The sequence below is a fragment of the Manis javanica genome, chromosome Y (assembly GCF_040802235.1).
Source record: "Manis javanica isolate MJ-LG chromosome Y, MJ_LKY, whole genome shotgun sequence".
Taxonomy (NCBI): domain Eukaryota; kingdom Metazoa; phylum Chordata; class Mammalia; order Pholidota; family Manidae; genus Manis; species Manis javanica.
This window is the reverse complement of record NC_133175.1, coordinates 5627233-5699321: the sequence shown is the minus strand read 5'-3', so window position 1 is coordinate 5699321 and position 72089 is coordinate 5627233. Positions and strand designations below refer to the sequence as shown.

The following is a 72089-nucleotide window of genomic DNA, read 5'->3' as shown; positions in this document are numbered from 1 at the left end:
GGATCAAAGACTTGAATGTGTCATGAAACCATAAAACTCTTAGAAAAAAACGTAGGCAAAAGTCTCTTAGACATAAACATGAGTGACTTCTTGAACATATTTCCCTGGGCAAGGGAAACAGAAGCAAAAATGTACAAATGGGACTATATCAAGCTGAAAAGCTTCTGTACAGCAAAGGATGCCATCAATAGAACAAAAAGGCATCCAACAGTATGGGAGAATATATTCATATATGACAGATCCGATAAAGGGTTGACATTCAAAATATGTAAAGAGCTCACACACCTCAACAAACAAAAAGCAAATAATCCAATTAAAAAATGGGCAGAGGAGCTGAATAGACAGGTCTCTATAGAAGAAATTCAGATGGCCAACAGACACATGAAAAGATGCTCCACATCGCTTGTCATCAGAGAAATGCAAATTAAAACCACAATGAGATACCATCTTACACCAGTAAAGATGGCTACCATTCAAAGACAAACAACAACAAATGTTGGCGACTTTGTGGAGAATGGGGAACCCTCCTACACTGCTGGTGGGAATGTAAATTAGTTCAACCATTGTGGAAAGCAGTATGGAGGTTCCTCAAAATGCTCAAAATAGAAATGCCATTTGACCCAGGAATTCCACTTCTAGGAATTTACCCTAAGAGTGCAGCACTCCAGCTTGAAAAAGACAGATGCACCCCTATGTTCATCGCTGCACTATTTGCAATAACCAAGATATGGCAGCAACCTAAATGTCCATCAGTAGGTGAATGGATAAAGAAGATGTGGTACCTATACACAATGGAATATTAGTCAGCTATAAGAAAAAAAACAGATCCTACCATTTGCAACAACATGGATGGAGCTAGAGGCTATTATGCTCAGTGAAATAAGCAGGTGGAGAAAGACCAGCACCAAAGGAATTCACTCATATGTGGAGTATAAGAAGAAAAGAAAACTGAAGGAACAAAACAACAGCAGAAGCACAGAACTCAAGAATGGACTAACAGCTACCTAAGCAAAAGGGACTGGGAGGACGGGTGGGAATGGAGGGAGAAGGGCAGGAAAAAAGAAAGGGGGCATTACGATTAACATGTATAGTGTGGGGAGGGGCAAGGGGAGGGCTGTTCAACACAGAGAAGTCAAATAATGATTTTACAGCATCTTACTATATTGTTGGACAGTGACTGTGAACAGGTATGTGGGGGGGACTTGGTGAAGGGGGAACCTGGTAAACATAATGTCCTTCATGTAATTGTAGATTAATGATACCAAAATAAAAATAATAAAATAAATAAAATAAAATAAACTTCAACAAATATCCTGGCGCTGTTTCAGTTGTAGCTGCATTCATCCCACCGGTTCCTGGACTTGCCATTGGAATGAAGAAGGAGATATCTAAGCTGGCCTGTGCATACAGTAAAACAACAAATTTGACTGGATCTATACTATCGGATCTCAACCAAGAATTAGGAGAAGTGCAAGTTGTAGTGCTCCAAAATCGTGCGACTATAGATAAGAGTTTGTTGTTTTAACGTGTCTGATTTTTCTCAAACTATTCAAATTCAGTCAGACAATATCCATCATATCATTGATAAGTTTCACAAATGCCTAGGGTACCTAACTGGTTTTCTTGGTTTCACTGGATATGGCTGGTAATTATATGTCTGCTTTTGTTATGTAGCTGTATTCCTATTATATTAATGTGTGTACGCAATTTAATTAGTAGTTTGTTAAAACCTATACATGCTTATGTTACTCTACAAGTAGATATGTCAAAGAAATAATCAATCCTCCCATGTTTTCTTCCATCTGCTACCTCTATAGCTTTTCTTCTTCCTTCCTAATCACAACCCTTTAGTAGAATTCATCCCTCATATAAAAAATTACCTAGTATCATAATTCTTCCAAGTGGTAAATGTACTGTAAGACAAATGCTGGGCATAGAAGCCACAGACCAAAAATCTTCAAAGAAGTAAAAAGCTAACCTTTTCAAACAATATTGCTTCTCTCTCACTTACCAACTTTACATTTCCCTGTATGGCCCCAGAAGATGAATGATTAGCTAGAGATGAGTAAGATTCCTCAAGAAATGAACAACCTAAGATAGGCACAGTCGCAGGTGGACCATCAGGAGAGGAATTGGGGATCAACAGAGGTGAGGCTTAGAACCTCCCCCCAGCCTGGTTTTGAGAGGAATCTTCTGCATCCGTGGATGTTTTGCTGCCCTTGTCTATCTGGATTAACACATAGTCTACAGGCACACACCTGATCACCTACATTTTCCCTCTAACAGCACTAAATTATGTTTTCTACCTTTAACTTGCATCTACCACTTCAGCATTTTATTGAAATAATAATAATAATAAGGGAGAAATGTGGGATTCACATATAAATCAAGTATAAAAATCAAACGAATAATATCTGACTTGATTGTTTATAGTTCATGATGCATGATCAAAACTGAAAGTTTCTGTGATATGTTCACTATGTAAGAACTTATTCACTATGTAAGAACTTGTTCACCATGTAAGAACTTGTTCGTTGTGCTTCAGAAGATTGAAGACTGTTGAGAATTAGTATTGGGTTGATTAATGATTGTGCATTGAGTCCCCTATACAGAACTTTATTGTTGTTAACGACCATTTTATCAATAAATATGACAGATGCCCTCTCAAAAAATAAAAAAACTTTCAAGGTCATCAAAAACAAGGAAAGCCTGAGAAATTGCCATAACCAAGAGAAACCTAAGAGAACATGACAACTAAATGTCATGTAGGACCCTGGATGGAACTCTCGACCATAAAAGGGATATTAAGGATAAACTGAGGAAATCTGAAAGAACTATGGACTTTTCTGTTAATTATAATGTAATGATTTGTGTTCATTAATTGTCACAAATATATTAATATAAGATGTTAATAATAGAGGAAACTATGTGGGGCACAATGTTACTCTGTATTATCTTTGCAATGATTCTATAAATTGGAAACTGTTCTAATAAAATTAAAAGTTTATTCTAAAAAAAGAATTTCAGGATGGGATAGATGTTTGGGGGTCGAGGATGGATAAAGTAAGTGAAGTGGAAAATATTAGTAAGAATGGTATCTAGATCTGGGTGATGGTTACATGAGTGTATACACATGTCAAAATTCAACAAGCTTTATACTAAAATTTGTGCATTTTATTGTATGTACCACAATAAAAGATAGAATTTCAAGATGGCAAAACAGGGCATCAAACTAAGCACAGTGCCCTGTGTAACTGCCCAGAGAAGCTGGTCCTGCTGCCAGTTTCAGGGTCTGGCAATTATTGAAAGAGTCTGGCAGCAGTTTCCAATTCCTGTCTCTTGGAACACTCAATCAAGCCACCTATGAGATTAGCAGTGGATGACCCTGAGACCACTATGCTGCAAGAAACCCAAGCCACGTTGATTGGAACTGGAGGATGAGAGGCTGTGGGAAGAAGGAGAGGCCAAGGAACACTAAGGTTCTGAGCAGGCCAGGATAGGTGAATCGCCCCACATGTGCTACTCTGGCATATGTGATATTTTGGGCTGGAAACAATCAAGGCATAAAAATCTCAGGAAGAAACTTTGACCTTTCCCCTAACTGCAGAAAATGGGTTTGGATGCAGGACCTGTTCCAGGAAGTATATTATCACAGTAGATCACTGTAGTATAATATGAACTAGGGAGTGGTGGACAGGGAGGGATTTTGCCAAGTCTATCTGTTAAAATTTCCTTCTTTGTCCCATTGTTTCTGTGTGGCTCAGCAAACATTTGTTTATGAAACATTTACTCCTTTTCATCTTCCTTTTAAGTCCCAGACCCCCAGCCCCTTTTTCTTAGTTCAAGATGATGCATAACCTCATTTTTGCCTACTGTCTTTAGAATCTCTCATGTTTTTGTGGATTCCCCATAAATACACAGTTACACTGAATTTTCTTCTGTTAATATGTCTCATATCAGACAATTCTTAGACTGTCCTTGGAAGGTAGAGGAATATTTTTCTTCCCCCAACAGTTGGCATAATCAGCAGGATAAATTTCCAGCTGCAACCAAGAGATCCTGACACTTGACAAAAAGCTGGCAGAAGGTAGACTTCTAACACTGTTAGTCTCCTAATGGAAGCAAGAGTTGTAAGAGTCCTTATTCTCTGTGAATCTAGGTTAACAGGAGAAAATATTTATGAAACTAGTTACTTGGGCTTAATGAATCTGCTAAATTTTGCAGAGTACTCTTGGTTTTACTGATACATTTCCTCCTAGAAAATGTCGTCGTTTTTCTTCGTCTTCTGTGTCATTTGTCATGATAAGGAAAAATTCTGAAATTTTCTAAACTAAGTGACATACGGGCAGGCGAATGAAGGGAAGAGACAAAAGAGGTTTATCAGTCAATATGCCTGGACCAAAGCTCACCGGAAACTCCATGATTCTGGATGAAGTCATTTCAACAAGCATCTAGAAGGTTTCCAGGACCAGCACATCCTCCTTGTGCATGACCAGTGTATGACCATCCACAACCACCCACAAGCCTGCTCTATTTACTAGTCACCTACTCCAGGACTTTCCTTGCTTTGAGTTAGCTTGCCTTCCTTATCTGAAGTCAATGTAGAGAACTTTCTTACCTTGAGACTTGTTAGAGTACCACCTGTTTCTTGAGTCTAGTGGCAAGATATTTCTGAGAACTGGCTTTGCAGCTGGTTTTAGAGAAATGGACATTTCATGGGCAGGATTTTCACCTAGCTTTAACATCACCCACTTTATATATAAAAGAGCCTTTTTGCATACCTTTGGGTGGAAGGATATTTATTGGCTGACAGAGCTGCCAAGAGTAAACCATGAGTCACAGAAGTCCCAGCCCAAGGGAGGGGTGGATAGGGAACACAAGTGCCTAGATATAATTGGTATGGTGTCTGCCAGTCACCATAGACACCTGCCCTCAGAGTTCCTCCTCATACTATGGGTAAGGAAGTAGAGATCAGAGAGAGTGGTGGGAGGAGAGAAGTGGAGAACTTAGGGAGTGGTGAGAGGAAGCAGGAGAGAGAAGCCATGGAGCGCCATTGCTAGGAAGGAAGAAGAGAGGCCTGTGCTGGGGAACGCAAGAGAGTGCAGTGCTGGAGCCAGGAGAGACTGAGCTGTCTTTGCCACTTATACATAGCTCGGTCACTGCCTCAGAATAAACTTGGTATGAACCCCTTTAACCCCCAACTTTCTGTTGTCTTTATTCATTCTTAATGAATTCATAATGAACTTGCCCAAAGCAGGGAACCCCCACATCTCAGAGCAACACTGGTGAAACAGAAACTTTTTGTTCCAGGACTCAGTCCTTTTCTGGCTGCATCTGCAAAGGCTAAATAAACCTTTTATATCAGAGAGCTACACAGTTTTTGATTTGTCAGTCATAAGGAGGAAAAATATCAGGACAGGACACAGGTATGGGTCCTATAAGACTGTTATTTGAACTGGGTTTACAGACTGGTGAGTCCACGATTCTTACCAGACTGAAGTCTATTCAGATGAACTTTGCTGTGGGTTAATGTGCACATGAGATAAAGGCTGTGACCAAGGGACATCTTGGAAGCCATAGCTACAGGGCTGGTGGGAATGAGCCAAGCACTTAATGGCTGTTAGAGTATTCCCTATATAACTCATATTCCTATTTTAGGATAAGCTTATTGATAAAGAGACAATCAATGATGTGGAAATTATATATAGGCTATATAGGATAACCAATCAAACAGGTTAGATTGACACTAGGTTACCTTCCAACCTCAAAAAAACCTTCTCTGCAACAAGGTACACTGTACACCATATGTTCCCCAACCCCAAGGCACATCCATTGTAGGTATTACTTTGGCTCCAAGAGACCCAAGGCTTAACTAAAGCTGTTAATGTGCATATAAGAAAACCAAGTGGGTGGGAGAGCCTCAAGATGGCAGAGTAGGAAGGCAAGATGGAAACCTTTCTCTTGTCTCTGCAGGAGAAAGGGCATGAGGATGATATCTCTTCAGCCCCCATAAGCCCATTTGATTGAGCACTCTCAGGAGCTATAGCTCATCCATCCTCCTCACTGGAAATTGAGCCCAGAGTTGCCTTCCCATGTGCCACTGACACACCAGCCCAATCAGCTAAGCATTGTCTGATTTTGCCACATGGCAGCCATAGGGAGACTCTCCCAGTTCTCAGACTAACTGTGGAGATGCCTCCTCCAGGAGCCATCTCCTAAAACTCCTTCCTCCCCATGGGTGGTCAAACTCAGTGGGTGCTGCATGCCTCACTGCTGCTAGGGAGTACCTGCAGGACTCTCTACTGCTGCAGCTGTTTGCCACTGAGGTGTGACTGCCTCCACCACTTGTGTGATCCCTCACCACCAAACCTGCTACCTCCAATCACCCTTGTGCCACATCTCCCCCACCATGCACATCACCACCACCATAAGCTGGTAAGACTCCACTATGTAACTCGCTGCCTAAGCACACACAGCATGTGATTCTCACTGTCAAAGCTGCCACGATGGCATGCCACACTGCTGCTGCTGTGTGCCTTTGTGCCTTCCTACTGCATGGTTTGCTGCCACGTTGAGCACCTAAGGGCTTCACAACCAGGTGACTTGCCACCCCTATGAACCTGTGCACACTACCATTATGCAACTCTCTCTGTAAACACCCCACCCACCTTGTTAATCAAACATCCCTGCAATCACTACATAGCAGGAAGAGAGAAGCACTGCCAATAATGTTCCCAGCAGAAACCACTGCTCTGGTCATATAGGCCCTGCTGATGCAAAACAGTTGCCTCAGCACATTGAGATAAACCACTGCTGGCAGACAAACAGAAAGGTGACCCCCTACACATAGTCCACCAACAACAACTGGGGCTCCACCACAAAGGAGAATCAGGCACTGGAGAGAGGGTTCTGAGTTTCAAGGAATTATAGGACACCTTCTTAATAAAACCATTACTCTCTAGATAAGGAAGCAAATCAGATTCTTCTAATACAATGGAAGAAACATGGAAACACATACAAAAATAAGGAGGCAGAGGGATATGTTCCAAACAAAACTACAGGGTGACATCAGAAAGAGGGCCAAATGAAATAGAGATCACTAATCTTCTTGATAAAGGTTTCAAAGTAAGTCATATATCTGCTCACTGATCTGCAGTAATGTATTAAATATCTCAGGGAGAACATCAACAAACAGATAGAAGAACTGAAGAATACAGTCACTAAAATGAAACTCAAAATGTAGGGAATGAGTATTAGATTCCTGCAAGTAAAGGAGACAATCAATGACGTGGAAATTAGAGAACAGGAACATAACAAAGCTAAGGAACAGAGAAAAAAGGATCTCTAGGAATAAAATAATAATAAAGCTGTGTAGCTGATCCAAACCAAACAAAATTCACATAATAGTGGTACCAGAAGGAGAAGATAGAGACAAAGGGATACAAAGTCACTTTGAGGAAATAATATTAGAAAAATTCCTCAATTTGGGGAAGGAAATACACACTCAGGTCATGGAAGTTCACAGAACTCCTAACAAAAGGAACCCCAGTAAGACAACACCAAGACATCATAATAAAATGGCAGAGATTAAAGAAAGGAGAGATAATTGAAAACAGCCAGAGGAGAAAAAGATTATTTATAAGGGCAACCTGATCTGAATCTAAGTATCAGCAGACTTCTCAGCAGAAACTACATGCCAGAAGAGAGTGGCATGAAATATTTAATATATTGGAAGAGAAGGATTTTCAACCAAGAATCCTCTACCTGACAAGATTATCATTTAAGTTTGAAGCAGGGATTAAACAATTTCCAGATAAATGAAGGCTCAAAGAATCTATAACAACAAAACCAGCATTACAGGAAATGTTAAAGTGCTGTAGATGGACATGTTTCTAAAACTAAATAATTTTGATTATGACATCTAATACATAAAGTGTGAAGAAGAAAAAAAGAACTTTTAGACTGTGTTTGAAACAGAGCAATTAGCAAGTACATGTAGACTGTTACATAGTCAAGAAGCTATCTTTGAAACTTTGGTAACCACAAACGTAAAATCTATAGAGAAACACAAAAAATTCAAAGAAAGAAATACAATCACAATATTAAAGAAACCCATCAAAAAAGAGAAAAGCATAAGAGAGGAAGAAAGGAGCAGAGAGGAGCTTTAAAAACAATCAGAAAACAATTCATAAAATGACAATAAGTTCATAATTGTCAATAATTACCTGAAATGGACTGAATTTACCTATCAAAAAACAGAGTGGTAGAATTGATAAAGAAACAAGACCCATCTACATGCTGCCTAGAAGAGGCTCATTTCAGACCCAAAGACATACTTGACTAAAAGTGAAGGGATAGAAGAAGATATTCCATGCAAACTATAGGGAGAAAAAAGGAGGAGTAAAAGTACTTATGTTCAACAAAATAGACTTCAAAACAAGTAAAGTTAGAAAAGACAAGAAGAAACATTACATGTTGATAAAGGGGTCAGCCTAACCAGAGGATATACCCATTATAAATACCTATTCACCCAATGAAGGAGCACCTAATCATGTAAAACAAACACTAGAAAAATTAAAGGGGGAAATCAATTATGACACATTTATTGTAGAAGATCTTAACATACTATTCACAACTATAGACAGATCAACCAGAAAGAAAATAAGTAATGAAACAGAGGCATTGAACAATACATTAGATCACATGGACTTAAAAGATATCTACAGAACATTCCACCCAAGAGCAGGAGGATACATATTCTTGTCAAGTGTACATGGAGTGCTCTCCAGAATAGATCAAATACTAGGTCACAAAAAGAGCCTCAATAAATTAAAGAGGATTGAAACTATATAAGTCTGAAACAACTTGTCAGACTACAATGTATGAAACCATAAATAAATTACACAAAGAAAATTTAAAGCCTACAAACATGTAGAGGCAAACAACATTCTTCTAAATAATTAATGGCTCAATGACCAAGTTGAAGCAGGAAGAAAGCAATACATGGAGACAAATGAAAACAAAAATAAAACAGTCCAATATTTGTGGGACACCACAAAGGCCATTCTAAGAGGGAAGTTCACAGCAATACAGACCTACCTCAAGAAACAGGAACAATCCCAAATAATAGTCTAAAATCAAAAAGACTCTAGAAACAAAAGAACAGATGAAAATAAAGTTAGTAGAAGGAGGGACATAATAAATATCACAGTAGAACTAAATACTACAAAGAAGAATAGAACAATAGAAAATATTAATGAAACTAAGAGATGGTTCCTTTAGAAAATAAATTTAAAAAGGTAATGCCTCTGCCAGACTAATCAAGAAGGAAAGAGTATACAAATCAATGAAATCAGAAATGAAGAAGTAGTAGTCACAACAGATACTCCAGAAATACAAAGAATTATTAGAGAATACTATGAGAAATTATATGTCAATAAATTGGACAAGAAGAAATGGGCAACTTCCTAGAAAAATGCAATCTCCCAAGACTGACCCAGGAAGAAACAGAAAATCTGAAAAGAGCAATTATCAGCAATGAAATCAAATTGGTAAATAAAAATATCTCCCAAAACAAAATTCCATGTGCATATAACTTCACAGCTGAATTCTACCAAACATTTAAAGAAGAGCCAATAATGATCCTTCTTAAAGTATCACAAAACATAGAACAGGAAGGACTATTTCCAAACTTATTTTATGAGGCCAGTATCACTCTAATACTCCAAACAAAGACACTACAGAAAGAGAAAATTATAGAACAACATCCCTGATAAACATAGATATAAATCCTCAAAAAAAGTGAGCACACCAAATTCAAAAATACATCTAAAGGATCATCCATCACAACCAAATGGGTTTCTTCTAGGTATGCAAGTATGGTGTATTTGTAAATCAATCATTATCATACACCACATTAACAAAAAGAGAGATAAAAAACACATGATCCTTTCAAAAGATGCTGAAAAATCATTTGACAAAATTCTACATCCTTTAATGATAAAAATTCTCAAAAAATGGGCATACAATGTATGTACCTCAACATAATAAAGGATAACATCATCCTTAATGGTGAAAAGTTGAAACCTTTTCCTCTAATGTCATGAAAAAGATAATGGGCAAGAGCTAAGATGGGGGCATGAGTATGGCAGTGGAAATCTCCTCCCAAAACCATATATATTTTTGAAAATACAACAAATACAACTACGCTTAAGAGGGAGACCAGAAGATACAAGGCAACAGCCAGGCCACATCTACACCTGTGAGAACTCAGAATCTTGTGAAGGGGGTAAGATACAAGCAGCAGTGTGGCAGGAACTGAGGCCCCTCACCCCAGCTCCTGGAAGGAGGAGAGGAGTCAGAGTGGGGAGGGGGAGGGAGCCCAGGAATGCTTAACAGCCAGCCCCAGTCATCCACACTGGGAGTGCAGACACACATTGCATGGTGCACTGGATATTAGGGAGATAGAACAGTAAAATCTGTGAGTGGATCGCCACAGCCAGCTCCCCTGGGACAGAAGAAAAGCGAGTGCTTTTTAAAAGTCTTAAAGGGACACAGGCCTCATAGCTGGTTGGAAGCAACCCAGCATACAATGCCCAGCAGCTAGGAATCCCAGGGAAATCCCAGCACTCCAGCTCCAAGCGAGGCAGTGCAGCTCTGAAGCCCCTCACAGTGATAAACAGCCTCTTGTCCATTCACCCCCCAGCTTGAGGCCTGCCATAGCAGAGAAACAGCCTGAGAGCAGCCGCACCCACAGAAACCTTCAAGAGCCTCCTCCACAGCCACCTTGGCCAGACTTGGAGGCAAAGCCAGTGAGCACAGACAGAGGAAGCTAGGACAGGGTGCCAATGGTCACCATACTCACAGGAGAGCACACCCTTCCCCACTGGGATCTGGGATGCTACATTGGCTGTGCCACTGGCAGCAACTCAGGAAATAAAACCAGAAGGTGCTCCAAGGAGAGCAAAGCTAATGGCAAGCAGGAAGGGACTTTGTTCTCCCAGCTAACACACATGCCATCTGTCCAAGACTACTTCTATAGCCATGAAAAGGCAGCAGAATTTGATCCAGTCCAGAATCATCCAGACAAACTCTGAGAGGGAGCATAGAAAGACATATTTAACTAATATTCTTGAAAAAGAATTCAAAAGAAAGGTCATAACCATGCTGATGGACCTTCAGAGAAATGTGCAAGAGCTAAAGGATCAAGTGAGGAGAGAGTATACAGAAAAAAAAAAAACAACTCTGGAAGGACTTAAGAGCAGACGGGATGAGGTGCAAGAGGCCACTAATGGAATAGAAATCAGAGAACAGGAACACAGAAAAACTGAAGTACAGGGAGATAAAAGGATCCCTAGGAATGAAAGAATACTAAGAGAACTGTGTGACCAATCCAAACTGAACAATATACACAGTATAGGCGTACCACAGAAGAAGAGACATAAAAAGGGATAGAAAGTTTCTTTGAAGAAATAATTGCTGAAAACTTCCCCAAACTGGAGGTGGAAATAGTGTCTCAGACAATGGAAGTCCACAGATATCACAGCACAAGGGGCCCAATTAGGGAAACATTGTAATTAAAACGGAAAAGATCAAGGACAAGGACAGAGTATAAAAGGTAGCCAGGGAGAGAAAAAAAGGTCACCCACAAAGGAAAACCCATCACGCTATCATCAGACTTCTCAATAGAAACCTTACAGGCCAGAAGAGAATGGCATGACATATTTAATGCAATGAAACAGAAGGGCCTTGAACCAAGAATACTGTATGCAGCATGATTATCATTTAAATAAGGAGAAGGGATTAAAAGATTCCCAGACAAGTGAAAGTTGAGGAAATTTGCCTCCAACAAACCACCAATACATAATATTTTAAAGGGAATGATCTAGATAGAAGCACACCTGAGGCAAAATAGATGTCATTAGAGAAAATAAAATAACAGCAAAGAAAGCAGACCAACTAAATATGAACTAAAGGCAAAAAATGCAATCAACTGCTCACAAAAGCAGTCGAAGGAAACAGAAAAGACTACAGAATAAAACACCTAACATGTAAAGAATGGAGAAGGAAAAATAAAAAAGAAATAAAGAATCATCAGACTGTGTTTTTAATAGCTTAATAAGTGAGTTAAGTTACACAGATAGTAAAGAAGCTACCCTTGAACCTTTGGTAACCACTAATTGAAAGCCTGCAATGGCAATAAGTACAGATCTTTCGAGAATCACACTAAATGTACGTGGACTGAATGCAAGAACAATTGAAAGACAGAGTAATAGAATGGATAAAAAAGCAAGACCCTTATTCACTACGTAAGAATTTGTTCACCATGTAAGAATCTGTTCGTTATGCTTCAGAAGATTGGAGACTTTTGAGAATTAGGATTAGGGTTGATGAATGATTGTGCACTGAGTCCCCTATACAGAATTTTATTGTTGTTAACAACCATTTGATCAATAAATATGAGAGATGCCCTCTCAAAAAAAAAAAAAAAGACCCATGTATATGCTGCTTACAAGAGACTCACCTCAAACCCAAAGACATTCACAGGCTAAAAGTGAAGGGAAGGAAAAAGATATTTCATGCAAACAATAGTGAGAAAAAAGTACGTGTTGCCCTATTTATATCAGACAAAATAGGCTTCAAAACAAAGAAAGTAACAAGGATACAGAAGGACATTATACTCACTCCAAAGGACAGATCCACCAGACAGAAAATAAGTAAGGACCCAGAGGCAGTGAAAAACACACTGAAAAACACACACTAGAATGATATAGGTGTCAGTCCAACAAGAGGATATAACCATTATAAATATATATATACACCAAATACAGGAGCACCAATATTGTGAAACAAATACTAACAGAATAAGAGGAGGAAAGAGAATGCAATGCATTGATTCTAATGCATTGGAGATTTCAATGCACCACTCACTCCAAAGGACAGATCCACCTGACATAAAATAAGTGAAGATACAGAGACACTGAATAACACAGTAGAACAGGTGGACCTAATTGACATCTACAGAACTCTACACCCAAAAGCATCAGGATACACAATCTTCTCGAGTGCACATGGAACATTTTGCAAAATAGACAACACACTATGTCACAAAAAGAGCTGCAGTGAATTCAAGATGATTGAAAATCTACGAAACAACTTCTCATACCACAAAGGTATAATACTAGAAATAAATTGTACAAAGAAAACAAAAAGTAGGGCAAACACATGTAGGCTTAACAACATCCTCCTAAATAATCAATGGATGAATGACCAAATTAAAACAGAGATCAAGCAATATATGGAGACAAATGACAATAACAGAACAATGCCTCAACTTCTGTGGGGTGGGGCAAAAGCAGTTCTAAGCAGAAAGTATATAAATCCAAGCCTGTTTAAAGAAGGAAGAAAACCCAAATCAATAGACTAAAGTCACAGTTATTGAAGTTGGAAGAAGTAGAAATGAAGCCAAAAGCCAGCAGAAGGGATATAATAAAGATCAGAGAAGAAGTAAATAAAATTAAGAAGAATAAAACAATAGAAAAAATCAATGAAACCAAGAGCTGGTTCTTTGAAAAAATAAACAAAACAGATAGACCCCAGCCAGACTTATTAAGAGAAATAGAGAATCTACACACATCAACAGAATCAGAAATAAGAAAGGAAAAATCATAATGGATTCCACAGAAATACAAAGAATCATTAGAGAATACTGTGAAAATCAATATGGTGACAAACCAGAAAACCTAAAAGGAATAAACAACTTCCTAGAAAAACACAACTTTCCAAGACAGACCAAGGAAGAAACAGAAAACCTAAACAGAACATTTACCAGCAACAAAATAGAAGCGGTAATCAAAAACTACCCAAGAACAAAACCCCTGAAAGAGATATAATTACTGTGGAATTTTATCAGACATAATACCCATTCTCAAAGTTTTCCAAAAAAATAGAAGATGAGGGAATACTTCCAAACTCATTCTATGTAGCCAGCATCACCCTAATACCAAAAGCAGGCAAAGACCCCGCCAAAAACAAAAATACATACCAATATCCCTGATGAACATAGATGCAAAATACTCAACAAAATATTATGAACCAAATTCAAAAATACATCAAGAGGATCATACACCATGACCAAGTGGGAGTCATCTCAGGGATACAAGAATGTTACAACATGCGAAACTCCACAAATATCATCCACCATATCAACAAAAAGAATAACAAAAACCACATGATCGTCTCCATAGACACACAAAAAGAATTCAACGAAATTTAACATCCTTTCATGATAAAAACTCTCAACAAAATAGGTATAGATGGCAAGTTCCTCAACATAATAAAGGCCATACTTGACAAACTCATAGTCAACATTATAATTAACAGCGAGAAGCTGAAAGCTTTTCCTCTAAGATTGGGAACAAGACAGGGATGCCCACTGTCCACACTGTTACTCAACAAATACTGGAGGATCTAGCCACAGCAATCAGACAAAACAAAGAAATACAAGGCATCCATATTGGTAAGAAAGAGGTCAAACTGTGCCTGTTGGCAGATGACATGATATTGTATATAAAAAACCATAAAGACTCCACTTCAAAACAACTAGAATTAATATCGGAATTCAGAAAAGTTGCAGGATACAAAATTAACACACAGAAATCTGTGGCTTTCCTATACACTAAAAATGAACTAAGAGACAGAGAAATCAGGAGAACAATTCCATTCACAATGGCATCAAAAAGAATAAAAGACCTAGGAATAAACCTATCCAAGGAATTGAAAGAGGTATAACCTGAAAACTATAAGACACTCAAGAGAAATTAAAGAGGACACTAACAAATGGAAACTCATCCCATGCTCTTGGCTAGGAAGAATTAACATCGTCAAAATGGCCATTCTGGTCCAAGCAGTATACAGATTTGATGCAATCCTTATCAAATTATTAACAGCATTCTTCAACAAACTGGAACAAACAGTTCAAAAATTCATATGGAACAACAAAAGACTCCAAATAGCCAAAGTAATCCTGAGAAGGAGGGATAAAGCAGGGGGCATATCGCTGCCCAATTTCAAGCTCTACTACAAATCCACAGTAATCAAGACAATTTGGTACTGACACAAGAACAGAGCCACAGACCAGAGGAATAGAATAGAGAGTCTAGACATTCAACCAAACATATAAGGTCTATTAATATATAATAAAGGAGCCATGGACATACCATGGGGAAATGACAGTATCTTCAACAGCTGGTGTTGGCAAAGTGAACAGCTACATGTACGAGAATGAAACTGGATAACTGTCTAACCATATACATAAAAGCAAATGCAAAATGGATCAAAGACCTGAATGTATGTCATGAAACCATAAAACTTTTAGAAAAAAAACAGGAAAAATTCTCTTGGACATAAACATGAGCACCTTCTTCATGAACATATCTCCCCGGGCAAGGGAAACAAAAGCAGAAATGAACAACTGGGACTATATCAAGCTGAAAGGTTTCTGTACAGCAAAGAACACTACCAATAGAACAAAGAGGCATCCTACAGTATGGGAGAATATATTCATAAATGACAGGTCCAGTAAAGGGTTGACATCCAAAATATTTAAAGAGATCATGCACCTCAACAAGAAATCAAACAATTCAATTTAAAAATGGGCAGAGGAGTTGAATAGACAGTTCTCTATAGAAGAAATTCAGATGGCCAATAGATACATGAAAAGATGCCCCACATCGCTAATCATCAGAGAAATGCAAATTAAAACCATAATAAGACATCACCTCAAACCAGTAAGGATCACTACCATCCAAAAGACAAACAAAACCAATGTTTAAGAGGTTGTGGATAAAGGGGAACCCTCCTACACTGGTGGTGGAAATGTAAATTAGCTCAACTATTGTGGAAAGCAGTATGGAAGTTTCTCAAAAAGCTGAAAATAGAAATAGCATTTTACCCAGGAATTCCACTCTGAGGAATTTACCCTAAGAATGCAGCATCCTGGTTTGAAAGAGGCAGATGCACCCATATGTTTATTGCAGCACTATTTACGATAGCCCAGAAATGGAAGCAACCTAAGTGTCCATCAGTAGATGAATTAATAAAGAAGATGTGGTATATATACACAATGGAATATTATTCAGCCATAAGAAGAAAACAAATCCAACTATTTGCATCTATATGGATGCAGCTAGAGAGTATTGTGCTCAGTGAAATAAGCCAGGTGGAAAAAGACAAGTACCAAATGATTTCACTCATATGTGGAGTATAAGAATCAAGAAAAAACTGAAGGAACAAAACAACAGCAGAAACACAGTACCCAAGAATGGTCTAACAGTTTCCAAAGGGTACGATACTGAGGAGGATGGGTGGAAGGGAAGTATATGGTTGAGGGGGAAAAGAGGGCATTACGATTAGCATGTATAATGTGGGGTGTGACATGGGGAGGGCTGTATAACACAGAGAAGACAAGTAGTGATTCCACAGCATCTTACTAAGCTGATGGACACTGACTGTAATGGGGTTTATGGGGTGGATTTGGTGATGCAGGGAGTCTAATGAACCTAAAGTTCCTCATGTAATTGTAGGTTAATGATACCAAAAAGAAAAGACAAGGATGCCCACTCTAATCACCCTGATTCAGCATAGAACAGGATGTCTCAACCACAGCAATCAAACAACGCACATAAATAAAAGTCATCCAAATTAGTAAGAAGAAGATAAACTATCTTTATTTGTAGATGACATGGTATTATACATAGAAAACCCTAAGGACTCCACCTAAAAGTGATTGAAACTAATAACTGGATTCAGCAATGTTGCAGGATACAAAATTAACATACAGAAATTTGTTGTTTTCCCAAATACAAACAATTAAGTAAAAGAAAGAGAAATCAGGAAAACAATTCCATTTACAATTGCATCAAAAATTATAAACTACCTAGGAATAAATATAACCAAGGAAATGAAAGACTTATACACTATTGTAAGACAACTGAGAGAAATTAAAGAAGATTCAAATAAGTGGAAATCTTATGGATTTTGGTGCTAATGGATAGGAATAATTAATATTGTCAAAATGCACATTCCAGCCAAAGCAATTTACAGATTCAGTGCAATCTGTGTCAAAATTCCAAAAGGGTTTTTTGTGAACTAGTACAAATAGTTCTAAAATTCATATGAAAAAGATCCTGAATAGCAAAGCAGCCACCACCATATCTGAAACAAATAGTAACAGAACTAAAGGAGGAAATAGAATGCAATCCATTCATTCTGGGAGACTTCAACACACCACTCACTCCAAAGGACAGATCCACCAGACAGAAAATAAGTAAGGACACAGAAGCACTGAACAACACACTAAAACACAGGGACTTAACAGACATCTACAGAACTCTACATCCAAAAGCAATAGGATACACATTCTTCTCAACTGCACATGGAACATTCTCCAGAATAGACCACATACTAGGCCACAAAAAGAGCCTCAGTAAATTCCAAAAGAATGAAATCCTACCAACCAACTTTTCAGACCACAAAGGCATAAAAATAGAAATAAACTGTAAAAAGAAAGCAAAAAGGCTTACAAACACATGGAGGCTTAACAACACGCTCCTAAATAATCAATGAATCAATGATCAAATCAAAATGGAGATCTAGCAATATATGGAAACAAACGACAACAACAACACAAAGCCCCAACTACTGTGGGATACAGCAAAAGTAAGAGGAAAGTATATAGCAATCCGGGCATATTTAAAGGAAGAACAATCCCAAGTGAATGGTCTAATGTCACAATTATCGAAATTGGAAAAAGAAGAACAAATGAGGTCTACGTTCAGCAGAAGGAGGGACATAATAAAGATCAGAGAAGAAATAAATAAAATTGACAAGAATAAAACAGTAGCAATAATCAATGAAACCAAGAGCTGGTTCTTCAACAAAATAAACAAAATAGATAAGCCTCTAGCCAGATTTATTAAGAGGAATAGAGAGTCAATAAAAATCAACAGAATCAGAAACGAGAAAGGAAAAATCACGACGGACCCCACAGAAATACAAAGAATTATTAGAGAGTACTATGAAAACCTATATGCTAACAAGCTGGGAAACCTAGGACAAATGGACAAATTCCTAGAAAAATACAACCTTCCAAGACTGACCAAGCAAGAAACAGAAAATCTAAACAGACCAATTACCAGCAACGAAAATGAAGCGGTAATCGAAAAACTACCAAAGAACAAAACGCCCAGGCCAGATAGATTCACCTCGGAATTTTAACAGCCATAGAGGGAAGACATAATATCCATTCTCATTAAAGTTTTCCAAAAAATAGATGAAGGGAATATTCCCAAACTCATTCTATGAAGCCAACATCACCCTAGTACCAAAACCAGGCAAAGACCACAGCAAAAAAGAAAACTACAGACCAATATCCCTGATAAACATAGATGCAAAAATACTCAAATAATATTAGCAAACCGAATTCAAAAATACATCAAAAGGATACTACACTATGACCAAGTGGGTTTCATCCCAGGGATGCAAGGATTGTACAGCATTAGAAAATCCATCAACATCATCCACCACATCAACAAAAATAAAGACAAAAACCACGTGAGCATCTCCATAGATGCTGAAAAAGCATTTGACAAAATTCAACATCCATTAATGACAAAAACTCTCAGCAAAATGGGAATAGAGGGCAAGTACCTCAACATAATAAAGGCCATATATGATAAACCCACATCCAATATTATACTGAACAGCAAAAAGCTGAAAGATTTTCCTCTGAGATCAGGAATTAGACAGGGATGCCCACTCTCCCACTGCTATTTAACATAGTACTGGAGGTCCTAGCCACGACAATCAGACAAAACAAGGAATCAAGATTGGTAAAGAAGAAGTTAAACTGTCACTATTTGCAGACGACATGATATTGTACATAAAAAAATCCTAATGACTCCACCCCAAAACTACTAGAACTGATATCGGAATACAGCAAAGTTGCAGGATACAAAATTAACATACAGAAATTTGTGGCTTTCCTATACACTAACAATGAACCTACAGAAAGAGAAATCAGGAAAACAACTCCATTCACAATTGCATCCAAAAGAATAAAATACCTGGGAATAAACCTAACCAAAGAAGTGAAAGACTTATACTCTGAAAACTACAAGTCACTCTTAAGAGAAATTAAAGGGGTCACTAACAATTGGAAACTCATCCCATGCTCGTGGCTAGGAAGAATTAATATTGTCAAAACGGCCATCCTGCCCAAAGCAATATACAGATTTGATGTAATCCCTATCAAATTACAAGCAACATTCTTCAATGAACTGGATCAAATAAATCAAAAATTCATATGGAAACACCAAAGACCCTGAATGGCCAAAGCAATCCTGAGAAAGAAGAATAAAGTTGGGGAGATCTCATTCCCCAACTGCAAGCTCTACTATAAAGCCATAGTAATCAAGACAATTTGGTACTGGCACAAGAACAGAGCCACAGATCAGTGGAACAGATTAGAGACTCCAGACATTAACCCAGACATGTATGGTCAATTAATATTTGATAAAGGAGCCATGGACATACAATGGTGAAATGACAGTCTCTTCAACAGATGGTGCTGGCAAAACTGGACAGCTACATGTAGGAGAATGAAACTGGACCATTGTCTAACCCCATATACAAGAAGTAAATTCAAAATGGATCAAAGACCTGAAACCATTAAACTCTTGGGAAAAAACATAGGCGTCATGAAACCATTAAACTCTTGGGAAAAAACATAGGCAAAAACCTTTTAGACATAAACATGAGTGTTCTCTTCTTGAACATATCTCCCCGGGCAAGAAAAACAACAGGAAGAATGAACATGTGGGACCATAACAAGCTGAAAATCTTCCATACAGCAAAAGACACCATCAGTAGAAGAAAAATGAACCCTACAGTATGGGAGAATATATTTGGAAATGACAGATCCGATAAAGGCTTGACATCCAAAATATATAAAGAGCTCACATGCCTCATCAAACAAAAATCAAATAATCCAATTAAGAAATGGGCAGAGGAACTGAACAGACAGTTCTCCAAAAAAGAAATACAGATGGCCAACAGAAACATGAAAATATTCTCCACATCACTAATTATCAGAGAAATGCAAATTAAAACTACAATGAGGTATCACCTCACACCAGTAAGGATGGCTGCCATCTGAAAGACAGACAACAACAAATGTTGGTGAGGCTGTGGAGAAAGGGGAACCCTCCTACACTGCTGGTGGGAATGTAAATTAGTTCAACCATTGTGGAAAGCAGTATGGAGGTTCATCAAAATGCTCAAAACAGACTACCATTTGACCATTGTGGAAAGCAGTATGGAGGTTCATCAAAATGCTCAAAACAGACTTACCGTTTGACCCAGGAAATCTACTCCTAGGAATTTACCCTAAGAGCACAGCAATCAAGTTTGAGAAAGACAGATCCACCCCTGTATTTATCGCAGCACCATTTACAATAGCCAAGAATTGGAAGCAACCTAAATGTCCATCGGTAGATGAAGGGATAAAGATGATGTGGTACATATACTCAATGGAATAATACTGTGCCATAAGAAGAGGGCAAATCCAATCATTTGCAGCAACATGGATGGAGCTGGAGGGTATTATGCTTAGTGAAATAAGACAAGCAGATAAAGAGAAATACCTAATGATTTCACTCATCTGTGGAGTGTAAGAACAAAGGAAAACCTGAAAGAGCAAAACAGCAGCGGAATCACAGAACCCAAGAATGGACTAACAGGTACCAAAGGGAAAGGAACTGGGGAGGATGGGTGGGTAGAGAGGGATAAGAGGTGGGGGAAAGAAAGGGGTTATTAAGATTAGCATGCATAATGGAGGGGAGTGGGAGAAAGGCTATGGCTATACAACACAGAGAGGACAAGTAGTGTTTCTACAACATTTGCTATGCTGATGGACAGTGACTGCAAAGGGGTTTATAGGGGGGAACTGGTATAGGGGAGAGCCTAGTAAATATAATATTCTTCATGTAAGTGTAGATTAATGAGAACAAAAAGAAAGAAAGAAAGAAAAGGGGGATTTTCCCTGATAGGATAAAACTAACTGTAAATCAATGATTAATGCATGCTTTAAATGTCCTTAATTTTGATCACTTAAAGGGTGTCAGATGATTGCCTGTGGAGGTGTATTTTTCTGATAATATTCCTTTCTCTTAAAAAAAAGAAAAAAATCAGTTCCTGTATGGTGACCTCCAATGAGTTCTACACAATGGTATAAAGGGCATATCAAAGTGTGGGCAAAGGGTCTGTTTGTGTTTATACAGAGGATCAAAGCCTAACTTGGCTACCCAGAAAATTAACTAAGATACGATATGAAGAAGAACTTCCAACATCAGCACTCTCTGGAAGGGACATACCAGAAGATGATCATCAAAAACCTGAACAAAGATCCAGGCAATGCTGCAGTTGTAGCTGCATTCATCCCACTGGTTCCTGGACCTGAATTTGGAATGAAGAAGGAGATATCTAAGCTGGCCTGTGCATACAGTAAAACAACAAATTTGACTGGATCTATACTATTGGAACTCAACCAAGAATTAGGAGAAGTGCAAGTTGTAGTACTCCAAAATCTTACAACTACAGACATCTACTGTTAAAAGAAAATATGGGATGTGAACAGTTCCCAGGAATGGGTTGTTTTAATTTGTCTGATTTCTCTCAGACTGTTCAAGTACAGTTGGACAATATCCATCATATCCATCATAGATAAATTTTCACAAATGCCTAGAATGCCTAACTGGTTTTCTTGGTTTCACTGGAGATAGCTGGTAATTATAGAACTGCTTTGGTTATGTAACTGTATTCCTATTATGTTAATGTGTGTGTGCAATTTAATTAGTTGTTTAATACCTATTCATGCTTAAGTTACTCTACAAGAAGACATGTCAAAGAAATAATAAATCTTCCCATGTTTTCTCCCATCTGCTACCTCTATAGCTTTTCTTCTTCCTTCCTAATTACAACCCTTAAATAGAATTTGTGCCTTTTATCGAATTTACCGAGTATCGTAACTCCTTCAAGTGGTAAAGATACCTCAAGACAAATGCTGGGCATAGAAGCCACAGGGTATAAATCTGCAAAGAAGTAAAAAGCTAACCTTTTCAAACAATATGGCTTCTCTGTCACTTACCAAATTTACATTTTCCTGTATGGCCCCGGAAGATGACTGGTTAGCCAGAGATGGGTAAGAATCCTCAAGGGAGAACAACTTAAGACAGGCACAATCACAGGGGGACCATCAGATGATAAATTGGGGATCAACAGAGGTGAGGCTTAGAACCTCCCCCCCCTCTGTTTTGAGAAATCTTCTGCATCCATGGATGTTTTATTGCCCTTGTCTAGCTTGGATTAACATAGAGTCTATAGGCACACAACTGATCATCTTCATTTGCTCTCTTACAACACTAAACTATGTTTTCTACCTTTATCTTGCATCTACCTACCACTTAAGCATTTTATTAAAAAAATAATAATAGTAATAATAATAAAGGGAGATTGTGGGACCCACATATAAATCAAGTATAAAAATCAAACGAATATTCATATTTTACCTGATTGTTTATAGTTCATAATGCATGATCAAAACTGAAAGTTCCTGTGATGACTGCCGTTGTACTGTTCACCATGTAAGAACTTATTCACTATGTAAGAATTTGTTCACCATGTAAGAACTTGTTCATTATGCTTCAGAAGATTGGAGACTGATGAAAATTAGGCTTGGTGTGGATTAATGATTGTGCATTGAGCATTGTCTCCCCTATACAGAATTTTATTGTTAACAACCATTTGATCACTAAATATGAGAGATGCCCTCTCAAAAAAAAAAAAAAAGTTCTTCTAAGTGAGATCTCAATTGTCTTATTGGTATAATGGATCGCCTTAGAGACTCATTAAATAAGTTGGAAGAAAATAATTAGAGCAAAATTAAAGTCGGTTCAAATCTCTTCTTATTTGCCTTCAAACATTTGTAGATATGTAAAAAGCAGGACATTGGAAGTACAACTTGTAAGATAAATTCTAATAAATTCTAACCAAAATAAACAGGCGAAGAGAGGCAACAAAGGGTCAGGTAGTTTATTTGAGTGCAACTCCCGGGTGATGTTCTTCTCTGGGTTTCATAGACTGGGGGAAGACACATGCTGTCAGGGAGGTGGGGGTTTCTAAGGGATTAGAAGGGGGAGGAGTGGGCAAGCTACCCTAGGGGGCATGGAGAGGTGTGATTAGCTAAAGGTGACATAATAGACACCTAGAAACATTTTTCCTTCCAAGAGGGAGGAGGCTGACATCCGGGTCTTAGTTGGCACATCAGAAGGATGGAATTCAGGGAGAGCTGTCCCCTTTCCATATAAGGCATGGACCTTGGGGTCTGGTCTGTTCTCCCCCTATGGCATCTCTCTGTTCTGTTTGCATGTCCTTGTTTTTCCTTCCTCCAGCCTAGCACAACTGTCCTGCATTTAAGAAGAAAAGAAATTGTCCATATCTTACAAATCTTTGTAAAACTAAAAAGTTCAACTTCAGAGGCATACCAAAATCATTCTTGGAGAAAAATGCAGTTTTCTTTCTCTGTCTCTTGAAGTTATAAATAGTACCATGTCTTTGAAATGTAAACAGCCCAGGAGATAAGAGCAGGTAGCCTTAATTTGTTCCTCTGCCAGTGACAGTTTACATTAAACTCTTATTTTTTTATTTATTATCACTTTTTTGTTTTTATTTATTTTATTTTGCTATCATTAATGCACCATTACATGAACAACATTATGGTTACTAGAATACTCCGAATATCAAGTCTCCACCACATACCCCAGTACAGAGATTAAACTGTTATTTATAAACTCATGAGTTATGCATTATCATACCTATGTCATCAATAAAAAAGTTTTAGATGAAAAACTATAAGGTATCATTTAAATCTGTTTATTTATGTATGTTTATTGTCGATATGTGGCATTTTCTACCTCCAGAGGGTATTGCTAAAATTAATTTGAAAGAGTTCTATTTAGTTGGCTTAAAGAAAATTAAGTATTTATATAAATTTAAAATTCCATATTCATTCAAATTAAGAAGTAAAATAGAAACCTAATACAAATGAATTTCAGGCTGACATGATCTGGGAAAACATTTAGTATTACAACTAATTTAAGGTTATTGGTTTCTTTAAAATAGACATGTCTCTAAATTTGTCATCATTAAATATAATGGTTTTATCCTACCCAAGTTTACTAATTGTTGGGAGAAAACCTGTGGGCTTTTAGGCAGACATGGTCACAAAAGCCTTAAGACAACAGCAACGTTTGAGTAAAGTCTTTCCTGTAAAGTCAGCAACAATGAATCCATCCATGCATTAGAAACAAGTTTTCCCCTATTACCAAGAAATGCATTTAGTGAACTCCTAGGTTAGAGCTAGTGGTTAGGTTACCTCGCAACATGTGCTTTTCTAGGTTAGAGCTAGTGGTTAGGCTACCTCGCAACATGTGCTTTTTCTGTCCTTTGTTAATCAAGAAACACCCTCTGCCCCAGGGGAAAGACCCTCCCTTAAAACCTCCCTCCCAAGGGCCCCCACCCCCAAAATGGCGAACTCCCCACTTCTCTTCCGGGTCCTCTGTACCCGCCAGCACCAACCAAGACCCAATCACCCCTCTACACCTCCCCACCCGCGCCACCTAAGGTCCAATTTTCTCCTGACCCACCCTTTACTTGCTAACCTGTATAAATTGAGCCTGCAAACAATAAATTGGGCCAGCTTGATCAGACATCCTGTCTTACTGATCATTCTTTGTGTCCCTTGCCTCTCTCTTTTTTTTTTTTTCAATTCTCTCCTCCAGGTCGTCAACCCCCATGGATAGTCCTGCAGGTCGGGACAAGTGGCGCCCAATGTGGGGCCTCCTAGGCCTGACAGACCAAACAGGAGAGAATGTCGCCCCCAGGAGGGTGAGCAGGCCCACCCATGAAAGGAGGTGTCTGCAGCGAGACCCTAGCCTGAGTTGCCACATTCTGAACCCGGCATGAGACAGACTCGTGTGTATTTCCCCAGCGATGAAGTAGGACGGTAAGTTATTATGGGGTAAGAATCCTCCCGAGAAGAATTATTTATAGCCGGACTCAAGGAGTCCCTTAGGACATGAGGAACAAGGGTTAAGAAAAAAGATTTGAAACGTTTTTTTGTGTTTCTAGAAGATGTCTGTCCTTGGCTCCCTCAAGAAGGGACCATTAGTGAAAAGAAATGGCAATGGGTGGGTGATTGCCTTCAAGACTATTACAGAGTTTTTGGTCCAGAAAAAGTCAGCATTTAGCTATTGGAATCTCATTAATGATATCCTGCACGTTCATCGCGAATGGCCTGATTTACAGAAAATTGTTATTGAGGGAGAAAAAATCTTGAAATCCCATTCTCGTCCCTCTTCCGAAGCCTCCTGGCCAGCTTCCCCTTGTTTTAAAACACATCCTTCAGATCCCACTACAAACCCTTCCCAGGACCCAAACAAACTCCCGCCCTTGCCAACAATTGAGTCTCTTTCTCCGTCCCCCCCACCTTGATAGTTCTGCTGATCCTGTTATTCCTCCCCCAAGTATTTACCCTACTCTCATCAACCTAAACCCTGATGAGCCCCTTAGTCCCGCTGATGAGGCCATGCTAGAGGAAGGGGCAGTGCGCCATAATAATCCTGACTGGCCATCAAAAGGCCCTGCTATTGTTCCTGCCGCCGCGCCCCGCCCTCCAACTGTAAGCCTGCCTCCCTTCCTCCCACTGCCACCTTATTATTTCCCTGTTCTTGACCAAGTGTTTCCTGTCTCATCAACTCTCTCCCGTGAGCGTCTACATATGACAAATGACCTCTCAGTCCTCAGGCACATGGTCAAAAACAGAAAAGAGCAGATTCAACTCATGCAGGCCATCCATGATTTAGATCAAGAGCTCTCCAAATTGACTCACATAACTTACATCCCAAAACCTCCTCCTAAGAGCGTTCCCCCCCCCCTCAAAATCACTTGGGCAAAAACAAAAGAAAGCATCCAACCCTGTCTTAACTTTCCCTGTCTCCCTACGGAGTGGAGTTTCTATTCCCCAGAGCCCCTCCCCTAGATTATTTGACCCCGACAACCCTGAAGAAGAAAGTGGTGACCCTGATATAGATGAGGAACATCCCGTGAGTACTGCTCCTGGGGTTGGAACCAAAAGAGATTTGTGGCATAATGACCGCAATTTAGACGATGGCCCTGAGGACCGAGTTAACCGGGGCCTGCATCCTAATGACGGGCCTCCCGCCACATCTTTTTCACCTCTAGATATTCGAGCTTTGGAAAAGCTCAAGTCAGCTGTTTCCAATTACGGGCCTGTGGCTCCATTTATGCTAGCTCTGCTAGAGTCTATCACTAATGATTGGCTTACCTGAAGTGAATTCCATCAGCTTGCTCGTGCAGCCTTAAGCGGAGGAGGCTTTGTTCTCTGGAAAGCCGAGCTTGCCAAATTCGCAAAGGAAATTGAAAGTAAAAATCTTACTCGACTCAGTTCCCGTGGCTGGACAGCAAAAAGAATTCTAGGTGAAGCTCCTTATAACACTCTAGTAGTCCAAGCACGCTTTCCCACAGGCCTCCTACCTCAAGTTAGACAAGCTGGCCTTGGAGCTTGGAAAAAGTTACTCCCTAAAGGAGCTGCTACTGCCACTCTTACTAAGATACGGTGAGAAGCAGATGAACCCTACAGCTCCTTTGTCAGCCATCTTATGGAGACTGCCGAATGCATGTTCGGAATCCAAGATCCTGATAACCCTTTTATCAAGCAACTAGCTTTTGAAAATGCCAATGCAGTCTGCCAGGACCTGCTTCGACATCATCGTAAAGAGTCAGTATCTGACTTTGTGCGCCTCTGCGCAGACGCCGGAACTAGTCATGCCATTGGACTGGCTATTGGAGTTGCCTCGCAAATGGCAGGCATTAGCTCGACACAAAAAAACTTGCCTTAATTGCAAGCACCCTGGTCATTTTGCCAAAGATTGCCCACTGCCTCAAAACCCTCGACCCCCCAATTCTAGCTTTAATCTGCCCCTCCCTAGTGGTTCAGGCAATGCCCCTAAATCAACTAATCCATTCCCCCCCTCTACCCCTTGTCCCAAATGTCAAAAAGGATATCACTGGGCTAGAGACTGTTTGTCAAAAACCGATATACAAGGTCTGGCCCTCCCTGTTAAGAACCAAGGAAACCCCTTCAGGGGGCAGCCGCTGGCCCCCCTGCAAAAGATGAACCCTGGGGCAAGTGGGTTCATCCCCTCAACAGCGACCCAAAATCAATGTCAGACAGTAACCCAAAGTCAACTTCAGACCTCTGGAGAGCCACAAAAAAACAGCCCACAATTGGACCTCTGTTCCACCACCAGCACAATATTGACTCCAGAAGAAGGGGCAAAGCTTTTGCAGACAGGCATCCAAGGACCCCTCCCCCATAACACCTTTGGCTTAATTCTGGGACGTGCTTCAGCCTCCCTAAAAAGGTTTCAAATACACCCTGGAGTAATTGATCCAGATTTCAAGGAAGATATCCAAATCTTAGCCTCCACGCTTAAGGGCCCCCTATACATCCCAGCAAAAACTACTCTTGCCCAACTTCTCCTCTTACCCCTCATCCCTTCCTCTAACAAGTGCCTTAAAGAGCACTGCGAAATGGGTGACATCGGCACCACAGATGTCTAGTGGGCTCAACAAATCACGCGCGCCTGCCCCATGTTAACTCTGTCCCTAAATGGGAAAGCCTTTCAAGGCCTCCTAGACTCAGGAGCAGATGCCACTGTTATTGCTAAAGAGCAGTGGCCCTCTTCCTGGCCCCTTACAGACTCCACTACCCACCTACAAGGAATCGGGCAGTCTCAAAACCCTCAAGTTAGTTCCCAGTCTATTCATTGGTCAGACCAAGAAGGGAATTCAGGGACAGTTATTCCCTCTGTAATTCCTAAGCTTCCAGTCAATTTATGGTGACAAGACATTCTCTCTCAAATGAATATTATTATGTGTAGCCCAAATAAGTCAGTGACCAGGCAGATGCTGACACAAGGCTACTTGCCAGGCCAAGGGTTAGGAAAGAATGCACAAGGCATTAAAACTCCTGTGACCATCATATCAAATACTCAAAAAAGGGGACAAGGATTCCCTTTCTCCTAGAGGCCACAATCATACCTGTACCCCAGCAGTATGCCGATAAAATAACATGGAAAACAACCGAGCCTGTCTGGGTTGATCAGTGGCCTCTGAAGACAGAAAAATTACATGCAGCCACACAGCTTGTACAGGAGCAGCTGGCAGCAGGTCATATTGAACCTTCCAATTCCCCCTGGAATACCCCCATCTTTGTCATTGCAAAAAAATCAGGCAAATGGAGGCTCCTGCAAGACCTTCAAGCCATTAATAAAGTTATGGTACCTATGGGCACTCTGCAGCCCAGTCTCCCGTCCCCCATAGCCATACCCATTAACTATTATAAAATTGTTATAGACCTGCAAGACTGCTTCTTTACTATCCCTCTGCATCCTGATGATTGTGTTCATTTTGCCTTTAGCCTTCCCCAAATTAATTTTAACAAACCAATGCCTAGGTATCAATGGCGCATTATTCCCCAAGGTATGGCGAATAGCCCTACCCTAGCCCAAAAATTCATAGCTCGAGTTCTAGTCCCCGGAGACAATGGCCTCATATTTACTTCCTTCATTATATGGATGACATTCTTATTGCTTCTCCTGATGAAGCCCAAAGCATTGCCTGTTCTCAACACCTTATAGAAACCCTAGAGGCCTGTCATTTAAAAATTGCTCACAATAAAATTCAATTTTCTGAACCCTATACTTACCTAGGCTATAGCCTCCAGGCTCACAGGATTTTCACACCCAAAATAGAGCTCCAAACTTCCTCTCTCAAAACGCTGCACGACTTTCAAAAATTGCTAGGCAACCTACAGTTTTTAAGGCCATACCTGAAACTTCCCCCTGAAAGCTTAACTCCCCTAAACAATTTACTAGCAGGCGACTCACATCCCCTCTACCCCCGCACCTAAAGCCCTTAGCAGTTGCTGCTATAGAACAGATAAATCAAGCTATCTCTCTACAAACCTCTTTCAGATTGACTACTCTTCTCCTTTATGTCTTATCATTTGTGCCACCACCCATGCTCCAGTAGGAGTTTTTTGGCAGTCAGCCAAGACCCCTGAACAACGAGGCAAGCCTCTTCTTTGGGTCTACCTCTCCAACAAACCTGTAAAAGTCATAACACCTTACTTTTCCCTAACTGCCTCTATTATAAAAGGGAGAAAGTTAAGCAGACAGTATTTTGGTAAAGATCCTGATATCATTGTAGTTCCATATACTACAGAGCAGATAGATTGGTTGATACAAACCAACGATGACTGGGGTATCACTTGTGCCTCCTTTGCTGGGACCATAGATAATCATTATCCCACTGACCCTTTGATTCAGTTTAGCAGACTGCATTCCCAAGTTTTTCCCAAAGTTACCTCCCCCTCTCCTTTGCAAGAAGCCCTCCTCATCTTTACAGATGGCTCAGCAACAGCGCAAGCAGCATATGTTATTCAAGGTAAAACCCCTGTCTCCCCATCCACCTCTTTTTCATCTGCCCAGTTTGTTGAACTTTATGCAGTTCTCCAAGTGCTCCAATCACTCCCTAATACCCCTTTCAATCTTTATACAGACAGCTCTTATATAGCCCACTCAGTACCTCTCCTAGAAACCACTCCCTTTATTAAAACTTCATCTAACGCCACTGATCTGTTCAAACAAATTCAATATCTCATAGTCTGACACTCCAAACCCTTTTTTATTGGCCATTTGCGAGCTCACACAGGACTCCCAGCCCTCTTTTGGCAGGCAATGCCCTTGCTGACCAAGCCACCCATACTCTTCCCTTAATAGCACCAGCCTTTTGTAGTGTACCTGTAACTCAAGCTCAGCATGCTCACTCCCTCCACCACCTTTCAGCAAATACTCTGCAGCTCATGTTCAAAATTACCAGAGAGCAAGCCTGAGAAATTGTCAAAAGATGTAATGACTGTGCTCCACATCTTCCTGTTCCTCATTTAGGAGTGAACCCTCGGGGACTGATCCCGAATGAAATTTGGCAAATGGATGTCACCCATTTCACCCCCTTTAAAAAGATGAAATATCTTCATGTTACTATAGATACCTTTAGTGGTTTTATTTTTGCATTGCCCCTTACCGGAGAGACTTCTAAAGATGTCATTACCCACACCTTGCGCTGTTTTACAGTGCTAGGCAAGCCAAAGATCATAAAAACCGACAATGGGTCAGGTTACACAGGAGCTAAATTCCAGCGCTTCTGTTCTTACTTCCAGATAAAACGTATCACAGGCATCCCATATAATCCCCAAGGACAAGGAATTGTACAGCGAGCTCATCAAACACTTAAAAACACGCTCTCCCGCCTCAAGAACAATCCCCTCGTGTATACAACTATCAGCCCCCATATCCAACTTAGCCAAGCCTTGTTTGTCATTAATTTCTTGACGCTCGACTCCCACGGATGCTCAGCTGCTGATCAGTTATGGCACCCAAAAACCAGTGAGCTTCAAGTGTTAGTAAAATGGAAAGATTCACTGACCTTCGCATGGAAAGGTCCTGACCCTGTTATAATCTGGGGCAGAGGGTCCGTCTGCATTTATGACCAGCAAAACTCCGAGCCTCAATGGCTCCCTGAGAGACTAGTTAAAACTGCTAACTCACCACCATCCAGACTGGAGTTTCCCTCTCCACCTGAGACAAATTCTCCTTCCATTGCAGATGCAGTCGCCAACAATCCTCATTCTCCTGATCACGACTACAGTTCTGAGTCATCAGCCAGAACCACCACCCATGAAGTCCTGGCATTTCCCCTGGAACTACACCTGGATAGTTCTGTCTGAAAGAGGAGACGTTGTTTGGTCCCACTCTCAAACCTCACCAGACGTCGGGTGGCCAAACGTTTTACAGCCCAATCTCTGTAAGCTGGCCCTCAGTGCAGGAGTCCCTTGGGGTGTAGAAGATCTTTTTGACCAAAGTGCAGCACCTCGTGCCCTTCGTGGTCCGTTAGATTCCCCTGCTTGCTCTGACCGAGGACGCCGGTCAGTTCTTAGGTCATACTCCTTTTATGTTTGCCCCGGGCAGCACCGGCCCCGTCACCTCCTTCATAAATGCGGAGGCAAGTCAGATTATTATTGTGTGTCATGGGGGTGTGAGACCACAGGAGACACTTATTGGAAGCCCTCCTCTTCCTGGGATTATATCACTGTCAAGGCCAATTATACCCACAACAGTACTTTTTGGTCAGACGATGTGATTCCAGGGTGAAACCAGGAGAATACTACTACTAGAGGTTGGTGCGACCCTCTTTCAGTCAAATTCACTGAACCAGGGAAAAAAGCCCCATGCTGGACACAAGGATATACTTGGGGTCTTTGCTTATATAAAGACCATCATGATGAAGGCATCACCTTTACTATTAAACTCCTTAAAGAGTTCCCTGCCACCCCTTCCATTGCCATAGGCCCAAATACAGTCCTAGGTGGGAAGCACCCTCCCCCACCAAAGCCCTCCACTCTCTCACCTAACCATAGCCTCACAACTAGTAGTCTTAAACCCTCCCCTACACCGCCAATGCCCGCTTTAGCAAGTTCTAAAGACCTTGTCTTCACCCTCATTAATCAAACCTTCCTTAGTATTAATTCCACCACCCCTGAGCTTACCGCCAAATGTTGGTTATGTTACCACTCTTCCCCCCCCTTTTATGAAGGTGCTGCCATCCCTGGCAATTTCTCCACCTCCAATGATACTTACAACTGCCATTGGGAATGCGATAGTTGGGAAGGCCTAACCTTAGCCCAGGTAGTCAGTAACGGGACTTGTATAACTAACACTCTGCTAAAAATCCCTTGTGGGTATGCCCACCTCTATCAAGAAATCTTCTCTATTGAACGGGGACCCCAATATATTGTTCCCTCCCAATGACACCTGCTGGGCCTGCTTAGATGGACTCACCCCCTGTGTCTACAACCCCGTATTACAAGAACATGGATTTTGTGTTCTTATAAAAGTTATACTCAGGCTTATTTACTACTGGTCTGACGAGTTCTTCCATATATGGGAACAATCTTCAGACCCTTCCCTCCCTAAACACTCCCGCCAAGAACCCATTACTGCTGTTACTATTGCTGTTTTGCTTGGCTTAGGGGCTGTAGGTGCTGGCACAGGCATCTCTTCCCTAGTTCTTTCTAACTCTCGCTATCATGAACTCAGTGCCACTATAGACCAAGATATCCAAGAATTGCAAAAAGGAATCTCTGACCTGACAGATTTGATCTCATCCCTCACTGAAGTAGTTCTCCAAAACCGCAGGGGGCTAGATCTGCTCTTTCTGCAGCAGGGCAGGCTTTGCGCCGCCCTAAAAGAAGAGTGTTGTTTCTATGCTGACAAAACAGGGGTTGTTAGAGATAGTATGAGAAGGGTCAGAGAAGGGTTAGAGAAAAGAACAATAGAAAGAGAGCAGAGTGAAAGTTGGTATAAAAATTGGTTCTCTACCTCTCCATGGCTCACTACTCTTTTGCCCTCTCTCTTAGGCCCCCTCATAGGATTAATGTTGCTCTTGTCTTTCGGCCCTTGGGCTCTTAAACATTTGACGAGCCTTGTAAAAAAGCAAATAGACACCCTTGTTGGCAAGCCTATTCAAGTCCACTATCACAGGCTTGCTCGCGATAGCCATGATGAGTAAGCTCCCTCCTCCAGCAGATATGAACGTCAGTATGACTCTTCTGAGAGTCCTTGAGTAAGCTGGCTGAGTACCCAGGGTAACGGCAGTGAAAAACCTGCCTCGAGGGACATGTCTGATTGCATAGAGGTTTGTGTCCAGCATCTTCCTCTCTTCAAAAAATAAGGACATTTCGTGCATAATTAAGCAACTCCCTTCTCTTCAGCACAGTCTGTAAGACTAAAGGAGTTCTCCTCACGCACCAGGTACCCACTGAGGATCAGACCCCTGTACCCCCCCTTTTTTTTGGAGTGCTCAGCTTTACAGAATTCTCACTGAAAAATATTAATTCTTACAACAAATCAAGTCAAGACTGCTAGCCAATGACGTGTAAGATATGGTTGTATAGGGAATACCAACCTAAAACAGGGTATAGTCACTAGAAGACTATAGCCCCATGACGGGTAAGGATTTCCTTCAGCCGTACAACCTAAGACAGGCACAGGCCTTGACCCAGCCAGAGCTAGGCTGGCTGTTCCAATATAAGAAAAATGGGGGAGATGTTGGGAGCAAACCTGTGGGCCTTTAGGGAGACTTGGTCACAAAAGCCTTAAGACAACAGCAACGTTTGAGTAAAGTCTTTCCTGTAAAGTCAGCAAAAATGAATCCATCCACACGTTAGAAACAAGTTTTCCCCTATTACCAAAAAACGCATTTAGTGAGCTCCTATGTTAGAGCTAGTGGTTAGGTTACCTCTCAGCATGTGCTTTTCTAGGTTAGAGCCAGTGGTTAGGCTACCTCGCAGCATGTGCTTTTTCTGTCCTTTGTTAATCAAGAAACACCCTCTGCCCCAGGGGAAAGACCCTCCCTTAAAACCTCCCTCCCAAGGGCCCCCACCCCCAAAATGGCGAACTCCCCACTTCTCTTCCAGGTCCTCCATTCCCGCCAGCACCAACCAAGACCCATTCACCCCTCTACACCTCCCCGCCGGCACCACCTAAGGTCCAGTTATCTCCTGACCCACCCCTTACTTGGTAACCTGTATAAATTGAGCCTGCAAACAATAAGCTGGGCCAGCTTGATCAGACATCCTGTCTTGCTTGTCGTTCTTTGTGTCCCTTGCCTCTCTCTTTTTTTTTTTTCAATTCTCTCCTCCAGGTCATCAACCCTCGTTGATAGTCCTGCAGGTCGGGACACAAATTAAATAAGTTCATGTTACCTCTATTGCAAAATTTGTCAGCAAAAATTAACTTAGAACAATGGTTGACTTTCTCTAATGTTTCATAAAGTTTTTATGCATAATCAAATATAATTGCTAAGAACAAGTAAACTGAATAGATGTAAGTAAGAGAAAAATGTTTTAGGTAAACTTTTAAAACAGTTTTCCCAGATCTTTTGGTAACCTGAAACCTTAAGATTTTGCTAAGAGATGAGTTAAATTCATTGAATACCTAGATTATTTACAAATAAGACAAAATAATGAAAATTTATTTACTGAATATAGGCTTATCAAATTTTTTCTTTATTACTGAGACACTAAAGATGAATTGGGGCCTGTTGGTAAACATTTTTTTTGTGTGTAACTGAAAGAATGCACTATGAAGAAGCATGTTTCTAGAAACTAAGAAATATATTCATAAATTTGCCAATCTAAAGAATGCTGTGGTAATACTTCATAATTGCTTACTACTTAGTTTCACTAGAAATTAAGATTTTTAAAGGTGAAGAATTCTAATTAATATCTGTGGTTAAGGTTACTAGAAATAGTAAGGGGAACACCTCTGTATGCAAGAAAAGCAGGATGTGTACTTTCGGTAAAAGAAGGCATGAGGAATGGAAATATATTTTTGTTGAAGGAAAAGAAAGTAATTTTGTCCAAAATGAGACTGGTTATTTATATTTAATTAGAGAGGGAAGTTAGAGAAATCTGAATGTTAAAAAGGACATTTGTAGAAAGTTTGTAGAAATGTTGTATTTGAAAAGTCATTTAATGTGTGATCAAGGTGACTAAGATAAAAATGAATTTAATAATGACTTTTAATATCAAGAGTACACTAGTAAAAATTAGAGTCTGTTTTTTCTCTGTTAAAATGACAGATTTCTTAGATTACTATCCTGTTATTAATTTTAAAAATTGTTAGCAAAGGCTTTTATTTGCCTTTAGTTTAATCTGCCTAGAAAAACAAAGATTTTCTGTTTTGTCTTCCCCAGGTCTTTTCTTACTTAGAAAAAACCTGAGTCTTCAATATTAAAAGAGAAAGAGCTAAAGCTGTCTGCAACTGTTTAAATTTTTGTATTTGCCTGCAAAGTCTTTGTCATTTTGATTAAATGGGTAACTAAGTATTGTTTCATAGTAACCTATGATCCCATTTCACAAAGTGCTGAAACCTTTTGATATTTTTGACAAACTTTCCCCAAATCAAATTCCAAATTAAGTCCTTTTGACCTTGAAGTAACTTTGAAAATTTCCAGAGAGTTCCTGGAATATCTCAAAGGATTTGTTCTCTCCTTGTAAAAGGGAGAAGTTAAACTGATTAGGCTTGTTTGTTGAGTCAAACTCCATGGGATGTATTGTGAAATAGGATGATGTTAAACCTTTTTAATTTTATTTATGTGGCTATGTGCTATTAATAAAAATATCCCAGAAACTGTATGAAATCTCTAGAGCTCTGGTAATGCTAATGTTAACACTTGCAATTCTAGTTACTATTTTAAAATGTATGTCACAATAATAATCAAAGTTTCTTGTCAATTGCATTGTAACTAACTCTAAACAGATCTATGACTATGCCATTTTTTTTAAGTTCCAGTCATGTTTGAAGTAATTGACAATAAGTATACTTTATGAACCATTAAATCTCCTAGACAGTATATGTGACTCTTATTTCTCCTAATTAGCTGGTCATGGTTTGTAATTCCTGACAAACATTAAGGTTTTGATTTTAGAGAGTTTTTATCTTTTCACATAGAATGACAGAAAAATACAAAAGAAGAAATGTTGCCACACATGATAGACCATAGTCAATTTTAGTCTTACTTGAACCTTGTCTCAACTTGATTACTTAGTAATATGAACTTTACGCTTAGCGTCCTGAATTTAAATATTCTGTATCCTCAACTAGGAGAGGTGTTTCACCACCTGCTTCTTAAAACACTTTCAGATACAGGTGTTATCCTTTATGATGTTCTTTTATTTAACCTTTCTTAAGAGTTTCACCTATTGTTTGTTTTGTTTTCAAAGAGCATTTTTAATTTTTTCTTTTTTTTGAGAGGGCATCTCTCATATTTATTGGTCAAATGGTTGTTAACAACAATAAAATTCAGTATAGGGGGGTCAATGCTCAATGTACAATCATTAATCCATCTCAACCCTAATTCTCGTCAGTCTCCAATCTTCTGAAGCATAACAAACAAGTTCTTACATGGTGAACGAATTCTTACATAGTGAATAAATTCTTACATGATGAACAGTACAAGGGCATTCATCACAGAAACTTTCGGTTTTGATCACGCATTATGACCTATAAACAATCAGGTCAAATATGAATATTCGTTTGATTTTTGTACTTGATTTATATGTTGATCCCACATTTCTCCCTCTATTATTATTATTATTTTTATTTTTAATAAAATGCTGAAGTGGTAGGTAGATGCAAGATAAAGGTAGAAAACATAGTTTAGTGCTATAAAGAGGGCAAATGTAGATGATCAGATGATCAGGTGTGTGCCTATGGACTAAGTATTAATCCAGGCTAGACAAGGGCAGCAAGACATCCACGGATGCAGAAGATTTCTCTCAAAGCAGGGGGGGGTGAGGTTCTGAGCTTTACCTCTGTTGATCCCCAAAATTCTCACCTGATGGACCCCTGCGACTGTGCCTGTCTTAGGTTGTTCCGCCCTTGAGGAATCTTACCCGTCTCTGGCTAACCAGTCATCTTCCGGGGCCATACAAGGAAATGTACAGTGGGTAAGTGAGAGAGAAGCCATATTGTTTGAAAAGGTTAGCTTTTTACTTCTTTGCAGATTTAAGCCCTGTGGCTTCTATGCCCAGCACTTGTCTCGAGGTATCTTTACCACCTGGAGGAATTATGATACTCGGTAAATTCGATATGAGGCACGAATTCTATTTAAGGGTTGTAATTAGGAAGAAAGAAGAAAAGCAACAGATGTAGCATATGGAAGGAAACATGGGAGGATTGATTATTTCTTTGACATATCTTCTTGTAGAGTACCTTAAGTATGTATAGGTTTTAAACTACTAACTAATTTGCACACACATATTAACATAATAGGAATACGGTGACATAAACAAAGCAAATCTATAATTACCATCAATCTCCAGTGAAGCCAAGAAAACCATTTAGGCACCCTAGGCATTTGTGAAAATTTATCTATGATATGATGGATATTGTCCAACTGTACTTGAACCATCAGACAAATTAAAGCAGCCCATCTGGGATCTGTTCACATCCCATATGTTCTTTTAACCGTAGATAGTCTATAGTCATAAGATTTTGGAGTGCTACACCTTGCACCCCTCCCAACTCCTAGTTGAGTTCCAACAGTACAGATCCGGTCAAATTCGTTGTCTCACTGTATGCACATGCCAGCCTAGACATCTCCCTCCTCATTCCTATGGCAAGTCCAGGAGACGGTGGGCGGGATGCAACCACAACCGCAGCATCGTCCGGATCCCTGTGGAGGCTTTTTGATGATCATCCCCGGGCACAAGTCATCCAGAGAGTGTTGATGCCAGAAGCTCCTCCTCATATCGTATCTTAGTTCATTTTCTGGGTATCCAAGCTAGGCCTTGATCTTCTGCATAGAAACAAAAAGACCCTTTGCCCACATTTTGACATGTCCTCTATACCACTGTGCAGAACTCTTTGGAGGTCAGCACACAGTAACTGGTTTTTTTTTTTTTTATTAAGAGAAAGGAATATTATCAGTAAAGAGTACCTCCATAGCTGATCATCTGACAGCCTTTAAGTGATCAACATTAAGGATATTTAAAGCATGCATTGATCTTTGATTTACCAATAGTTTTGTCCTATCAAGGAGTAATCCCTCCTTTCTTTCTTTCTTTTTTTTAAAATCTTTAATCTACACTTACATGAAGAGTACTATGTTTACTATGCTCTCCCCTATATCAGGTCCCCCCTAACAACCACATTATGGTTACTGTCCATCAGCTTAGCAAAATGTTGTAGAGTCACTACTTCTCCTTTCTGTGTGGTACACCCTACCCTCCCCTTTCTCCCTCCCCTCCATGCATGCTAATCTTAATACCCCACTTCTTCTTCCCCCCCTCTTATCCCTCCCAGCCCACCCATCCTCTCCAATTCCTTTCCCTTTGGTACCTGTTAGTCCATTTTTGGATTCTGTAATTCTGCTGCTCTTTTGTTCCTTCAGTTTTTCCTTTGTTCCTATACTCCTCAGATGAGTGAAATCATTTGGTATTTCTCTTTCTCCGCTTGGCTTATTTCACTGAGCATAATACTCTCCAGCTCCATCCATGTTGCTGCAAATGGTTGGATTTTTCCACTTCTTATGGCTGAGTGGTATTCCATTGTGCATATGTACCACATCTTCTTTATCCATTCATCTACCGATGGACATTTAGGTTGCTTCCAATTCTTGGCTATTGTAAATAGTGCTGCGATAAACAAAGGGGTGCATCTGTCTTTCTCAAACTTGATTGCTGCGTTCTTAGGGTAAATTCCTAGGAGTGGAAATCCTGGGTCAAATGGTAGGTCTGTTTTGAGCATTTTGATGAACCTCCATACTGCTTTCCGCAATGGTTGAACTAATTTACATTCCCACCAGCAGTGTAGGAGGGTTCCCCTTTCTCCACAGCCTCGCCAACATTTGTTGTTGTTTTTCTATTGGATGACAGCTATCCTTACTAGTGTGACGTGATACCTCATTGTAGTTTTAATTTGCATTTCTCTGATAATTAGTGATGTGGAGCATCTTTTAATGTGTCTCTTGGCCATCTGTATTTCTTTTTTAGAGAACTGTCTGTTCAGTTCCTCTGTCCATTTTTAATTGGGTTATTTGATTTTTGTTTGTTGAGGCATGTGAGCTCTTTATATATTCTGGACGTCAAGCTTTATCGGATGTGTCATTTTCAAATATATTCTCCCATACTGTAGGGTTCCTTTTTGTTCTATTGATGGTGTCTTTCGCTGTACATAAGCTTCTCAGCTTAATGTAGTCCCACTTGCTCATTTTTGCTGTTGTTTTCCTTGCCTGGGGAGATATGCTCAAGAAGAGGTCACTCATGTTTATGTCTAAGAGGGTTTTGCCTATGTTTTTTTCCAAGAGTTTAATGGTTTCATGATTTACATTTAGGTCTTTGATCCATTTTGTGTTTACCTTTGTATATGGGGTTAGACAATGGTCCAGTTTCATTCTCCTACATGTAGCTGTCCAGTTTTGCCAGCACCATCTGTTGAAGAGACTGTCATTTTGCCATTGTATGTCCATGGCTGCTTTATCAAATATTAATTGACCATATATGTTTGGGTTAATTTCTGGGGTCTCTAATCTGTTCCACTGGTCTGTGGCTCTGTTCTTGTGCCAGTACCAAATTGTCTTGATTACTATGGCTTTGTAGTAGAACTTGAAGTTGGGGAGTGAGATCCCCCCTACTTTATTCTTCTTTTTCAGGATTGCTTTGGCTATTTGGGGTCTTTGGTGTTTCCATATGAAATTTTGAATTATTTGTTCCAATTCATTGAAGAATGTTGCTGGTAATTTGAGAGGGATTGAATCAAATCTGTATATTGCTTTGGGCAGGATGGCCATTTTGACGATATTAATTCTTCCTAGCCATGAGCATGGGATGAGTTTCCATTTATTAGTGTCCACTTTAATTTCCCCTAAGAGGGACTTGTAGTTTTCAGAGTATAAGTCTTTCACTTCTTTTGTTAGGTTTATTCCTATGTATTTTATTCTTTTTGATGCAATGGTGAATGGAATTCTTTTCCTGATTTCTCTTTCTATTGATTCATTGTTTGTGTATAGGAAAGCTACAGATTTCTGTGGGTTAATTTTGTATCCTGCGACTTTGCTGTATTCCGATATCAGTTCTAGTAGTTTTGGAGTGGAATCTTTAGGGTTTTTTATGTACAGTATCATATCATCTGCAAATAGTGACAGATTAACTTCTTCTTTACCAATCTGGTTTCCTTGTATTTCTTTGTTTTGTCTGATTGCCATGGCTAGGACCTCCAGTACCATGTTAAATAACAGTGGGGAGAGTGGGCATCCCTGTCTGTTTCCCGATCTCAGAGGAAATGCTTTCAGCTTCTCGCTGTTCATTATAATGCTGGCTGTGGGTTTATCATATATGGCCTTTATTATGTTGAGATACTTGCCCTCTATTCCCATTTTGCTGAGAGTTTTTATCATGAATGGATGTTGAATTTTGTCAAATGCTTTTCAGCATCTATGGAGATGATCATGTAGTTTTTGTCTTTTTTTTTGTTGATGTGGTGGATGATGTTGATGGAATTTCAAATGTTGTACCATCCTTTTTTTCTTTCTAGCTGCCTTTAAAACTCTTTCCTTGTCCTTGATCCTTGCCATTTTAATTACTATGTGTCTTGGTGTTGTTCTCCTTGGATCCTTTCTGTTGGGGGTTCTGTGTAATTCCGTGGTCTTTTCAATTATTTCCTCCCCCGTTTGGGGAAGTTTTCAGCAATTATTTCTTCAAAGAGATTTTCTATCCCTTTTCCTCTTTCTTCTTCTTCTGGTATCCCTATAATACGAATATTATTCCTTTTGGCTTGGTCACATAGTTCTCTTAGTGTTGTTTCATTCCTGGAGATCCTTTTATCTCTCTCTATGTCAGCTTCTATACGTTCCTGTTCTCTGGCTTCTATTCCTTCAATGGCCTCTTGCATCTTATCCATTCTGCTTATAAATCCTTCCAGGGATTGTTTCACTTCTGTGATCTCCTTCCTGACGTCTGTGATCTCCCTCCGGACTTCATCCCACTGCTCTTGCATTTTTCTCTGCATCTCATCCCATTGCTGTTGCATTTTTCTCTGCATCTCTGTCAGCATGTTCATGATTTTTATTTTGAATTCTTTTTCAGGAGAACTGGTTAGGTCTGTCTCCTCAGGTGTTGTCTCTGTGATCTTTGTCTGCCTGTAGTTTTGTCTTTTCATTGCGATAGAGATAGTGTGCAGAGCTGGTACAAGTGACCACTGGAAGAGCTTCCCTTCTTGTTAGTTTGTGGCCTTCCTCACCTGTGAGAATAGCGACCTCTAGTGGCTTGTGCTGGGCAGCTGTGTGCAGACAGGGCTTCTGCTTCCTGCCCGGTTGCTATGGGGTTTATCTCCGCTGTTGCTGTGGGCATGGCCTGGCTGGGGCTGCTCCTCCAAAATGGTGGAGCCCCGTTGGAGGGGGAACGGCTGGGAGGCTATTTATCTCTGTAATGGGCCTCTGTGCTCCCTGCTACCCAGGAGGTTAGAGTGCCCAGAGATCCCCAGATTCCCTGCCTCTGGTCTAAGTGACCTGTCCTGCCCCTTTAAGACTTCCAAAAAGCACTCTCTCCAAACCAAAACAACAACAGCAACAATGAGAGAGGGAACAGAAAAAAAAAAAAATAAGGGAAAAACACTTGATTTTTTTTTTGTCCTCAGGCCCCAGTCCCAGGCGCCCACTCACTGGTCCTGCTGCCCTGCCTCCCTAGCACCAGGGTCCCTGTCCCTTCAAGGCTTCCAAAAAGCACCCACCCACTGGCCCCGCAGGGAAAAATGAGCAATATTCTTTGTCATCAGGCACTGGTCCCAGGCACCCGCTCACCAGTCCTGCCGCCCTACCTCCCTAGCACCAGGGTCCCTGTCCCTTTAAGGCTTCCAAAAAGCACTCGCCAAAAAGAGAAAAAAAAAGGGGAAAAACGCGCGATTTCCTCCGTCCTCAGGTGCCAGTCTCAGGCACCCGCCCACCGGTCCCGCTGGGAAAAACGCGGGATATTCTTTGTCCACAGGCGCCTGTCCCAGGTACCCTCTCACCAGTCCCACCACCCTGCCTCCCTAGCACCGTGGTCCCTGTCCCTTTAGGCTTCCAAAAAGCACTTGCCAAAAAAAAAAAAAACTGCTCCAGTTTCTTTCCACCCACCGGGATCCGGGGGGAGGGGCGCTCGGGTCCTGCTGGGCCGGGGCTTGTATCTTACCCCCTTCGCAAGGCACTGGGTTCTTGCAGCTGTGGATGTGGTCTGGATGTTGTCCTGTGTCCTGTGGTCTCTATTTTAGGAAGATTTTTCTTTGTTGTATTTTCATAGCTCTATGTGTTTTTGGGAGGAGATTTCCACTGCTCTACTCATGCCGCTATCTTGACTCCGTCTAGCCGACTATGCCATTTTTAAGTCTTATCATTTATATAGTCTTTTTTACAAAAGTGTTTCAGCAAAAATGCTTCATCTTTAAGGAGACCCACGAAAAAGACTCTAGAATACAGGTTTCTGGTAACTTTAAGATTGTAAAACTGAAGTGGGTAAAAATTTCCAGAACTAATGGAAAAACTGGAGTCAAGCAGACCAAAAATTAATTACAGGGGCTGAATAAACTGAGAAGGAGGATTACAAATTTTATGATTTTTGTTTTAAATATTGCTGGTTCTTTAATTTTGTTTTCCAGATATAAGGAAACCATTCCTCTTAAGATAACTATGATTTTGAGCATGCTGGTAAATTATACCTTTGTAAACAGAATTGAAACATTTACCTTTTCTTCTTACTTGATCCATCCAGAATTATTTACACAAGTTTAGTAAGAATATGTTCTCTTTATGACAGGACACAATAGGAAACATTTGGCTATATTACCAAGACTTTGGCTGGAATGTCATATTTGAGAGAGAATATGCATGAACTCAGATATGACCAGACAGCTTTAAGACACTAAAGTTGACTTTATGGAGTCAATAAAGCCCTTGGAAATGCTGGCCTGTTACCTTGCCTACACAGTTCATGGGAGCCTTAGTGAAGACAGAAGTTCACTTTCTGGCAGGTGCAGGACACTCAGCATGTTTTGAGGACCTTAAGAAGAGATGAATTAACCCATATCTATAGGTATTGCAGGCAAAGTGTGATGGCAAGTATGTGGCTTGGCTTATGACCTTGAGAGGCTTCTAAAAGTTGTCTGAGATTCTTAATGAAAAGTTATAGCAAAACAGATTTAAAAGAGCCTATATGATCAGCCACTATTCTTACTGTACTTATGTGAATAATCAGGCCAAATTTATCAAAACTAGACTTTTTTGCAATCAAATTTATCTTTATTTGGCTATCTTTGGTAGAAATGAGGGTAACTGTATAAAGAAAAATTAAGTTTCAAAGCACAACTTCGTGGATATTAGATTCTAGTACTGCTCACTATAAAGTGGGCTACATCCTGAATTCTTCCAATGCCTGACCACAACTCTCCAAACAAATGTTGTCAATTTTTCTCCTGCCCTCTGACTTGTATCATTGATAACTAAAACTGCCCTTTCTCCTGAAGCCCTGTAAACTGAATATTAATCATTTCCTATAAAGTTTAGAAAAATCAAAGCAGCTCATATATGGATAATCTTTCCAGCAGTTGCTGTGTTCCACTCAGAAAGACCCCCAGAGACACTGAAACTGAAAATCAGGAAAATCTATCAGACTACCAGTGCCTGCCTTAACTCCATCTAAAGATGCTTTGACCCTGACTTCAAGGATTCTTCTCAACTACGTACCCTCAGAACTCAGAAATTGGTTTATAATATGCTCTAATCATTAGCCATTGACTTTCTTTTATTTCCATAGAAATGCCTCTTATTTAATTCCTGATCACTTTAATCACACACCTAACTTTGGTACACCTGCATCACTGCTTCCCTAAATGAGTTTAACTGAACTGACCTATTGTCAGGACTACAAGACTGGTTCAATGAAATGGAACAATCTACTAACTCAACTTCTGGACTGTGACATTTCATGGGAAGTTTCAGAGCAGGGAACTATAGGGGTTCAGAATGAATCACCCCAAGATGTACCACTCTGGCATGTGGATTATATTGAGCTGAAAACAATCAATCCCAAAAGACCCAGAAAAGAACTTTGATTTTTCTCTTGTAAGTGCTTAAAATATTGGATAAAAGACCTGCTCCAGGAAGAGATTTATCACAATAGATAACTAGAGTATAATATGAACTAGGGAGTGGTGGACAGGGAGGGATTTAGCAAAGTCTATCTGTTGAAATCCCTCTCTGTGTCCCGTTATTTCTGGGTGGCCCAGCAAATATTTGTTTGCCAAACTTTTACTCCTTTTCATCTTCCTTTGAATTGCTTTCCTTCTCTTTGAGGTCGCAGACCACTACCCACTTCTCCTTAGGTCAGGATGACATATATACCTAATTTTGCCTGTCTTTGGAATCCCTCATGTTTATGTGCACTCCCTGTAGGTACTTAATTAAATATGAATTTTTCCTGTTAATCTGTCTCATATCAAGACAATTCTCAGACCATCCAGAAGAACCTTAAAAGGTAGAGGAAATATTTTCCTCCCCAACAAGAACAAAGAAGCCATCTTGGTTGTGGATCTTCTAGCTCCTTTTCCTCCTGCCACCCAGTCAGGGTCTGCCCAAGTTCTTGACCTACAACATGATGATGGAAACAAATGTTTGTTGAAGCCACTAAGTTTCAGGATAATTTGTTACCTAGCAATACATAATGGAAAAATATTCTCTCTTATTCTCTAAAATGTCAGTGAAAACCTTTTAGAGCACAAATATTTTGTTGGTATAAAATTTTGTCATTCTGGGATATCCAAATCACACACTAAATATATGGTTGTCTGCATATTACAAACATGAGAATGTCACTTGTTATTAAAAGATATAAAAATGCATCTTACACTAGGGATATATATTGTTTTGGCATCAGCCTCAACCAGATCCTTTTTATTTAAAGCATGTGAATTCAGAATACCTCCCTTGGCCCCTAGGAATACTTCCGTATCATTGCATTAATGATACTTTATACTAATGAATTGTCTAGGTATCTATCTCCCTGACTAGATCAGTGTTTTTCAAATTGCAGATGTAACATTATTAGTGGGTCTTGAAATCCATTTTTAATGAAATAGACAAAAATAAAAATATAAGTATGTATCACACACAATTATTAAGTGAAATAACTTGCTGGGGTGTACATGTGTGGCCACTGGACCAGTCTGCGAGAGACCTTAGGACAGCATCCAGTCTAACCAATTTACCACCTTATCCCCAGAAGCCAGCACATTGCTTGGCACAGATATTCTATAAATATTTATTAAATGAATGAATGTTATTCTTGACTGTTCTATTTGGACATAAACATTCTCATCTTGGGACTTGAAGGGCCCCCACCAGTAATATGGCGAACTTCTGGCTTCTCTTTGGGGTCCTCGGTTCCCGCCGGCACTACCTGAAGCCCAATCACCTCTCGCCCCTCTCCCAATCCCAGCACCAATAGCCACCAGCCCAGTAGAAGTAACACCACAATCACCCCATTCCCCTTCCTATATAACCCAGCACCTTTCCCTAATAAAGAGAAATTTTCCAGTGAATTGCTGCTGTGTGTCGCTCCTTTCCTTTCAGGACTCTTCACTGTTTCCTAAGAATAGTACTGGGCTCCAGACTTCCACTTCCTCTATAAACTATGGAGTGTTATAGCAGTTTTGTTGATTCATTCCCAGTTTTCAGTTTTCATCTAAATATCTACACCAGTGTGAGTTTTCTGTTAACTACCTGCTGAAACAGAAACTGCATCCCTTCCCCAATCTGGTCAAAAAATAAAGAAGGAAAGAACGGCAGGAAGGAAGGAGGAAGAGAGGAAAGAGGGGAGGAAGCAACAAAGAAAAGAAGAAAAAAATCAGTTACAGGTTTGCACCAGGAAATCTTAAAGATGAATTGCTACCATTCACTAATTCCCAACAATTAACCAGGAACTATTTTTGCTGTTAGACCAGCCACTTCGACTCATCATCTATTTTAATTGTCACAGCAAGTCTATACCACCAAATTATTAGCCCCCATTTCACACATACTCAGGGTGGTTAATTAACAGCCCTAACATCACCCAGCTAATAACTGAAAGATCTGCAATGTAATCCCCGACCTTTCCTAGCTCCAAAGCTCTGTTGAGATTTCCATGTTACTCTGCTGTCCCCATGCACTTAACCAAAGTACCTACACAAGTGTTTATGCTAAGCCTGGACAGCCTACAAATAGTACATTTTCTCTGTCCAACAATGGGGAACCAACCAGTGTATACACGACCTTAAGTGGGGGTTTATGATGTAGACATCATTAGTGAAGCTCAAAATCTTTTACTGATTTGTAAACAAAACTCTCCTCTTTAAAAACGTACTTAGGTGTTTGGGTGGTTACCTTATTTTTCAATAAATGTTTTACTTTTGAATAGTTAAGACTTACAGAAAATTTGCAAGAATAGTACAGAGTACACCTGTTTACACTGTATTCAGTTTCCCCTATTGTTTCTATTTTTCAAATGTTTTTAACCACACCACAATAATGAATTGGTAATAAAAAACAAAGTTACCTCTACTGGGACTTCCAGAAAAAAATGACAGTATAGGATAACAAGGTGGAAACCTCCTCCCAAAAACACAGGAAAAAAGAAAATATAGCAAATGCAACTAAACCTGAAAACAACCTCAGGACTGCAGAATAGAACACCTATACCTGAATAAGAAGAGAAGATCACAGAAAAAGGGTAAAGTTGCACAGCCAAGGCTGAGTGGGGCCCAACCCCTTCCCCACACAAGCTTACAGGCAGGAGAAAGGGGAACAGAATGGGCAGGGGGTAGGAGCCCAGGAGGGCTGAGCATTGGGCCCTGGAGACCTGCTTGGGGAGCACAAGCCCATATTACATTGCCTTCTGGTGACTAGTGGTGCTGGATACCATGGAAAGGCAGAACACTCTGGGAGCATACCGAGGCAGAGAGGTTTGGATGGGTGCCCAGGGTAGCTGTGTGATAGTTGCACAATAATTTTCAATCACAATATAAGTTGATCACAAAGACTGTTGAAGCACAGTGATGTACATTAGAACCCAACATAAGATTGTATATTAATGATACCTTAATTTAAAAAATACATATAACATACAAAAAAAAGGAAAAGTAACATCTAACCTGTGCTGCTTGGAACCCATCAAAATACATGTTTCAGTAAAAACTCAGAAAGGCAGGGGTCAGGCTGTAATACATAAAGTAGTCAACAAGGTCTTCCAGAACAAATGGCTCCAGATTAGAACATGGGACTCATCTCTGAGCCTACAGACAGAATTAACATTTGATTCTAGTTTGAATTCCTAATAGGCCTGTGGCCTAAATCCAATATTTTGATCTTAGTTCAAAGGGGTATCTCTTTTTCAAATCCCACAGCTCACAGGATTGTCTAATTTAATTGAGGATTATCTCTTGTTTACTTGATGTGGCATCTTTTCCACATGTCAGTATTCTTGGAAGCCTCTGAAAATACTCACAGAAAAGCAAACTTAAACAAAATTCACCATAAAGCCTAAAGACAGCCCTGCGTGCAGAGAGGCAACTAAGAGGACAAAGGCCCAGAGAGGTAGAGATTTCTTAAGGAAACACCAGGACTAGCATACAGGTTTCTTGTTCCTAGCTCAGAGGGCCACTGGAGTAGATGCTCTCTGGAATGTCAGCTCAGTCCCTACTGTTCACTCTGGGCACAAGCCTACCCATAGGGAATTCATGGTTATACCCTGCCCTCTGAGCTATAGTTAACTGAGTCTTGACTTGGTCAGTCAGACTTACCTTTTTATGATCTTGCTGTTGGGATTGAAAGATTCCTGCCCATTTTTCTCTAGGACAAAGATGATGCCATGTTTGGTCTTGCTCTGAAAGAAGCAGAGGAAACAGGTCTTCCAAGAGGGATGAAAGTAAAGTGGACTTTCAGAAAGCAGCCAAAAGAAAAATCCTAGAGGGAGAGAAGGCTGTCTGACTTCTCAATGGCTTTCAAGGCCCTGGTTGTGGTTCTTCTTGGAGTCTGGCTGCCCCATCCCTGGGTTCCATGAGATATCTCTGAAAGCCTGTATTAAATTTCCTGCTTTAAAAAAATAAAAAGCAGGGGTGGAACCAGGATGGCGGCGTGAGTAGAGCAGCAGAAATCTCCTCCCAAAACCACATACATCTATGAAAATGTAACAGACAACTTTTCCTAGAATAAAGACCAGAAGACACAGGACAACATCCAGACCACATCAAGACCTGCGAGAACCCAGCGCCTTGCAAAGGGAGTAAGATACAAACCCCACCCGGCGGATCCCGAGTGCCCCTTCCCCCAGTTCCTGGAGGGAGAAGAGAGGTCTGAGCAGGAGGGAGAAGGAGCCCAGGACTGCTGGACACCCAGCCCCAGTCATCCAGACCAGAGCACAGACACAGTGCATGTGTGGGGCCCTGGATACTAGGGAAACAGGGCTGCAAGAATAGTGAGTGGGTAATGGAGGCTGGCACTGGAGGACAAAAGAAAAGTGAGTGGCCATCTTTTTGTTCTTGTTGTTGTTTTGTTGTGGTGAGTGCTTTTTGGAAGTCGTAAAGAGACAGGGACCCCAATACTAGGGAAACAGGGCAGCAAATCCAGTGAGTGGCTGCCCTAGGCTGGCACCAGAGAATAAAAAAAAACGAGTGGCCATTTGTGTGTGTGTGTGTGTGTGTGTGTGTGTGTGTGTCTAGTCATTGTTTTGTATTGGCGGATGCTTTCTGGAACTTTTAAATGGTCAGGGCAGGACACTTAGTCCAGAGGTACGGAATCTGGGGATCTCTGGGCACTCTAATCCCCTGGGCTGCAGGGAGGATTGAGGCCCCTTATGGAGATAAATAGCCTCTGGGGTGCTCCCCATCCAACACAGCTCCACCACTTTGGAGCAGCAGCCCATGCTAGGCCATGTCCATAGCAACAATAAGGATGAACTCCATAGCAGCCAGGCAGGAAGCAGAAGCCCTGTCTGCATGCAGTTACCCAGCACAAGCCACTAGAGGTCGCTGTACTCCCAGGAAAGGAAGGCCACAAACCAACAAGAAGGGAAGTTGTTCCAGCCGTCACTTTTCCCAGCTCTGCAAACTATTTCTATCACCATGAAAAGACAAAAATACATGCAAGCCAAGATCACAGAGACACCAGAGAAGGAGACACTCCTAACCAGTCTTCCTGACAGAGAATTCAAAATCATAAACATGCCTACAGAGATGCAGAGAAATATGCAAGAGAAATGGGATGAAGTCCAGAGTGAGATCACAGATGCCAGACAGGAGATCACAGAAATGAAACAAACTTTGGAAGGATTTTTAAGCAGAATAGATAAGATGCAAGAGGCCATTGATGGAATTGAAACCAGAGAACAGGAATGCATAGAAGCTGACATAGAGGGAGATAAAAGGATCTTCAGGAATGAAACAATATTAAGAGAACTGTGTGACCAACCCAAAAGGAACAATATCCATATGATAGGGGTACCAGAAGAAGAAGAAAGAGGAAAGGGTGTGGAAAGTATCTTGGAATAAATAATTGCTGAAAACTTCCCCAAACTGGGAGAGGAAATAATAGAACAGACCATGGAAATACACAGAACACCCAACAGAAAGGGTCCAAGGCAGACAACACCAGGACACATAATAATTAAAATGGCAAAGATCAAGGACAAGGAAAGAGTTTTAAAGGCAGCTAGAGAGAAAAAAGACATCTATAAAGGAAAACTCATAACGCTAACATCAGACTTCTCAACAGAAACCCTACAGGCCAAAAGAAAATGGCATGATATATTTCATGCAATGAAACAGAAGGGACTTGAAACAAGGAAACTGTATCCAGCATGACTACCATTTAAATATGATGGCAGGATTAAACAATTCCCAGACAAGCAAAAGCTGAGGGAATTTGCTTCCCACAAACCACGTCTACAGGGCATCTTACAGGGACTGCTCTAGATGGGAGCACAGAACAGAACTCCCAACATATGAAGAATGGAGGAGGAGGAATAAGAAGGGAGAGAAGAAAAGAATTTCCAGACAGTGTATATAGCAGCTCAGTAAGCGAGCTAAGATAGGTGGTAAGATACTAAAGAGGCTAACCTTCAACCTTTGGTAACCAAGAATTTAAAGCTTGCAATGGCAATAAGTACATATCTTCCAATAGTCACCCTAAATGTAAATTAACTGAGTGCACCAATCAAAAGATACAGAGTAATAGAATGGATAAAAAAGCAAGACCCATCTATATGCTGCTTACAAGAAACTCACCTCAAACCCAAAGACATGTACAGACTAAAAGTCAAGGGATGGAAAAACATATTTCAGGCAAACAATAGCAAGAAGAAATCAGGGGTTGTAGTACTAGTAGATAAAATAGACTTCAAAACAAAGAAAGTAACAAGAGATAAAGAAGGACACTACATAATGGTGAAGGGCTCAGTCTAACAAGAGGATATAACCATTCTAAATATATATGTGCCCAAAAAAGGAGCACCAGCATATGTGAAACAAATACTAACAGAACTAAAGGGGGAAATAGATTGCAATGCATTCATTTTAGGAGACTTCAACACACCACTCATGGCAAAGGATAGAACTGTTGGGCATAAAATAAGTAAGGACACACAGGCACTGAACAACACACTAGAACAGATGGACCTAATACACATCTATAGAACTCTACATCCAAAAGCAACAGGATATACATTCTTCTCAAGTGCACATAGAACATTCTCCAGAATAGACCACATACTAGCCCACAAAAAGAGCCTCAGCAAAATCCAAAATATTGAAATTCTACTAACAAATTTTTCAGACCACAAAGGTATAAAAGTAGAAATAAATTCTACAAAGAAAACAAAAAGATTCACAAACACATGGATGCTTAAAAACATGTTCCTAAATAATCAATGGATCAACGAACAAATTAAAATAGAGAACAAGAAATATATAGAAACAAATGACAACAACACAAAGCCCCAAATTCTGAGGGACGCAGCAAAAGCAGTCCTAAGAGGAAAGTATATAGCGATCCAGGTACACTTGAAGAAGGAAGAACAATCACAAATAGTCTAACATTACAATTATCAAAATTGGAAAAAGAAGAACAAATGAGGCCTAAAGTCAACAGAAGGAGGGACATAATAAAAATTAGAGAAGAAATAAACAAAATTGAGAAGAATAAAACAATAGCAAAAATCACTGAAACCAAGAGCTGGTTCGTTGAGAAAAGAAACAAAATAGATAAGCCTCTAGTCAAACTTATTAAGAGAAAATATAATCAACACAAATCAACAGAATCAGAAATGAGAATGGAAAAATCATGACAGACTCCACAGAAATACAAAGAACTATTAAAGACTACTATGAAAACCTATATGCCAACAAGCTGGAAAACCTAGAAGAAATGCACAACTTCCTAGAAAAATACCATCTTCCAACACTGACCAAGGCAGAAACACAAAAGTTAAACGAACAAATTACGAGCAAAGAAATTGAAATGGTAATCAAAAAACTACCCAAGAACAAAGCACCCGGGCCAGACGGATTTACCTCGGAATTATATCAGACACACAGAGAAGACATAATACCCGTTCTCCTTAAAGTTTTTCAAAAAATAGAAGAGGAGGGAATACTCCCAAACTCTTTCTATGAAGCTAACATCACCCTAATGCCAAAACTAGACAAAGACCCCACCAAAAAAAAAAAAAAAAATTACAGACCAATATCCCTGATGAATGTAAATGCAAAAATAATTAATAAAATATTAGCAAACCGAATTCAAAAGTGTATCAAAAGGATCATACACCATGACCAAGTGGGATTCATCCCAGGGATGCAAGGATGGTAGAACATTCGAAAATCCATCAACATCATCCACCACATCAACAAAAAGTAAGACATAAACCACATGATCATCTCCATAGATGCTGAAAAAGCATTTGACAAAATTAAACATCCATTCATGAAAAAACTCAGCAAAATGGGGATAGAGGGCAAGTTCCTCAACATAATAAAGGTCATATATGACAAACCCACAGCCAAAATTTTACTGAACAGCGAGAAGCGGAAAGCTTTTCCTCTGAGATCGGGAACCAGACAGGGATGCCCACTCTCCCCACTGCTATTTAACATAGTACTGGAGGTCCTAGCCACGGCAATCACACAAAACAAAGAAATACAAGGAATCAAGATTGGTAAAGAGGTTAAACTCTCACTACTTGCAGATGACATGATATTACAACAAAAACCCTAAAGACTCCACACGAAAACTACTAGAACTGATATCAGAATACAGCAAAGTTGCAGGGCACAAAATTAACACACAGAAATCTATAGCTTTCCTATACACTAACAATGAACAAATATAAAGAGAAATCAGGAATTCAACTCCATTCACAATTGCATCAAAGAGAATAAAATACCAAGGAATAAATGTAAACAAAGAAGTGAATGATGTATACTCTGAAAACTACAAGTCACTCTTAAGATAAATTAAAGGGGACACTAACAAATGGAAACTCATCCCATGCTCGTGGCTAGGAAGAATTAATATTATCAAAACGGCCATCCTGCCCAAAGCAATATACAGATTTAATGCAACCCCTGTCAAATTACCAGCAACATTCTTCAGTGAACTGGAGCAAATAATTCAAAAATTCATATGGAAACACCAAAGACCCCGAATAGCCAAAGCAATCCTGAGAAAGAAGAATAAAGTAGGGGGCATCTCACTCCCAACTTCAAGCTCTACTATAAGGCCATAGTAATCAAGACAATTTGGTACTGGCACAAGAACAGAGCCAAGGACCAGGGGAACAGACTAGAGACTCCAGACATTAACCCAAACATATATGCTCAATTAATATTTGATAAAGGAGCCATGGACATACAATGGCGAAACAACAGTCTCCTCAACAGAGGTGCTGGCAAAACTGGACAGCTACATGTAGGAGAATGAAACTGGACCATTGTCTAACCCCATATACAAAAGTAAATTCAAAATGGATCAAAGTCCTGAATGTATGTCATGAAACCATTAAACTCTTGGAAAAAAACATAGGCAAAAACCTCTTAGACATAAACATGAGTGTCCTCTTCTTGAACATATCTCCCTGGGCAAAGAAAACAACAGCAAAAATGAACAAGTGGGAGTATATTAAGCTGAAAAGCTTCCGTACAGCAAAAGACACCAACAATAGAACAAAAAGGAACCTTACAGTATGGGAGAATATATTTGGAAATGACAGATCCGATAAAGGTTTGACGTCCAATTATATAAAGAACTCACATGCCTCATCAAACAAAAAACAAATAATCCAATTAAGAAATGTGCAGAAGAACTGAACAGACAGTTCTCCAAAAAAGAAATACAGATGGCCAACAGACACATGAAAAGATGCTCCACATCATTAATTATCAGAGAAATGCAAATTAAAACTACAATGAAGTATCACCTCACACCAGTAAGGATGGCTGCCATTCAAAAGACAAACAACAACAAATGTTGGCGAGGCTGTGGAGAAAGGGGAACCCTCCTACACTGCTGGTGGGAATGTAAATTAGTTCAACCATTGTGGAAAGCAGTATGGAGGTTCATCAAAATGCTAAAAACAGACTTACGATTTGACCCAGGAATTCCAGTCCTAGGAATTTACCCTAATAACACAGCAATCAAGTTTGAGAAAGACAGATGCACCCCTATGTTTATAGCAGCACTATTTACAATAGCCAAGAACTGGAAGCAAGCTAAATGTCCATCGGTAGATGAAGGGATAAAGATGATGTGTTTCATACACAGACTGCAATACTACTCACCCATAAGAGGGCAAATCCTACCATTTGCAGCAACATGGATGGACTGAAAGGTATTATGCTCAGTGAAATAAGCCAAGCAGAGAAAGAGAAATGCCTAATGATTTCACTCATCTGTGGAGTATAAAAACAAAGGAAAATCTGAAGGAACAAAACAGAAGTGGAATCATAGAACCCAAGAATGGACTAACAGGTACCAAAGGGAAAGGGACTGGGAAGTATGGGTGGGTAGGGGGCGATGGGGGGTGAAGAAGAGGGGTATTAAGATTAGCATGCATGGGGAGTGGAAGAAAGGTGAGGGCTGTACAACACAGAGAAGACAAGTGATGATTCTATAACATTTTGCTATGCTGACGGACAGTGACTGTAAAGGTGTTTATAGGGGGGACCTGGTATAGGGGAGAGCCTAGGAAACATAATATTCTTCTTGTAAGTGTATATTAAAGGTAAAAAAAAAAAAGAAAGGAAGAGAAGGGGGATTACTCCCTGATAGGATAAAACTAACTGTAAAGATGATCGGCTATGGATGTACACTTTTCTGATAATATTCCTTTCTCTTAAAAAAAAATAAGCAGTTCCTGTGTGGTGTCCTCAAATGAGTTGTGCACAATGATATAAAGGGCATATCAAAGTGTGGGCAAAGGGTCTGTTTGTGTTTATACAGAGGATCAAAGCCCAATTTAGCTACCCAGAAAATGAACTAAGATACAATATGAAGAAGAACTTCCAACATCAGCATTCTCTGGAAGAGTCATACCAGAAGATGATCATCAAAAACCCTCAACAAAGACCCAGGCAATGCTGCAGTTGTAGCTGCATTCATCCCACCAGTTCCTGGACTTGTCATTGGAATGAAGAAAGAGATATCTAAGCTGGCCTGTGCATTCATTAAAACAACAAATTTGACTGGATCTATACTGTTGGAACTCAATCAAGAATTAGGAGATTTATATAATATATATAAATTAGTCAGGGGGATGAAAGTAGAGCATAGAGAATATAGCCAATAATTCTGTCACACCATTCTATGTTGTTAGGTAGTAAATAAAATAGTTGGTGTAAAAATTTAATAATGTAGATTACTGTCGAATCACTACGTTTTATAATTGAAAGCAATATAATATTGTTTATCAACTACAATTTTTTTAAAAATGCTTTAAAACAATGAAGTCAGAAGGCCAGAAGGGGGAGCTCTCACACCTTGCCACTCACTGTTGATTGCGGACCCCAACCGGAAGAGACTGTACCTGTCTTTCCCTGCGGGAAAATTCCTGTACTCCTACCCCAGCAGGAGGGAGAAAGGTTTTCCCTTGCCTGGTAAAAGCCCAACAAGTGGGGTACTGTCACAGCTCAGCCAATTAAAAGCCATTTTCCTCACTTATTACCCCAATGGACTTTTTGTTTACAACCCCTCCTTCTAACTCAGCCCCCCCCCCTTTCTTCTATAAAAGAACATTCTTTTCCTTTGTTCTCTGGCTTCCTATGGTTTTGCCATTACTTGCATGTTCTGAATTGCAATCCTCTACTAGTTCCCAATAAACCAATCTTTCCTGGTAAAATAACTGATAGTTTTAAGGTTAACACAATACACAGCAATGAAACCCAGTATCCACGATTGCACGTAGCAGCTAACACCTTGTGATGATGAGCAAGAGCAAGTACAGGAAGCAAGAGAGACATGAGAAGTTAGTTATTCCATTAATAGAAAATGTAAAAGCAGGCAAGGCTAATCCATGCTGTTAGATGTTACAATAGTGGTTATGCTGGGGAGAGATGGTGTGTGGAAGGGGGCCCAAGGAGGGGATTCTGGAAAGCTGATCGTTTGTTTCCTGATGTGGGTGGTGGCGACACAACTGGATTCACCCTGTGAAAATTCATTGAGCTGTACTTGTAAGAAAGTACACCTTCCTGTATGTATTTTTCAATAGAATTGTTTTAAAGCCTATCATTCTAGTATTGATAAGAAGGGGGATTTTTTTTTTTAAAGAGGAAGGAGTGTTCACTTTTAAACTTTCTGTTTTTCTTTACTTCTAGATTACCCTGGCCTGGAGTATGCTGCTGGTGTTTGATATTTTTGGTGTGTTCTTCTATCATTTCCCTCACTACCATTATTATGTGCATCTTTGTGTCTATTAAATATCTCCAAAACCATTGGCATTTTCAGCCCTGCTGGAATGTAAATAATTCAAATTAATGAAGAGAACAGTCTCATTTAGAGTCAGGCTGAAAAACAAGTCCTGTCCTGCTGCTCCTGCCTGTTTCCATCAGCAGCTTCAGCAGTGATTGTACTTAAAAGTGTGGGTGGCAGCCCCCCAGTGTGGTGAAGGAGGCTGTCCTATACAGGGTGAGCAGTGGGAACAGTGCCATTCCCAACTCATGGCATGCCTGAGATTTCATGAGCTGCCTGACTGTCCTTATCCTTTCCCTAGTACCTTAAACTCCAGCTACCTACCCACTCACACACACACACACACACACACACACACACACACACACACACACACACACACACACACACACACACACACACACACACACACACACACACACACACCACACAGTCAGCCTCCTTGTGAATCTGGAGGAGGCCTTCCCTGACTCTCCAGGCAAGTCATTATTCCTTCACTCCTTGTATTACACATGGTAAGGAACACATTCTGTTCTTGCTCACTTACTTGTCCACCCCCCTTTCATTCATTCATTCAGCCATCCAACCAACTTATTTATTGAGCACTTCCTTTGTGCCAGTTGCTGTGTTAGGTGAGAACAGTCAGCAGTGAGCCAGACAAACCCATCCCTTTCCTTGTGAGTCCACAGTCATCACGGAGGAAGAGAATTAATTAAGCACACATGTACCTTGATAGTTACAATTGTGAAGGAAACTTACAGTGTGATTTTAGAATTCCTAAGTAGAGGGACCTAACTGGATTAAGGGAAATGAGAGGCAGCCAGGGATGGTCTCCCTGTGGAAGCAAGAAGTGGATTGACAACTTAAAGATGAATGGGAGGTCACCAGGCACAGAGAACATTCCAGGTCCAGGTCCAGGGAATATCATGTGGGAAGGCTCTAAGGCAGGGTGGAGCTTGGTATGCTGAGAGACAGAGAGACCAGTGTAGCTGGATCTGGCATAGGTGAGTGAACAGGGGTAGGAGCTATGTCATGCTCTTTTGGGCCATTTTAAGATTTATCCAGAGAGTACTGTGAAGTGGAGGAAGAGGGGAGTGCTGTGGTGAGCAGATCTGTATCTCAAGAAGTTCAGTTTTGGGGTTTCTCAATCTTGGCACCACTGATCTTTTGAGATGGTAATTCTTGGTTGTGAAGGACTGTCCTGTGCACCGCACCGTAGGATGCTGCCAGTGGCACTTCCTTCCCCACAACTGGTGCAACCAAAGATGTCTCCAGACATTGCTGAATGTGCCTTAAGGCACAAAATCACTCCTGATGAAGAGTGACTATCCCAGACCATTTACTTAATTCGGCGAGGTTAGTTTTCTCTGATGAGGGTTTGCCACCTCCACTCCGACACACAGGTGATGAACAGAGCCTCTGCTCCCTGAACACCCACAGGTGCTTTGCAAGTACAGGGGCTTGATGTTCGAGTCTCTGGAATGTAACATCATCAGGTTAGTGTAAATGGCTATTTCACCCTGTTATTTCCAAGAATTTAAAAAATCTACTCCTGTTCAGACATTCAGATTGTTTCTCACTGCCCTTCCTGCAAACATCAGCTACCTATTATGTTAAACACTCAAATTGGTAGTTGCTATTAAGAGAAATGAGGGGGTGCATAAACTTTTTTCATCTGTGAAACACAGTATCTTGTAGAACTGACTCTTTCAGATATTACCACTCAATCCTGACAAAGCTGAGGTAACCAGGTATTATGATTTTGAAGCATTCTCTTAAGAGAGCAAGTTCCCACAGCTGGATCAGTGATGATGGAGCAGGGATTCAACCCGACGTGAGTGCAAATCCAGGATTTTGACTCTCATGTCTCCCTGCCTTCTTTCCAGGGCCTTGAGGGGTTACTCTACACCTCCAAATGAAAATCCTGCCAACTGGAAGGGAACTGGCATCTCTCTAGCAGCTGATGTTGAGCACCAACTCAGTGCCTGCTCTGACTTCTCCCATGAAGACCTGTCCCTTCCCACTATCTTTGGTCTCTGTCTCATTTTAACTTCATCCAATACTTGGCCCATCTGCTTTGGAAGGATCTACACCAAAACTTCAGTCCTGCTCACTCCCGTTCCTGCTTTTGCTGGTCAGGCACTGGGCCAAGGGCTTCAGTGTGTTCTTACATTTCATCCTCTCAGCACTCTTGGGGAGGGCCCGTCAGCCCCACATTGCAGATGAGGACACTGAGGTTTAGCGCTAGTGAATGAATGGCAGATTTGAACCCAGACTGTGCAGTCCCATCATACTCCAAACTGCCAATTCTTAACCCTCCCTTGGCTGCTGCTGGCTCCTCAGTAGGCCATCAAGGAATGGGCAGTTATCACCATGGGTGACACATGACACAGCACAAGGCTGACAATCTGCTGCTGTATGTTTTGTGGGTAAAGGTAAAACTTAAACATCTCAAAGCCCCCATTTCTCCCTCAGGAAGCATCAAACCAGTGCTCCACTGGTCAGGAAACAAATAGTGACAAGTATACAAGCTAGCAAGGGGCCTCTGGAACCAGAAACCTGTGCCCAACCCTCAGGCTCACAAGAAAACCCCTTGTACATGGCCAACCCTGAGTCCATGTCACTTCCCCTTTTGTTCCCAATTCTAACCTACTTGGGTCTGTCGAGAAAGCTCTCTGCCCTTAGCGTGACCTTGACCCTGTCCCAACCTACTCTGACTAGTGAGGCTGGGGTACTTCTAATGCTCCAATACCGCAAGCTCCCCATCACTTGCCTGCCCATTAAATGTATCCAGTCTCTCTGCTTTGGACATGAGTGATATTTGTAGCATATTAACATTTACCAACTGCTGTTTACACTGGCAGCTGTCTTTGAATGCAAAGGCAACACTATCACAGTACAAGAATGTATTTGAAATCTAGGGACTTGTAAAGGAAGTTGAGATCTGTTCCAGATATCCGTTGGGAGCTCCCAGGTTCCTAGGGTGGTTAGTCGGTATCCTGCAGCTGAGCCTTCTAGTGTGATTGTAGGTTAGGGACTCCAGAGCTCTGCAAGCCTACCCCACTCCAACTTGCCACACATGACTCACAGCACCTGACATTGCCTGTAACTTGACTTCTCAGCTACATCCAGCCCATGCTCCCTACAAACTGGCTGTGGAGTGCCCACCAAACTTGATTCCTCTTTCCTTTGCTGCAGGTTTCATTTTAATTCCACAGGCAATTTGGTAATTTTTGTTCTTTTCCATGTTTTCCAGGCATTTGTTACAGCTTCTGTATTGGGCTATTAGCCTCTGTGTAAGAAATATATATTTGGTCATTCAGATGACCAGGTATGTACATCCCAGGTATGTTTGGTCTTCATCCAGTTTCTGAGAACACTGCAGTCTTTTTTTCTTTTGTGAGCATATATTTTTAAGGTATCATTCATATACTCTCTTATGAAGGATTCACAAGAAAAACCATGTGGTTATTACATTCACCCTTATTATCAAATCCTCCCTGCCCCATTCCCCAGTGTAGTCACTGTCCATCAGTGTAGTAAGATACCCCAGAGTCCCTATTTGTCTTGAGCTATACTGTCTTTCCAGTGACCCCACACACACCATGAGAAAACTGCAGTCTTAAAGGTGAAATGGGTGTCTTGTCATGTTCATGAAACACTTTTGGATGCCACCCAATGGTGGGGATTGGGAGCCTGGGTGGCTGGAGGTTCACTCAGTGGCCAATAATTTTGCCAATCATGACTACACAATGAAGCTCTTACAAAAAACCCTGAAAAGAGCTTATCACTCTCTTGTATCCTGCTTCTCCATCTGGAGAGCTTCCATGGTCTGGGAGTCATAATGCATCCACCTGCCAGAGGAACCAGGCCCCAAGCTCCACAAGGATAGAAGCTCCTTTAATTGGGACTTGCCCTATGTATCTCTTCACCTGGCTGTTCACTTGTATCCTTTATTAAACTGCTAAACATGTTTTCCTGAGTTCTGTGAGGCACTCTAGCAAATTAATTGAACCTAGTGGGAGGTCATGGGAACCTCCCATCTGTAGCCATTAGTTCAGAAGCACAGGGAACACGCCTGGGGCTTGCAACCTGCTTCTGGAGTCTGGGATGGTAGGTAGTCTTGTGGGATAGAGCCCTTAAGGAATCTGGTGGTCTCCAGGCACATAGTGTCAGAATTGAGTTCTTAGACACCCTACTGGTGTTTGAGTATTGTTTGGTGTTGTGTTGGGGAGGAAGTCCCCTGGTAAATGCACTGGAATTGGGTCCAGGAACCCTAAAGGAGTTCTTTTATTACTGCTATACACTATACCACTTTTGTTGTATAGGAGGGAATAAAACAGCCTCATATACCATTTGCCTACTCATCAATTAATCCCAAGTACTTACAGTAGTGGGTGGCACATAAATGCCAAGTAAATTTGAATTTGTCAAAACATTCTATTGATTTATTTCAACGATTTAAAAAATGCAGAAACTTAGTTCACAGGCTGTACAGAAACAGGATACCAGTTTACCAACCCCTGGGATCAGCTGATTCCTATTTATTGAGGACTGGAATTATAGAAAGCATATAAAGAGGTTACTTAAAGAACATGCTAACCTCAATTTACAAGGGTGGCACATATATGCACCTCCCACAACAGAAGGTTTAAGTACCATTAGCCACATGGAGCTAATAAATAATCACAATTAAAATTTTTAAAAATCAGTTCCTTACTCACACTAGCCATACTTCAAGTACTTGGTAGTCAGGAGATTTTTCTATCATTGCAGGAAGTTCTATTGGCCAGCACTGGGTTAAATCTAGGAGAAGAGGGAATTTAGTACTTCATGTAAAAGAATAAAAAAGCAGTTCAGGCAAAAGGTTTCACATATTTATTACTGAATTAATAGACGAGTGCAGAGGCATAAAAATCACTTCCCTCATAAAACACACCCAATTACATAAATGGTAGCAATGTTTACAGCAAATTCGTAAGTGCATGTGACTTTGATACAGCATAAATATGTGTGCCATCTTACGTGTGACTCCTTATAGACCCAGCTTGGTTCTTCTCCAATGTCTCCTCTTGAGTGTACCTACAGCGAAGGAAACCACAAGTTACACAAGCAGTGTGACGTCAATTTTGCTGCATTCAGTCACCACAAACTTTGCCTTTTAAGTACCATAAGATCCTTGAAAGGCAAAGGGGTCCTGATTTCCTTCGTTTAACAAGTTTGGAGCCCTTTGTGTAGAATAAAAAATGATTTCCTAGTGGTGCTTAAAAACTACACATACCAAATTTTTACCTGTCAAAATGATTCCAGGCTAAGGAAACCCTCTAGTTCTTAATCAAGACAGGGGTAGTGGGGAAGCACTGTCCCTTCCAAATGTACTCACCCACTTTTGATTCAACAAACCTGGGGCAGATCCAGAAATAGGCACATTTATTTTGAACCCCCTTCTTTCTAAACATTAAAAACAGTAATTTCCACATAGTGAGCCATACATACACAAAAGCTACTGCCCAAGTTTTACAACAGACTAACACCTCATCATTTCAATACCAAAGCAAGCAATTTGCAGAGCCAAGGCCATCTCAGAATTGTCCATATCAATCTGTCACGATTTTACCCCCATAAAGGCAAAATCATTAATGTCAGTACTTCCACAAAATGAAGCGCTGTAATTGCAACCTGCTTTAAATACATTTTAAAAGTTGGAAAACAGCTGAGGCAATAGAAAAATCATTCCACTTTTCTAATTCTCTGGGCCAAGAGTATATAAATCTAAATAAAAAAAAACTTCCTAGGTCTAGGAGACCCATTTAAGCAATAGATTGCAAGCACCCTGTACTGAGCTAGGCACTGAGATTTATATATGTATGTTTCTTTCTCCTCAAAAGACCCTTTAAAGGCAGATCCCACCATCATTGAATGGGGACCTGACAAGAAAATGATGTTCATTGTGATTTATGATGGATGTCAGAGGCTCTCAACAGAAATTCATCAAACTTGTAGAAGGGCTGAGCTGCCAAACCACTTCAAGTGAAGTACCTCAATGCTCTTTGCAGTATTGAATGATGGCAACACCATAGGTTTTAAAATCTAGCTATAACTGAAACAGTGAGAGACCCCCTACACATATAAATATAAATAATAAAGACCAGAATCTAGCACACAATTAACCGAAGGAAGCGATTAACTGGCCTATCATACTATAGTGGGTGGCAATTTGCACATGTCTGTCTAACAAGCTGAATGAATTTAGGAAATGGGCACTCAATTTTAGCTCGGACAGTTCACACCTTAGTCTTCCCGTCAGCAAACTAACTCCACTTAGATTTGCCATATAATCAAATCAGAGTTCTTTACTAGCTTCACAATGTTGCACTCCCAAATATCAAAGTCTTTACCACCTAGCAAGAGGGGCACACTTGCTAGGCCCACATTACCGTGTCAGTTTTAAAATACTGACAAATTAAGAACTTTCACAATAGTTTTATGTACCCTTCTCCTTTGTGGTCTTATGGGCTCAGTTAATTGAGAGGTCCAGGAAATGCTTCATTTTAAATCGAAGGAAGTTGTGAAAACTGTGTAACACTGTGTAACCTTGGGCAAGTATCACTGATTTCTGATGCTTAGCTTTCTTCCCTGAGACCTGTCTCAAGGCCTACCTGTTTTTCAAACAGCACTGGGGCTGAACGGCATGCAGGAAATCTGAGTTTTAGGACTAGCTTTGCCTGGAGTTAACCTAGATGACATAGGGAATCCTTCGTAGCAATTATAGTAACTTCTCTCTTCCAAAACCATCAATTCATCTGAAAGACAGGGCAATATTCAAATCTGTAGAAAAGATAAAACACTTCAAAGATGCACTGTGTGAGCAACATCATCTTCCCCACGGGGGTAACAAGACAGTCATCCACCTTATGCTCTGGCCCGCACTGAGGACAACTAGGAAATTAACAAATACTGGAGGACTGTCTGTCCCTAAGCCCAGCTGGTTGGGTGCATGCTGTCCAGAAACCCAGAAGTACATTAAACAAAAATTTTGAATAGTAGTACAGGATAAACTGGATTGTGTGTATCTTTCAATTGCATACTGATACCCAAAGGTAATCTTAAATTTAACAAAAAGCAAGCACATGGTCCTTACAGGATTTTATTACCAGTTTTCATCTGAATCCACAGAGCAATGGGGCTATTCTGCCTTTGTTTCTTGGCCAGGAATCACTTGATCCTGAAAGTCTTGTGAGAAGACTGGGAAGGACGTACAATCAACTTAGATCGAAACACCAAAGCTTGCTCAAATGCTTCAAACTCAGAACTCCTTCAACGCACAAACATTTGAATGCTTCATATACACCAAAAACAACTCTTTCAATGCTAAACCCATCACTCCCTTTGCTTCTCTGAAGGCATGTACTGTAATTCCCGTTGTTCAAATAATCAGTAGTCAGAGAAGTAACCTGCCCCAAATCAAAGTATTAATGTGTAGAGCTGAGACTCAAACCCAGGTGCCTCCTCTCTGCGCCAAAGGTTAGGGCACGTGCCAGTCTTCCCTGCTGTCACTGAAGAACTTAGAGGACCAAATATTAAAGATGGGTATAACTTGGTTTTCAGTGAAAGAGCACAGCTTTTACTAGGACAATCACTTACTTGCAAGTCACCAAGTCTCAGTGCACTGCTTTGTAAAACACACACCTACTTTTCAAAGTAATTGAAATTAACACAAAGTCCCTGACATTTGGTAGATCTATTCTAATTCACTGATTATTTTGGTATTAATTCTATTTAAAATGTCACTTTTTCCAGGACGACTTTCCCAATTTCCTGTTATATCTTTTGGCTTTCACTAAGAACGTGGGTGATCTAAGCCCAACCTGAACCACCTCCCATCCCCAGTTTGCAGGACAATCCGTAGAAAAGGCATTAGTGCTGGTCTAAAGCTTGGCCAGTGTGGCCCAATATGCCCTTGCATAATAGTAGGGACCACCATAAATGAGGCATAGACTACAACCCTCTCTTTCAGCTCGCGGTAGTCATCATAAATTTTGTCAAGTAATAAAAGTATACAACACCAGATACTGATCCTCTCCGTACCTAGAAACCTATACAATTTTAAGTTCTCAGAGAACTATGACAGGTAATCCCAAGTGACCGCACAACTAGCACTTATGGAAGAATGCTGTTATGTCATATAGACTCACACCACAGCATCCCTCTTTCCAGGCCCTTCCTACACAGGGTGACTCTCAAATCCCCTAACAAAGGGCTAACAGATCCTTTTAAATTCATAATGTGCTATATGCTCCTAGCCACCAAGTAAAGAAATTCCTCAAACCAGCAGCCTACACTCCCTTCTCAACGGGCATGTCGCGGGCAGCCCGTAGTCGGGTCACGATTTCCGGGGTGTCCCTCCAAGCCCCCACAGACTTCTCTCCCTATAACGGAATCAGATGTCTCCAAGAGAAGGGAGAAGGCAAGCGGGAACCCCTGCCCGCCTGGGCGGCGGCCGGGGACCAAGAAGTGCCCGCGAGGGGCCTCGGGCGTTAGCGCAGCCCGCCCATCCCCTGGTGTCCGATCATTCGCTAGCCTCCCGCAAGGCCCGCGGATTGCAGCGGACGCCAAACTCTCTCTTCTCTGCATAAAGCCTTAAAAAGCCTCCCGCACCTTGACGCCGTGAACGGCGCCGGCGAGCTCGTGGAGACTCAGGTCTCGGGGAGCCACCCCGGAGCCGATGGCAACGGATGGACTTGCCATGGGGAGGAACAAAATCTACAAGCGACTCCACGGTGGCCGAGAAAGAGGGAGAGGGAAGAAGCCGGCCCAAGGACGCGTTTAGAAGGCACTGACAAGGGCGGGGCTTGCGGTGACGTCATGCGCCACCCACCTCCTCCTGGCGGGACCTTCCCCTCCGCGTACGGTCTCGTGGGGTCCTGGGAAACCAAGTTCCCTTGTGCGAAACGGAATGCACTTCGCACCACTTCCGCTAAGTGTGTCCCTCAGGACTCGTGAGTGTGCCAGGGCCACTTGGCTTCTTGGGTGAGGCAGAGAGCTGTGATTAAATGCTAAAGTAGGAGCTCCGCGGGAAGACGAGGGCGCAGGGTGCACGGGCCTAACCGCCTGGGGCTGGGCAGACGTCACGTTGGAGCCCAAGGGACCTTGGTACTGGGTTGAGGAGGTGGGGCGCCCGGGAGTGGGCCCGGGAATGCCCGTGTGCTGGCAGGAAACCTGCTGTCTTTTCTAGACTCTAAGGAGTAGTTTCCACCTGGCTGGGCGGTGCGGGACGGGAAGGGACAGTGGCCTTGGAGGAAGCAGGAGAGGTCGGCTGGGGCTGGATTAGGTGGGCACAGTAAATCGAGGGATGGCGTGGGTCTTCAGGAAAGAGGTTGCCAATCAACAGCAAAGCTGGGAAACTTCGGTACAGAACCGTTTCCCTGGCTACTTGGAAGCCCAAACTGACTTTGTAGCCCGTTTTGGCAAAACGTACAGGAATTAGGGTGTGCGTATTGGATGTTAATGATTTCATCTCAGCTTTTTCTTCTCCCCTCTTTAAAATGAAAAACCTCTCTGTATCTTTGTAGTCAGCCCACCCATTTTTGCTCCAATAGATTAAGTAAAGGTTTTTAACCTGAGGTCCATAAATGGTATAAAATTTGTAGGGTACAAAAACTTGAATGGGGAAAACTGATAACTTCATTTTCATCAAACTCTCTCATTTAGCACTTTATTTATTTACAAATGTAGGCAACAACTATAAGTGGAATCAGCAGTAACTATTACTGTCACTAACAGAAATCAAAGATGGTTTCATATCATGCTGCAGTTGATGGAGATGTTTCAAAATATTTATACACTCATGACTTCTTTGATATCAAGTAGTTTATTCGACCCACAAGTAGAACTGTGTTAAGAATCCCATGTAAATGTAGCACACATTTTTTAAGAAAATACGTTGATAACTATGTTACAGTATAATTGGTTTTCTTTGTAACTCTGTGTCCTTTTTTCATGCATTTAAAACCTTTCTGAAAATAACTCTACAAGCTTCATCAGACTGCCAAAGGGTCCTGTGATACAAAAATGGTTAAGAATCCCTGCTCTGGAGTATAGTGACAGATAATAGACCAAATAAATATGTAGGACACTTCCGAAATTGTCTGGCAGGAAATGATGGTGGCCCAAAGTAAGGCGGTCCCCATGATGTTCAATAAGACAAAAGAAAATCAAGAGATAATTGTATGACAGAATTAGCAGGACGTAGTGCCAGCTTTTCTGTCTTGGGCAACTGTATCCTTGTGCTCTAGGTCTACAGAGCTAGTATGGAAACCAGAGGAAGTTTGAAGTGAGTTGAATAATTACCATTTGTTTCTCAGCAAAAATTTAGTTACTTTAATCCCATCCAGTTTTATAATTCAGAACCTCATACAGGTAATTTTGCATTTAATTGAAGTGAGACTTCAGGCTTCTTAACCTGGATTTTTATAGTTTATTTAAAAGCCATTATTTGCTTTTCCCTTTTTTAATGTATTGTTAATATACAATCTTATGTTGCTTTCAGTTGTACATCACAGTATTTTAACAGTTGCCCACATTATCAAGTCCTCCATACCTCCTCTAGTGTTACTGTCAATGTAGAAAGATGTTACAAAATCATTGACTATATTGTCCATGCTGTACCACTATCCCCGTGACCAACTTACACTGTGATTGCTAATTACATTGCCCCTATATCCCTCTCCCTTGCCCCAACTCCTCCCCTTTGGTAACCACAAGTCACTTCTCAGTCTATGAGTCTCCTGCTATTTTGTTCCTTCTGTTTTGATTTGTTTTTATATTCCAAAAATTAGTGAAATCATATATTTGCCTTTCCCCACCTAGCTTCTTTCAGTGAGCATAATACCTGCTAGAATCATGTTGCAAAGGGCAGAACTTCTTTTCTTTTTTATGGCTGAATTACATTCCATTGTGTTTATGTGCCCCCTCTTCTTAATCCATTCATCTGTTGATAGGCACTTACGTTGCTTCCATATATTGGCTATTGCAACTAGTGTGGTGATAAAGAGGGGTGCTTATGATATCTATTTACAAATCAGGGATTTTATTTTCTTTGGTTAAGTTCCTAGAAGGGGAATTACTTGATCAAATGGTATTTCTGTTTTTAGTATTTTTAGGAACCCCCATAGTACTTTCCACAATAGTTGCACCAATTTACATTCCCACCAACAGTGTGGCAGGATTCCCATTTCTCCTCATCCTCTTCAGCATTTGTTGTCTCATGTCTTTTGGATAGTTGTCATACTAACTGGTGAGGTGAAAGCTCATTGCGGTTTGAATTTGCATTTCCTTGATGATTAGCAATGTGGAGCATCTTTTCTTCTGCCTGCTGGTCATCTATATTTTTTCTCAAGGGAAGTGTCTGTTCAGGTCCTCTATCCATTTTTAATCACCTTCATTTCGGGGTGTTGGTGTATATGAGTTCTTTATGTATTTTGGATGTCAACCCTTATCGGATATGTCATTTACAAATATATTCACCCACACTGTAGGATGCCTTTTCTGCTGATGGTGTCCTTTGCTGTACTGAAGTTTTTTGTATGATGTAGTTTCACTTGTTCATTTTATTTTGTTTCCCTTTTTTGAGGAGTTTGTGTCCTGGAAAGAGTTGGTCATGTTTATATTCAAGAGATTTTTGCCTATGTTTTTTTCTATGAGTTTGATGGTTTCATGACTTACATTCATATCTTTGATCCATTTCATGTTTACTTTTGTGTAAGGAGTTTGACTGTAATCCAGTTTCATTCTCTTACATGTAGCTGTCCAGTTATGCCAACACCACTTCTTGAAGAGGCTGTCTTTTCCTCACTGTATATTCATTTCTCCTTTGTCATGTTTAATTGACCATATATGCATGGGTTTACATCAGGCCTCTCTATTCTGTTCCACTGGTCTATGGGCCTGTTTTTGTGCCAGTACCAAACTGTTTTGATTACTGTGTCTTTGTGGTTGAGTTTGAAGTCAGGGAGCATAACCCATCTACGCTTTGTTTTTTTCTCAGGATTGCTTTGGTTACTCAGACACGTTTGTGGTTCCATATGAATTTTAGAACTATTTGTTCTAGTTCATTGAGGAATGCTGTAGGTATTCTGATAGGGATTGTGTTGAATATGTAAATTGCTTTGTGTGGGAGGGCCATTTTGACAATATTAATTCTTCCTATCCATGAACATGGGATAGATTTCCATTTATTGGTGTATTCTTTAATTTGTCTCATTAGTGTCTTATGGTTTTCAGAAAATATGTCTTTCACCTCCTTGCTTAGGTTTATTTCCAGGTATTTTATTCGTTTTGATGCCATTGTAAATGAAGTTGTTTTCCTGATTTCTCTTCCTACTACTTTGTTATTAGTGTATAGGAGTGCAACAGATTTCTGTGTGTTAATTTTGTATCCTGCAACATTGCTTAATCCAGTTATTAATTCCAATAGATTTTTGGTGGATTATTTAGGGTTTTCTATTCATAATATAAAGTCATCTACAAATAGTGAGAGTTTAAATTCTTCCTTATGGATTATAGATATAGATTTCTACTACTTTGTTATTAGTGTATAGGAGTGCAACAGATTTCTATGTGTTAATTTTGTATCCTGCAACATTGCTGAATCCAGTTATTAATTCCAATCAATTTTTGGTGGATTTTTAAGGTTTTCTATGCATAATATAAAGTCATCTACAAATAGTGCGAGTTTAAAATCTTCCTTATGTATATGGATTCTTCCTTTGGATTGTCTGATTGCCATGGCTAGGACCTCCAGTAATATGTTGAATAAAAGTGGTGAGAGTGGGCATCCTTACCTTGTGCCTGATCCGAGAGGAAAAGCTTTCAGCTTTTTGCTATTAAGTAAGATGTTGGCTGTGAGTTTGATGTATATGGCCATTATTATGCTGAGGTACGTACCTTCTATGCCCATTTTATTGAAAGTTTTTTAAATCATGAGTGTGTGTTGAGTTTTGTCAAATGTTTTCTCACAATCTATTGAGGTGATTGTGTGCTTTTTTGGTTTTTTTGAAATTTGGTCTATGATATTAATTGATTTACAAATATTGTACCATCCTTGCATCCCTGGAATAAATCCCACTCAGTCATGATAGATGTCCTATTTGATGTATTTTTGAATTTGGGTTCCTAATATTTTGTTGAGGATTTTTTCATCTATGTTCATCAAGGATATTGGTCTATAGTTTTCTTTTTCTGTGGTATCTTTGCTTTTGGTATTAGTGATGCTGACCTTAGAGAATGAGTTTGGAAGTGTTCCCTTCTCTTCTACTTTTTAGAACACTTAACAAAGAATGGATATTAGCTTTTCTTTACATGTTTGGTAGAATTCAGCGGTGAAGCCATCTGGACACAGGTATTTGTTTGGGAGGACTTTTTGATTACCAATTCAATTTCATTAATGATAACTGGTCTTTTCAGATTTTCAGTTTCTTCCTGGGTCAGTCTTGAAGGTTGTGTTTTTCTAGGAAGTTGTCCACTTCATCTCCATTCTGCAATTTACTGGCATATAATTTTTCATAGTATTACCTAATAATTCTTTGTATTACTGTGGTATCCCTTGTGATTATTCCTTCCATGTTTCTCTTTCTGTTCATGAGTGTACATTCCCTTTTTTATTGATAAGTCTGGCTAGGGGTTTATCTATTTTGTCCATTTTCTCAAGGAACCAGCTCCTGGTTTCATTGTTTTTCTCTATTGTTTTATTTGTCTCTCTTTTATTTATTTCTTCTCTGATCCTTATTATGTCCCTGCTTCTGCTGACTTTGGGCTTTATGTGTTGTGTTTGCAGTTTCTTTAAATGTGATTTATAGACTGTTTTTTGGGATTGTCCTTGTTTCTTTGGGCAGACCTGTATTCCTGGGTACTTTCCACTTAGAACTGCCTTTGCTGCATCCAACAGGTTTTGGGCTGCTGTGTTTTTGTTTTCATTTGTCTCTCTCTATTACTTGACTACTGTTTTAACTTGTTCATTGATCCATTGATTTTTTTAGAAGAATGTTGTGTAGCCTGCATGTGTTTGTAGGTGTTTTTTTATTCTTTGTGTAATTTATTTCTAGTTTCATCACATTGTGGTCTGAGAAGCTGCCTGTCACAAGTTCAATCTTTTTTAATTTACTGAGACTATTTTTCTGGCCTACTATGTGGTCTATTCTGGAGAGTGTTCCACATACACTTGAGAAAAATGTCTATCCTGTTGCTTGTGGGGGAATGTTCCATAGATATCTGTTAAGGCCATCTGATCTAATGTTCTGTTTAGTTTTTCTGTCTCCTTACTTTCTGTTTGGTTGATGTGTCTGTTGATGTGCATGGTGTGCTAATGTCTCCTAAAATGAATGTGTTGCATTCTATGATCCCCTTTAATTTTGTTAGTATTAGTTTCACATACTTAGGTGCTCCTATACTGGGGGCATAGATATTTATCATGTTTATATCCTCTTGCTGTACTGACCACTTTACCATTATGTAATGTCCTTCTTTTTCTCTTGTTACTTTTTTTATTTTGACATCAATTTGTCTGATACAAGTACTGCTCATCCTGCTTTCTTATCCCTTTATTTGCATGGGATAGCTTCCTCCATCCCTTCACTTTTAGTCAGTCTATGTCCTTGGGTTTGAAGTTAGTCTCCTCTAGGAAGCATATAGAGGGGTCTTGTTTTTTTTCTTTATCTGTTATCCCTATATTTTTTATTTTCTATTTTCTATCATTAATGTCCAATTACATGAACAACATTATCATTACTAGACTCCCCTATTGTCAAGTCCCCACCACATACCCCATTAAGGTCACTGTCCATCAACATAGTAAGATGCTATAGAATCACTGCTTGTCTTCTCTGTGTTATACTGTGTTCCCTGTGTCCACACCCCTACATTATATGTGCTGATCATAATGCCCCTTTTCCCTCTTATACCTCCCTTCCTACCCATCCTCCTCAATCCCTTTCCCTTTGGTAAATGTTAGTGCATTCTTGGGTTCTGTGAGTCTGCTGCTGTTTTGTTCCTTTAGTTTTTTCTTTGTTCTTATATGCCACAGATGAGTGAAATCATTTAGTACTTGTCTTTCCCCACCTGATTCATTTCACTGAGCAAAATACCCTCTAGTCCATCCATGTTATTGCAAATGGTAGGACTTGCTGTCCTCTTATGGCTGAAAAATATTCCCTTGTGCATATGTACCACATCTTTGTACATTCATCTACTGATGGACACTTAGGTTGCTTCTATATTTTGGCTATTGTAAGTATTGCTACAATAGGCATAGGGGTGCAGATGTCTTTTCCAAACTGGACACCTGCATTCTTCGGGTAAATTCCTAAGAGTGAAATTCCTGGGTCAAATGGTATTTCTATTTTTAATTTTTTGAGGAATCATCTCCATACTGCTTTCCACAATGGTTGAAATAGTTTACATTCCCACCAGCAGTGGATGATGGTTCCCCTTTCTCCACATCCTCGCCAACATTCATTGTTGTTTGTCTTTTGGATATTGGCCATTCTAACTGGTGTGAGGTGACATCTTATTGTGGTTTTAATTTGCATTTCTCTGATGATTAATGATGTGGAGCAAATTTTCATGTGCCTCTGGGCCATCTGAATTTCTTCTTTGGAGAAGTGTCTGTTTAGCTCCTCTTCCCATTGTTTAATTTGAGTATTTGCTATTTGAGTATTTGCTTTTTGTTGAGGTGTGTGAGCTCTTTATATAATTTGGATGTCAACCCCTTACTGGACATGTAGTTTATGAATATATTCTACCATACTATGTCTTTTTGTTTTATTGATTGTGTCCTTTGCTGTACAGAGGTTTTTAATTTAATATAGTCCCACTTGTTCATTTTTTCTTTTGTTTCCCTTTCCCAGGGAAATATGTTCATGAGGAAGTTGTTCTTGTTTATGTTCAAGAGATTTTTGCCTAAGTTTTTTTATAAGAGTTTTGTGGTTTCATGACCTAGATTCAGATCTTTGATCCATTTTGAGTTTACTTTTGTGTACAGGGTTGACAATGATCCAGTTTCATTCTCTTACATGTAGCTGTCCAGTTTTGCCAGCACCAGCTGTTGAAGAGGCTCTCATTTCCCCATTGTATGTCCATGGCTCCTTTATCATATATTAAATATATTAATTGATCATATATGCTTTTGTTTATATCTGTGCTCTGTAGTCTGTTGCTTGGTCTGTGGATCTCTTCTTGTGCCAGTATCATATTGTATTGATTACTGTGGCTTTGTACTAGAGCTTGAAGTCAGGGAGAATAATTCACCC

General features: G+C 40.3%; 1 non-coding gene and 1 pseudogene across 1 annotated transcript; both read right to left on the bottom strand.

Annotated features, from left to right (window-relative positions):
• Window positions 1-60744: 60744 nt before the first annotated feature.
• LOC140847584 (large ribosomal subunit protein eL39-like) lies at window positions 60745-64145 on the bottom strand (annotated as a pseudogene).
• On the bottom strand, window positions 61372-61471 carry LOC140847589 (small nucleolar RNA SNORA69). The gene has a single exon (XR_012127628.1). It is a non-coding gene; the product is annotated as a small nucleolar RNA SNORA69 (small nucleolar RNA).
• Window positions 64146-72089: the final 7944 nt, after the last annotated feature.